The sequence below is a fragment of the Rutidosis leptorrhynchoides genome, chromosome 2 (assembly GCF_046630445.1).
Source record: "Rutidosis leptorrhynchoides isolate AG116_Rl617_1_P2 chromosome 2, CSIRO_AGI_Rlap_v1, whole genome shotgun sequence".
Taxonomy (NCBI): Eukaryota; Viridiplantae; Streptophyta; class Magnoliopsida; order Asterales; family Asteraceae; genus Rutidosis; species Rutidosis leptorrhynchoides.
In genome coordinates, this window is record NC_092334.1 from 566,305,065 (window position 1) to 566,377,153 (window position 72,089).

The 72,089-nt window shown below is 35.3% G+C and overlaps 2 non-coding genes across 2 annotated transcripts; both read right to left on the reverse strand.

Moving 5' to 3' along the window:
* Positions 1-26,378: 26,378 nt before the first annotated feature.
* LOC139894859 (small nucleolar RNA R71) lies at positions 26,379-26,485 on the reverse strand. Its single transcript, XR_011775339.1, has one exon. It is a non-coding gene; the product is annotated as a small nucleolar RNA R71 (small nucleolar RNA).
* Positions 26,486-35,369: 8,884 nt separating this feature from the next.
* On the reverse strand, positions 35,370-35,476 carry LOC139895011 (small nucleolar RNA R71). Its single transcript, XR_011775483.1, has one exon. It is a non-coding gene; the product is annotated as a small nucleolar RNA R71 (small nucleolar RNA).
* Positions 35,477-72,089: the final 36,613 nt, after the last annotated feature.

The window sequence follows — 72,089 nt, forward strand, 5'->3', positions numbered from 1 at the left end:
GACAAAGGATTGAAAAACGATTTCAACCTATATATTATGCTAGTAAGATGTTACAAGGAGCACAAACGAACTATACAACTACTGAAAAAGAACTCCTTGCTATTGTCTTTGCTTTTGACAAATTTCGTTCATATCTCGTTCTAGCAAAAACAGTGGTCTATACCGACCATTCTGCTCTTAGATACCTATTTTCGAAACAAGATGCCAAACCAAGATTAATCTGTTGATCTTACTCTTACAAGAGTTCGATATTGAAATCCGAGATAAAAGAGGAGCAGAAAATCTCGCCGCTGATCATCTTTCTCGTCTTGAAAATCCCGAATTAGAAGTTCTAAATGAATCGGCCATACAAGACAATTTTCCTGATGAATATCTATTGAAGATAGATTATACTGAAATTCCATGGTTTGCAGACTATGCAAACTACTTAGTATGTGGATTCCTTGAAAAAGGATTATCGTACCAAAAACGAAAGAAATTCTTCAGTGATATAAAACACTATTTCTGGGAAGATCTACATTTGTTTAAAAGTTGTCCCGATGGAATAATACGCCGATGTGTATTCGGAGATGAAGCTAGTAAAATTTTAAACCATTGTCACACAGGACCAACAGGAGGGCATTATGGGCCTCAACTAACAGCAAGAAAAGTTTATGATGCTGGGTTCTATTGGCCTATAATTTACAAAGACGCACACCTTCTTTGCAAATCCTGTTATGCATGTCAAAGAACCGGAAAAATAAGTCAACGTGATGAAATGCCACAAAATATCATTCAAGTATGTGAAGTATTTGACATTTGGGGTATTGACTTTATGGGTCCATTTCCAAAATCTCATAATAATCTCTATATTCTCGTAGCCATTGATTATGTATCTAAATGGGCGGAAGCACAAGCTCTCCCAACTAACGATGCACGAGTTGTAGTCAACTTTTTAAAACGTCTTTTTGCAAGGTTTGGAACACCGAAAGCTTTAATAAGTGATCGGGGTACTCATTTCTGTAATAATCAACTTGAGAAAGTTCTTAAAAGATATGGAGTAACTCATAAAATCTCCACCGCATATCATCCACAAACAAGTGGACAAGTTGAAAATACCAACAGAGCTTTAAAACGTATTCTAGAAAAAACCGTAGGATCAAATCCGAAGGAATGGTCCATTAAATTGGAGGATGCACTCTGGGCTTTTAGAACAGCCTACAAAACTCCAATTGGAACCACACCTTTTAGACTCGTTTATGGAAAAGCATGTCATCTTCCAGTAGAAATTGAACACAAAGCATTTTGGGCTTTGAAGACATGTAATCTTGATTTACATGAAGCCGGACGTCTACGATTAAATCAATTAAACGAATTAGAAGAATTAAGACATGAAGCATACGAAAATTCGTTAATCTATAAGGAAAGAACGAAGAAATGGCATGATAAAAGAATCAGAAGTTCAAAAGAATTTAAAGAAGGAGATAGAGTTCTTCTTTTCAATTCACGATTCAAGCTATTTCCTGGAAAATTGAAATCGAGATGGTCTGGACCATTCATAGTCAAAAGAGTTTTCCCATACGGAACGATAGAATTAATAAATTCAAATGGAATTGAATTTAAGGTTAATGGTCACAGAGTTAAACATTACATAGATAGTCCGATGGAAGTCGACAACGAAGTTAATCACAATTTCGATACCACAGCTAACTAAGTGTGGGGAGAATCAAGTCTTTAAAGGATAATATGTATTTCTGTTAGAGTTAGATTTTCTGTTTTCGTGTAGTTCTCAAAAATGGAACCCGAATGGTCTTTCCCTAGCAGACTCTAAAGAACTAGTCTTCTCCCCCCATTCTGAATTTTTATTTTTTTTAGGTTTTTATGAAATGAAGACTTCCTGTGAACTAAACCATGGTCTAATGCTACACGCTTTGATCACTAAACGTAATAATGACTCACTTCCGAGTGAACTAGTATCAGTAATCAGAAAAAGATTGGACGGAGTAAGAAAAGAATCCAGATGCGAAGATAATAAGTTACAATTTGGTAAAGGAAAATCAAAATCCGCAGCGAAAAGAAGAGCACGACACCTTGAAAGATGTCACAAATGCGAAAAATGGTCACATGGAGGTAAATTTTCAAATAATCAAACCTATTCAAATACCGAATTTGTTACTTTATGCAGAGACGGATCGTTCATATGTTTAGAAGAAAAAACACTGAATGCTCGAGGTTACGCCTATGTAGCTATGGAAAATCAATTAAACCGACTATCTTATGAATGGGATAGATCATATAACTAAGAATATTATCTCACAGGTAAGTCTGTACAGTTTTTATTTTTTATTTTTATTTTTAACCTTTTGATAATAAACGCTAATTTGTTCGCTATAAAGTATTAAATTGGTATTGAATAAAATTAGGTTTGGCGACCGAAATTATTGATATCATTCAAAAATTTATTACAGCACTGCGAAATTTAACGTTTATTCTTAAGGTATAAATATCTTTAATCAATCAACCCAAAATATTTCAAAAATTCGTCATGAGTTAAATTAGGTCATGGAACAGAAATTACTTTACCGAAAAGAGGGGCGCATATTTTTGATAATATTTGATTGATTAAAGTGGGATAAAAGACCAAAAAGATTTTTAATTTTATTTTTACCATGTTTTTAAAATTAATATATAAATCTTAAATTAATATTATAAACTTTTTAAATTAATATATTTAAAATTGTAAATATTTGAACAATTGATATTTTTAAGTTTGTATGTATAAAAACAAAAATATAATATAAGTTTGGTGTGAATTTTTAATTTTTAAAAAATGTGAATTTTTAATTTTATGCATATTTTAAATTTAAGTTGTGTGAATTTAAAAACAAAAATTTACTTTATTTCGCTAAATTAAAAATATGATTTTTAAAATTCGTCGTGAGTTGAAGACTAGGTCGTTGAACCGAAATTGCTTTACCCGAGGGAGGGACGAGAACTTTTATTATCATTATTTTTAATCTTATTGAATTAAAGTATGCCAAAAACATTAAAAAAAAAACCCAAAAAACTTTACTTTTAAAACCGCGCTTTGATTTGACAAATTTTAAAATTTTTGTCAAGGGACAGACTAGGACAACGATCCGAAACGCCCTCGCTCCTAAAGGAAAACAAAATTTTTAGAATTTTATTAATTATATGTTTTAGAAGTTATAAGGTTTTGTAAAAAAAAAAAAAAAAAAAAGGGCAAAGTACTGTACCCGGGACTCCATGCGATCGCATGGAGTTTGGCCTTTGCAGCCATGCGATCGCATGGCCCTGGAAATCAGGCCAGACACAAAATTCCCAGTCGACCTGCTTCTGCCTCACACCAACACACATACGAAAATACTCTCAAATCTTCATCAAAATTCACCAAAATCCACCGTAATTCGTCATTTTTCTTGCTCTAATCATGCCTAGATTCTCATTCTTCAGCAAAATGGTAAAAATTACACCCCTAAACTCTATAAATTCCTAGTTTTTGTGATAATAATCAATTTTTTACCTAATGCAATTTTGTTAATTTCTAGTGTAATTAGTGTTAAATTGTTAGTATTTTATGCATGTATAACCTAGATTGATGCTATTTAACATGATTTGAAGCCAAAAACTTAAAAAATTTTAGAAATCTAGGGTTTGTGTTCTTGAGCAATTTGGGGCTTTTTGATATAAACAGGTTATGGCCGATTTTCGTCATGAATTATTGCTAAATTGAGTAGTGTAACATGTTTAGATAGTTAAATGATCCAAACATTGATCCTAAACATGATTTTTGGAGATTAAAGTGGACTTTTTAAGTCCAAAATTCATGAACTTGATTAATTTGATATATTTGCCATTTGAGACTTGTTTAATTATTAGTAATGACTATTTTGACATGTTATTTGAGTTAAATGCTTATGAACTTTGTATACATTTTCATATGTGCTTATTTGAAAAGTGTAGAATTGTGAAAAATTGTGAAAATGTGTATAAGTTTAATTTTGATTTAACATGTTATAGTGATTGTTTTAAGTTGTTATTTTGCTAACACTAATGCATATTTGGATGCACAAATTTTGTGTTTAATGTGTTTTGCAGAAAGCCGATACTGGAGGTTCAGGAGCATCATCATCTAGACGACCAGCACCAGCACAAGAACCAGAACCAGAAATGCAACACGAACAAGAACCACAACAAGAACCACAACAACAGCCTGATCAGCACATACCTTATTATGATCCGGTACAGTTTGTTGATGAATTCATAGTATTCCCAATGAGGCCGCCAGTAGAATTTCCAACGATTCCTGAGCACACTCTGCATCCTAATCTAAGATTTGATAGGAGATGGAGAGATTACGAGACATATCAACGGAAAAAATTCAAATTGGTAACAAAAAATGTAGAGGTTCCAAGGGTAATCGATTGGGCCCCTTTGGAAACGGTCCATCTAGCTGATCGTGTTAGACAGCTTTTGGTACAAAGGTATGGTAGTTCTTCTTTTACAGATTGGGAACGTCTTTTCACCATTCGTAGACCTGTATATAAGGAATGGTGTGTTGAGTTGATGAGTACTGTATCACTTGATACAAATATAGTTAGAATAGATGATAGAAGATTTCTTAGGTTTATCCTTGGCGGTAGGATGTACAGAATGTCCATGCTGGACATGGCCAGGGCCTTACAGATATATACTCCTGGTGAGTTGCTATTACCCGATTGTACAAATTTGATTCATTATGGTGAAAGGGTAGATAGTAACTTTGACGCTGATGCCATTTGGAGGCGTATGTCACATTTTGATGTTTTTACACGAGCAGGAGGACACTCCTATACACATATTGACAGAGCCGAGCTTCGTATTATTCATAGATTTTTGGCTAACTCAATTACACAGAGAGGTCACAATAAAGAAAAAATTACCTTACATGATTTATTCTACCTAAAGTGTATTCGGGATCCTAGAAGCTTTGTCAATATCCCTTACTGTGTTGCTTTTTATTTATCTAAAATGGTAGAGGGAATGCAGGATGGGAGTATAATAGGAGGAGGTATTTTTGTTACTCTCATTGGAGAGTATTTAGGTGTTGATAGGAACCAAGGGGGTCCATTACAGCTTTGTAGAGAACAGGTTGAGCCCTTAGGATTGAAAGTTTTTATGGGTGCTAAGGTATTGAAAAGTAGACATAACCAGGCAGAACCCTATAAGGGATCTCATCCTCAGGTAGAGAGAGGCTCAGACGAGGAAATGGAGGAGGCGGAAGACATTAGGGATGTCTTTCGAGATGCTATTCTTGACGTCCACGTTCGTATAGATAAGGAAGCAATGACGAACGCGGCCAGACATAGTATGTACGAGCAGTGGAACTCCGAGCGAGTATACGAGGATTATAGGCGACGCCAACACGATAGCTGGGTAGTTCATCAGCACCAAATCATGAGCCAGCTATCATATCAGGTACCAAATAATTACGTGCCTACTCGACCTGCTCATTTTCCGCCACACATCCCTGATATCCGACCACCCTTTAACCGGTATGACTATAACCAAGCCTATCAGAACACCTATAACCAACAATGGAACCCACCTAATGAGATGAACTGGAACCCCTATCCAGACTGATTTGGTTCCATTTGGTTATTTATATGATTTTTATGTTTTTATCTTTTTACTTATTCATGTTTAAACTTATGTTATTGAATATACTTATGTAATCTTTATCATTTTTATTATTATTGTGTACTAATATTTCACATTTAGGATTTGAAAGTGGGATATTAAGTCCCATTTCAAATTGCCATGCATGTTTATATTTGTATGTATGTATATTGTAAATTGTACAAAACAGGGTAAAACAGCGCATTTTCAAAGACTGGCATTAAGTTCAGCAAAAGCTACTAATTTTGACGACAAGATGGCAAATAAATGTGATGTAACAATAGACAGAATGAACAAATGATATGCACCATTTATCATTCAGCAAACAAACGCCAATATGTTTGGAAACTTTGGTAAAATTTAATCATTTTTCTACGCTAATCTCCCTCAATAATTTAAATTGTTACTGATTTCTTGCAAATGAGGGCATTGAAAGATCTTAAGTGTGGGAAGGGGTTAAATTCTTTCGGATTTTTAAATTTTTTTTACTTTAAACACTTGGTTACCATTAGAAATACTACTAAAGTAGTAGTTGTATTAGAATCTAGTGCTCTCTGATAATAAAGAACAGCCCTAGTCATATATACTGACTACTCAATTCTAGTAAAAATTTTCAAAATTTTCAATTAAATGAACTCAAAATCATGTTTATACATATTTATGAACGATAAAACTAGGTGTTAACACCGAAATTATTGTTACCTCGGAAAGGACATAAATTGAGAAACAAACCAAAATGTTAGAATTCATTTAAAATGGAATAGAGGACAATAAAAAGGAAAATAAAAGCCAAGTGTGGGAAAAATTACCAAGTTATCTTAAACATATGTCACATATTTCTGTAACAAATAATTGAAGATACTTTTGCTTTGGACTAAACTAAACTATTTTACCCGATGAAAGAAAAGAAGAGATGGATCTACACGATGAATCAATTTCATCGTTAAAAGGAAGTAAAGTCTTTCGAAAAAGACACGCGCTTCTTGATTTAGGTCATGAAGTTGTCGTCCAGACCAGCTGTAGGTTGATGAAAAATCTAGAAAAGTCATCTCTAAAATCAGCAGGAAATCCACGGACCTCAGCATCAAACAGGGTCGCCAAGTGGTCAGACTTATCCTAACCATGAGAGGATCTGTCTTGTAAAATGGGGAGGACACCGTGTAAATTAGCTTGATAAGACTAATAAATCAGACCCCCAGAAAGGATAATCTCCTTAAAGATTAAAAATCAGCTTTTAAGCCTGATATTACTCAATCCTTGAGATTGACCTTAAAGATTGAGAATTACAAACTCATGGAATTCAATGATATCTAAACTCGAGCTTGAACGAGAAAATATTTTGATCAAAATTACAAACCGATTTGTTTTCTGAAAACCCATTTTCAATGCGTTCATTACCATTGAACGTAAAATCCTAAGAATTCACCTGGAATCCATTAGGTCACCTAGACTAAATCGGGTGTCAACTGTAAGAACGGTGGTTGCATAGCATGGTCAAAGACATGACCTTGTGCCAGACCAAAAAATCATAAGGGTGAGCTTTACTATTGCTTCTACCAAGGATAGTAATTGCGTCCGACACGTTATAGACCATACTTAAAAGCATGTCAGGGGACATTGCCTTAACAGTTGCTTGTTCAACGCTTTCCTTTACAACCGGACGGTAGTTTACCGAAAGGTAATATACGGAGCAAGTATACTGGACGTGTTACTTTCCTAATACAAGGTTAGCAAGTGGGTGACACAAAACCATAAGTTTTGAGCTAAAATTTTCAAATCTAAAACCCACCAAACCCACAAAAAGAATTTGCAAACACCGGTGAAGGGTTATTCTGGAAAACTTATCTAGGGTAAAAGCTAGATTTAATTTAAAAAAAAAATCAAATGTTTTCATAAAGATCCAATTTCCTAAAGGATCTAAATTTTCATAAGTCATGTGGGACTGTAAACCATATCGTTACTACCATTGTTTATACTGCCGTAAAGAAATTACTGATGTACAAAGTGTGAAGAATAAAGAAGTGATTCTAGTATTTCAAGACTATATTGCTTGAGGACAAGCAAAGCTCAAGTGTGGGAATATTTGATAATGCTAAAAACGAACATATATTTCAGAGCATTATTCCTCAAGAAAGACAAGCTTTTAGTTGCAATTGTTCTATTTACAAGTGATATTCGTTTAAATAATAAATGGTGAAGACAAAAGACAGATTCGATGAATTAAAGACGCAAACGACCAAAAAGCTCAAAAGTACAAAATACAATCAATGAGGTTCCAATTATTGATAAGAAACGTCTCAAAATTACAAGAGTACAAGATTCAAAACGCAAAGTACAAGATATTAAATTGTACGCAAGGACGTTCGAAAATCCGGAACCGGGACCAGAGTCAACTCTCAACGCTCGACGCAACGGACTAAAAATTACAAGTCAACTATGCACATGAATATAATATAATATATAATTAATTCTTAAAATTAATATATATATTATATTATATTTAAAAACCGTCGGCATAAAAAAACAAAGACTTTTGAGTCTCCCCAGCTGGCCATGCGATCGCATGGCCTGGAGGAAGAAACTCCATGCGATCGCATGGTGCACAGTTCCAGCCCACATGCCTATAAAAATCGAGCTTTGGTGTAACACAAAACACATCTTTTTCTTCTTCACTCAAACGTAGTATATGTATATATAATTTATATTTTAATTTTAATTTTAATTTTAAATCCTAATAATAAGGGTGTGTTAGCGAATGTTGTAAGGGTGTAAGTCAAAATTCTGTCCGGGTAACGTTACGCTATTTTTAATCATTGTAAGTTATGTTCAACCTTTTTAATTTAATGTCTCGTAGCTAAGTTATTATTATGCTTATTTAATCCGAAGTAATCATGATGTTGGGCTAAAAATATTAAAATTGGGTAATTGGGCTTTGTACCATAATTGGGGTTTGGACAAAAGAACGACACTTGTGGAAATTAGACTATGGGCTATTAATAGGCTTTATATTTGTTTAACTAAATGATAGTTTGTTAATGTTAATATAAAGATTTACAATTAGGCGTCCCTATAAATAACCATTTACACTCGATCGGACACGATGGGCGGGGTATTTATATGTACGAATAATCGTTCATTTAACCGGACACGGGAATGGATTAATAGCCACTAGAATTATTAAAACAGGGGTGAAATTATGTACAAGGACACTTGGCATAATTGATAACAAAGTATTAAAACCTTGGGTTACATTCAGTCGACATCCTGGTGTAATTATTAAACAAAGTATTAAAATCTTGTTACAGTTTAAGTCCCCAATTAGTTAGAATATTTAACTTCGAGTATAAGGATAATTTGACGAGGATACTCGCACTTTATATTTATGACTGATGGACTGTTATGGACAAAAACCAGACGGACATATTAAATAATCCAGGACAAAGGACAATTAACCCATGGGCATAAAACTAAAATCAACACGTCAAACATCATGATTACGGAAGTTTAAATAAGCATAATTCTTTTATTTCATATTTAATTTCCTTTATTTTATATTTAATTGCACTTTTAATTATAGCACTTTTATTTATTGTTATTGTATTTAATTGCACTTTTAATTATCGTACTTTTTAATTATCGCAAGTTTATTTTGTCGCACTTTTATTTATCGCAATTTCATTATCGTTATTAACTTTATGCTTTAAATTAAGTCTTTTATTTATTTAATATTTTACATTTTGTTTTAACTGCGACTAAAGTTTTAAAATCGACAAACCGGTCATTAAACGGTAAAAACCCCCTTTATAATAATAATATTACTTATATATATATTTGTATTTTTATAAAATAAAACTAATATAGCGTTAAGCTTTGATTAAAAGATTTTCCCTGTGGAACGAACCGGACTTACTAAAAACTACACTACTGTACGATTAGGTACACTGCCTATAAGTGTTGTAGCAAGGTTTAAGTATATCCATTCAATAAATAAATAAATATCTTGAGTAAAATTGTATCGTATTTAATAGTATTTCCTTGTAAAATTTAATAGTATTTTATACCCCTTAGCTTTGACATCAGGGGTTAGTTTCTTTTGTAATCTGGGTGGTAGGGGAATTTTCCTCGACTGGTGGACCAGTGAGTGGAAGTGGTTGATCGTAGGTCAATTGAGATTGTTGGGCTGGATAAGGTGGATAGCGATAACGAAAAGGTTGATTGTTTCGCTGAAATTGGTTAACCTTTGGTTGTTGATTGAATCCGGGATTTGGTGGACGAGCTGGGTATTGGACGTAACAGACTGAACCGTCAGGGTTTTCGTATTCAACTTGATATTCTTCAGTAGGTTGTGGGTTAGTACAATTAACACAAGCCTGAGCTTGGTTGACCTGCTGCGACTGCGTCTTCAATTCTCCGAGTTGTTTAGCGAGATATTCCATCTGATCCGTGAGGGATTTGATGGGCTTCGTTTGATTGTTAAGTATAGAGAGTGGGGCAGATGATGAAGTTGTTTCACCATTGTTCCAGTCATGATGATGCATGGTCATGTTCTAGAGCAATTCCCATGCTTCGTCTGCGGTTTGGTTCATCAGATTCCCTTGAGCTGCTGCATCGATCGTCGTCCTATGATTTACCGTAAGACCATTGTAGAAGGTACATATTTGGGCTGATCATTCTAGCTGGTGATTAGGTCATTTCTTCAGCAGGGTTTTGAATCGCTCCCATGCAGTGTAAAGAGATTCATCATAACTTTGTTTGAAGTTAATGATGTCATTCTTTAGTTTGGTTTGTTTAGAAGGAGGGAAATATTTGGTTAGGAATTTAGTAGCCATCTCCGTCCATGACATGATGGAATCTTTTTCCAGTCCTTTGAACCAAGTTTGAGCAAGATGAGTGAGAGAATAGGGGAACAAGTATAGCCGGATTGTATCTTGTCCTATCCTTGGCTGTTTGTAGGAGTTCGAAAGAGATATGAATTTATCAAGGTGAGAATTAGGATCGTCATTCAGTAATCCATGAAACTGACAGCTATTCTGGATAACTGGATGATGTGACGTTTTAACTCGAACGAGTGTCCTTGAATCTCTGGAAATCTGATTGGTCCTCCTCGACCTTCAATCGAGGGTTTGGTATTTTCCGCTAAAGTAACGCGTAACGCCATTCGATTTCTGATTCGTGCTTCCTTACGTGCTTTAGAGATTATTGCATCTGGATCAGGTATGAATAACAACGACCCTGGTCTAGATCGGGTTTGGGTCATACACTGGGTATGCCTTTTTGTTTTTAATTGTTAGAAAATAAACTAAATTTCTAAGGTAAACTAAGGTAAGCTAAACTAATCTAAGGTAATCTAATTCTAAAGTAATCTAATTCTAAGGTAAGCTAATTTAAGTAATCTAATTTAATCTAAGGTAGTCTAAAGTAATCTAATTTAACTATCCTATGGTTGAATATGTTTTTGGTTCTGGCTACTGATTTCCTGGTATTTCGATAACAGAGCTCCGCACGAACTATTCAACAAACCAAGTGGCCAGGCCGACTACGGAGAGGCAGGATCCTTTTGGTCCCAATATAATTGGCGACTGTTCGAAAAATCCAACAACCAAGTCCGTGTATAATTGTCTTTCTTAGACACCACTAAATGCTTGTGAATAAGTTTGATAGAGAGCAGTATTGCCTGATACCAGTTCCCCGGCAGCGGCGCTAAAAACTAGACTCCCCCTTGATATGGTCGAAATGGACTATTTTATTTGCGCGGTGTCGTCGGGCCGCAGCACACCAGAATCAGCCACCAAGGGGATGGGTACTATTTTAAATTTATATTTAGCGGGGCCTAAATCGTACTACTCCTTAGCATGAGTAAGGGAAGTATGACATAGAGTCATATTTTTGAGATATCAGTAGAATCGAACCTATATTTAAGCCTAAGATAGTTAGGAAGGAGTAGTGGTTACATAATTTTGGGATTTTCTAGTTTATAAGATAGATAAAGTAAATGTGATAAAATTCGTAATTCATATCAGGTTAAAATGAGTGCATACTATGACTTCATCAGTTATTCTGCCGAGATCATGGAATGCTGGCTCATGAATAGGCAGAGGCCTTGTATTCATTACACTGGTCCTAAACGCCCCTGTCATAAGACATGTCACTGGATACTGCGTTAGGCTTGAAGATTCTGAATAGACAGCAACGTCCCTTACCCCCGACGCCCGTGCAGTCTGACTACAGGCATACACGTTCAGACGGCTCATCCAATTGAGTGACTCGGTTGGGTGACGTATTATCATTCCACAATGGTCTAAACTTTCTTAAGCATAATAGAATACATGGTTTACCATATCCGAGAGACGTGATGTGTTTCAATGCTTTCGTTAATGATTGGTTTTAAATGATAGTTAGGCCCTTAAAAAGAGTTCAACCATAAAGAACACCATGGCCAAGTCAAGCTGACTTCCATGAACACGTTCGGTTATCCTAATGGTCCAATCCTTTATGTGTCTAAACAAACAGTTCCTTAATTAACTAAGAATCCCTCAAGCGAGGTGCAATGCTTGAGACCGCGTTATGTGCAGTGTACTAGTCAACACTAACCGGGTTCCATGGCCTTACTTAGCAGAGGTACAGATTACAACAACCATTGTGCTTCAACATTCACGTACGAAGTTTATATGCTTGGTGACTACACTAGCATGGTCTGGGACCAAAAATGTACTAAGGGTCTAGTCAGATGTTTCACTACGAAAGAGTCCTCATTCGGAATCCAAAGCTTGATAGACTTAATACAACCAGTGTGCCTCAGTCGATCTCATGTTGTATCCGATAGACTTCTCTTACCAAGGGGTGACACAGATAGTGTACTCTGAATTGGGGTTCGCGACTTCCCAATAATAGAGGCACTAACTACGTTCTATTAGTTGGAAAAGCGATTGAGTTTAAAGCATAATCAGAAAGTATTTTAATAGCATACACAAACCATAATATAATTTCGGCATTATAACTGCTTACATCATAGCATACACTAAAGATAACTACTCGCTAATCATGGCAATAATATCATAAGACATTATATAAAGATAAGGGATAGAAGTACTAGTAGATTAAATGAGTTCTGAATACAAAAGTGACAACTTCAAGACTCTAGACCGCTCCTAATACAATCTTCGGCGTTCTTCTCCGGGTGCTAGGTTTCCCGCATGGAGTCGAAGGCCTTGAGAGTATGACTAATATTGTACAAGAGAGAGAAAGAAGTGAATTGAAGTGTGTGTTGGAATGAATGACAAAGACCCTTTAAATAAGCAATATTTTTGCATGCAAACGGCTGGCAGGCCGTTTGCAGGGGCCGTTTGATCAGGCAAGCCGTTTAACGAGGCCGTTTGATCTAGGCGTTTGGCAGGCCATTTTCCATACTGGCAGGCCGTTTGGCAGCCCGTTTGGTAAGCCGTTTGGCTTGCTGATTCCCTGGATTGTAGCTTGATTTCTTGTCTTTCACCGTTTTCGCTCTAGAATCTTCGTTTTAGCTCCGATTCTCTCGATTATTTTCTCACCATTTTTGTAATTACTTGTTCTTTAATTCTAACAGACGAAGTGGGTATTTTGCTGACAAAGTTCAAATCTTTCTTGTTTTTGGGCCTTAATACCGGGGTGAAAATGTAACTTTTTAGCCGATATCAAGACTCACCGTTGACCAAAAGTCAAAGCTTGTTTCACTTCTCAAGTCTCACCATAAAGCAATTGCATGGAAAACCACGGATATTCCGGGGATAAACCCATCATATTGCGCTCATAAAATCCTCATGGAGGAGAACTACAAACCGGTTGTCCAACGACAACGAAGACTTAACCCTAATATGAAAGATGTTGTGAAAAAGGAGGTGATTAAATTGTTAGACACGGGCCTAATTTACCCCATCTCGGACTCACCATGGGTGAGTCCCGTGCAAGTGGTTCCCAAAAAGGGTAGGACCATGGTGATCTTAAACGACCAAAATGAACTTGTCCCGACCCGAACCATCACGGGATGGCGTGTGTGTATTGACTATAGGCGTTTAAACGATGCCACAAGGAAGGATCATTTCCCTCTCCCGTACATCGACCAAATGATTGAGCGTTTAAGTGGAAAGGAATTTTATTGTTTTCTTGACGGGTTTTTGGGATACTTCCAAATCCTCATTGACCCCATGGACCAAGAAAATACGACTTTTACATGCCCATATGGTACTTTTGCATATCGCCGAATGCCCTTCGGGTTGTGTAACGCCCCGAGGACGTTTCAAAGGTGTATGCTTGCAATTTTCTCGGATATGATAGAGGACTCCATGGAGGTTTTCATGGATGACTTTTCGGTTTTTGGAGACTCTTTCGACCATTTTCTCCATAACCTTGATAAAATTTTAACAAGTTATGAGAAAGCTAATCTAGTGCTTAATTGGGAAAAATGCCATTTTATGGTAAATGAAGGGGTGGTTTTGGGACATAAAATTTCTAAAGCGGGAATCGAGGTTGATAAAGCCAAAGTTACTGCAATAAAAGACTTACCCACACCCTCGGATGTCAAAACAATCCGAAGTTTTCTTGGACAAGCGGGATTTTACCGCCGATTTATAAAGGATTTTTCAAAAATCGCTCGACCCATGATCAAATTGCTTGAAAAGGACTAACCTTTCTTCTTTGATGATGCTTGATATTGCTCCAAAAGAACATATATTTAGTCGCAATATCATTCCAAAATGTAATGTTTTTAATTGTAATTTCGTTATTTTTAGTTGTAATTGTTTAAAGTAAATAAGTGTGAAGACGAAAGACGAAGATCGCTCAAAAAAGAAGATTTAAAGTCGAAAACGAAGATTTAAAAGGCGAAAACGTCCAAAATGCTCAAACGTACAAGTTACACTCCAAGTGGTTTAATTTATCGAAGAAAAACGTCTAAAGATTAACAAGAACGCAAGTCGCGGAACGCAAATTGCACGATATTAAATTGTACGAAAAGACGTTCGAGAAACCGGAACCGAGACATAAATCGGGCATAAATGTACGAAACATCGGAGCCAAAATTACGAGTCAACTATGCACAAGAATATAATATAATATATATATAATTATATAAAATTATATATATATTATATATATTTATTAAATATGTCGACAAGCTAGTGTACAAAAAATATGTGAGCTGGATCTGGCGGCCATGCGATCGCATGGGAAATAGGCATAAAACCCATGCGATCGCATGGGTTACTGTAGCAGGCCAAAATGCTATAAATACCAGGCCTGTGCTCGAGCTTCAAACACACTTTTTTTATATTTTCAAATTCAGTTTTTAATTTTTATTTTATGTAATTTAGTTTTAGGAGTAGGAGTAGGTTAATTTAGTGGTTACATTTCTACAAGTTTGGGTAGCGTAACGTTTATTTTACTGGTTTTCAACTCGAAGTTCTGTGTGTGTAAAGCTACGCGATAAATACTCAATGTAAGTTATGTTCTCCTTTTTAAATTAATGTCTTGTAACTAAGTTATTATTATGCTTATTTAAGACGAAGTAATCATGTTGTTGGGCTAAAATATTAAGACGGGGTAATTGGGCTTTGTACCATAATTGGGGTTTGGACAAATGAACGACACTTGTGGAAATTAGACTATGGGCTATTAATGGGCTTTATATTTGTTTAATTAAATAATAATTTGTTAATTTAATATAAAGATTTACAATTGGACGTACCTATAAATAACCATATACACTCAATCGGACACGATGGGCGGGATATTTATATGTACGAATAATCGTTCATTTAACCGGACACGGGAATGGATTAATAGTTAATAGACTTATTAAAACAGGGGTGAATTATGTACAAGGACACTTGGCGTAATTGTTAACAAAGTATTAAAACCTTGGGTTACACGCAGTCGATATCCTGGTGTAATTGTTAAACAAAATGTTAAGACCTTGTTACAGTTTAAGTCCCCAATTAGTTGGAATATTTGACTTCGGATATAAGGATAATTTGACGAGGGCACTCGCACTTTAAATTTATGACCGATGGACTGTTATGGACAAAAACCAGACGGACATATTGAATAATCCAGGACAAAGGACAATTAACCCATGGTAATAAACTAAAATCAACACGTCAAACATCATGATTACGGAAGTTTAAATAAGCATAATTTATATATTTCATATTTAATTGCACTTTTAATTATCGCACTTTTATTTACTGTCATTGTATTTAATTGCACTTTTAATTATCGTACTTTTTAATTATCGCAACTTATATTTTCATTAGGTTTTAATTATGACTTAAAATATAAAATCGACAAACCGGTCATTAAACGGTAAACCCCCTTTTATATTATTATTATATATAAAAATATATATTTTGTACAAATATAGTTGTTTAAAATATAGTGTAAAATAAGTCGTCTCCCGGTGGAACGAACCGGACTTACTAAAAACTATACTACTCTACGATTAGGTACACTGCCTATAAGTGTTGTAGCAAGGTTTAGGTATATCCCATTCAATAAATAAATAAATAACTTGTGTAAAATTGTATCATATTTAATAGTATTTCGCAATAAAAATATAATTATTTCATATACACCTCGCATAACATCAATGCTTGTATCGAGGCTTTTAATTTGCTTAAGGAAAAACTCATTAACCCTCTGATTTTAATCTCTCCCGATTGGGATAAAGATTTTGAATTGATGTGTGACGCGAGCAATTATGCGCTCTGGTCGGTCCTTGGTCAAAGAGTTAACCAACATTTTCGACCGATTTATTATGCTAGTAAGACGTTAACCGGGGCACAATTAAAATACACTACTACCGAGAAAGAACTTCTCACGGTAGTGTTTACTTTTGACAAATTTCGTTCTTACCTTGTGCTTTCAAAAACGGTCGTATACACGGACCATTCCGCGTTACGATACCTTTTTCAAAAACAAGACTCAATACATAGGTTGATTAGGTGGGTTCTTCTCTTGCAAGAATTTGATATAGAAATTAAAGATAAAAAGGGGGCCGAGAATGTGGTGGCCAATCATTTATCTAGGTTAGACAATCCCGGGTTGCAACCCCTAGATGAGTCCAAAATTCGGGATACTTTCCAGGATGAACATTTGATGAGAATTGAGTTAATAGATGAGATCCCATGGTTTGCCCATTTTGCAAACTACTTAGCTTCAAATGTTTTGAGAAAAGGTCTTTCGTACCAACAAAAGAAGAAATTTTTCAATGACCTTAGGTATTACTTTTGGGATGACCCATATTTGTTTCGCATTGGGGCGGATCAAGTGATCCGAAGGTGCGTGTATGGATAAGAAGCCCGGGATATTTTGAAAAGTTGTCATTGTGGGCCCACGGGTGGCCATTTTGGACCGAATCACACCGCGAAAAAGGCGTTCGATTTGGGTTTCTATTGGCCCACTATATTTAAAGATGCCCACGATTTGGTAAAACGTTGTGATTCATGTCAAAAGTCCGGTTCCATTTCAAAGAGGGACGAAATGCCTAAAAACCGGGATTCAAATATGCGAGGTATTCAACGTGTGGGGCCTAGATTTCATGGGGCCATTTCCAAACTCGAATAATTGCCTTTACATTTTAGTAGCGGTTAATTATGTCTCGAAATGGGCCGAGGCTAAAGCCTTGCCAATGAATGATGCAAGAGTTGTAGTGAAATTCTTAAAAAACTTGCTTGCTAGGTTTGGTGTTCCAAAAGCATTGATATCGGATCGAGGAACTCATTTTGCGAACCATCTTATGGAGAAAGTCATGGAAAAGTATGGTGTAGTGCATAGGTTCTCGACTCCTTACCATCCCCAAACTAGTGGTCAAGTAGAAAACACTAACCGAGCCTTGAAAAGGATTTTAGAGAAGACGGTTCAAAACAACCCAAAGATTTTGTCCACTAAGCTAGAAGATGCATTATGGGCATTTAGAACCGCCTTTAAGACTCCCATAGGAACGACACCGTTTAGACTAGTGTATGGTAAAGCTTATCACCTCCTGGTAGAGGTGGAACATAGAGCATTTTGGGCAATAAATGAGGTTAACCTAGATTTGGCCAAGTAAAAAGAGAAACGGGTCATGCAACTTCATGAATTAGAGGAACTAAGGCTAGATGCATACGAGAATTCGTTGTCATATAAGGAGAAAACAAAGAAGTGGCATGATGCCCAATTAAAAGGCCCTAAGGAATTTCACCCGAACGACAAGGTGCTTGTTTTTAACTCGAGGTTCAAATTCTCACCGGGAAAACTTAAGTCTAGGTGGTCGGGTACCTATGTGGTAAAGAGAGCATACCCTACGGGTTATGTAGAATTGTATGGGAATGGGAACACCTTCAAGGTAAACGGTCATAGGCTCAAGATTTACAATGATGAAGTCAATGCTTTCGAGCTTGATGACATCAAGCTTTACTCCAAGTAACATCTTCGTGGCAAAACGGGTCTAGTGATGGACCCGTGATATAAAAAAAAACTATCACACTTGTTTATATGTTCATTTTTAAGCTTGCATTTCATTTAGGATTGTATGATATTCTTGTTTTGATAGTTGCATTTGCATTTAGCTGCATTTCATGCATTTGGGAAAACTTCAAAATGTCAAAAATAGCTTGTGAATGAGTTGAATTGAACTTGAATTATGAAAAAAAAAACTGCTCCAGGAAGAGGAGCGGCACTTTTAGGGTAAAAGCGGCGATTTTGGCAGCTCAGGAGCGACACACCTTCTTCAGGTGCAGCGCTTTTGGTGGTGATTTTTGATCAGTAGCCAGAAGCGGCGCTCTAATCCATAAAAAGCAGCGCTTTTTGTATCCAGGTGCGATGCACCTACATCAAGTGCGGCGCTCCTATGCCTGGTACTTTAAAGGTCGATTAAATTCAGCAAATTTCAAATTTTTCTTTCACCCACTTCATTTCTCTCTCTCTCTCTCTCTCTAAAATGGCCAAGCTTGCAAAAAATTCGAACTCTTGCTCCAACTTAACATCTTTTGTGAAGATTTCTTGCACTTTTATCAACATTTAACATGAGTCAAGTAAGATCTATGCTTCATTAACACTTTTCTTTATTTCATTGCATGATTCTTGCTATCTTCTTGTTTTAACTTGTTGCTAGATCTCTAAGCATTTGATGGTTATTATGACAAATTGGTGATAGATTCTAGTTATTCTTGTGATTCTTAACATGATTAATTGTTTGATTTCACAAATTTGGATCTTGAATTTCTATGGTTCATCCCAATTTGGGGGTTTTTGAATTTGATGATTAATTGAGAGTTTAATGATGAAATTGGTTGCAATACACTTCTATAACATGCTTAAATAAAAAAGAATCAAACTTTCATGCTTGTATGATCTTCACTTGGCATTAGGGTTCATGATTTTTGCATGTTGACTTTGTTTGACCAAATTGGGTGACTTTATGACTTAAGCTTCTTGTGCATGATGAGAATTTATATATTCTGGCTAATTGCTTTACGATTTTGCATGCTACTAGTCTTAATCCTAATTTGACTTTTGAATTTTGATTATAAGTTGACTTTTGCATGTGAGCAATTTTGTCCATATTTGCTTTCTATGAAGCTTTTTATCTTGAACTAAATGTAGGGGGTGTATTAACCCATTGATTTTGAAAGTGACACAACCACTTCACGCTAACGCCATGAAATTGTTTGTGCATTTATTGTTTGATTGAGTATGTTTCAGGGAAGCACTTCGAATGGTGAAGGGTATGAAAAGTCCACCGATGCCCATGAATGGTTGCAAATGCTTTTGTCGGATGAAACAATTCAATGTAAAGCGGTTAATAGGATTCACATGCCGGTAATCCCGGCCAAGTTCATCAATTGGACCGACTTTGAATTGGGGGGGAATAGGTCATCAAATTAGGGAAACATTCACGGTTGAAGATGACAATAAGGTTAAGCGTCCATGGGAGATGCTCCTTTACATGAAAGAAAGCGTTTACCCATTGTTAACTCGTGAGTTCCTAGCAACTCTTAGGGTTGATTTCAAGGTCATCTCCTCATGGATTCGCAACTACCTTCGGTTTAGGCTAGGTGGGATGGAATGGCAAATGAGCATGGCTCAATTCATAGCATGCTTAGGACTCTATGATATCGGCTAAAAAGTCACGTTTTCACCCCGGTATTAAGGCCCAAAGACAAGAAAGATTCGAGCTTTGTCGGCAAAATACCACTTCGTTGGTTATAATTGAAGAACAAGTAATTACGAAGGCGGTGCAAAAAGAATCAAGAGAATCGGAGCTAAAACGAAGATTCTAGAGTAAAAACGATGAAAGACAAGAAATCAAGTTACAATCCAGTGAATCAAGGCTGACCAGCACCAAAAACGGCCTGCCATACGGCCTGCCAGTACGGGGTACGGCCTGCAAAACGGTCCAGCAAACGGCCCCAAGAAACGACTTGCCTGGCAAACGGCCTGCCAAATACGGCCTGCCCAACAGCCTGCCAAACGGCTTGCCAGCCGTTTGCAGGCAAATTTCTTGTTTATTTAAAGGGTCTTTGTCATTCATTCCAACACGCACTTCAATTCACTTCTTTCTCTCTCTTGTACAATATTAGTCATACTCTCAAGGCCTTCGAATCCGTGCGGGAAACATAGTACCCGGAAAAGAACGCTGAAGATTGTATTAGGAGCGGTCTGGAGTCTTGAAGTTGTCACTTTTGTATTCAGAACTCGTTTAATCTACTGGTACTTCTATCCTTTATCTTATATAATGCTTTATGATATTGTTTCCATGATTAGCGAGTAGTTATCTTTAGTGTATGCTATGATGTGAAAGGACCCGTTCATATACATTATAAACGATTCACAATAGTTGATTACATTGCGAAGTATTTGACCTCTATATGATACATTTTACAAACATTGCATTCGTTTTTAAAAGACAAACTTTCTTTACATTGAAAATTGACAGGCATGCATACCATTTCATAATATCCACTATCCAACTATAAATTGATTTAATAATAATCTTTAATGAACTCAATGACTCGAATGCAACGTTCTTCGAAATATGCTATGAAAGACTCCAAGTAATATCTTTAAAATGAGTAAATGCACAGCGGAAGATTTCTTTAACACCTGAGAATAAACATGCTTTAAAGTGTCAACCAAAAGGTTGGTGAGTTCATTAGTTTATCATAATCATTTATTTCCATCATTTTAATAGACCACAAGAATTTCATTTACAGTTCTCATAAACATACGTCCCATGCATAGAGACAAAAATAATCATTCATATGGTGAACACCTGGTAACCGACATTAACTAGATACATATAAGAATATCCCCTATCATTCCGGGATCCTCCTTCGGACATGATATAAATTTTGAAGTACTAAAGCATCCGGTACTTTGGATGGGGTTTGTTAGGCCCAATAGATCTATCTTTAGGATTCACGTCAATTAGGGTGTCTGTTCCCTAATTCTTAGATTACCAGACTTTAATAAAAAGGGGCATATTCGATTTCGATAATTCAACCATAGAATGTAGTTTCAATTACTTGTGTCTATTTCGTCAAACATTTATAAAAGCGCATGTATTCTCAGTCCCAAAAATATAAAGGGTAAAAAGGCAAATGAAACTCACCATACTGTATTTAGTAGTAAAAATACATATAACGTCATTGAACAAGTGCAAGGTTGGCCTCGGATTCACGAACCTAAATTAATTATATATAATTATGTGTTGGTCAATATTTGTCTAACAAATTAGGTCAAGTCATAGTGTACCACAATCCTAATGCTCGAGACTAATATGCAAAAGTCAACAAAAGTAAATTTGACTCAAAATAATTTCCAAAAATCTATACATGATTAATATATAGTTTAAATATCGTCGTTTTATATTTTTAAATATTTTTAAAAGATTTATTAGAGTAATAATATAATTTATTTATTAATAGATAAAATTTTATATTAAATTTATGTAATAAAATATACTTTTATATATATTAAGTAATAAAATTTATAGGGTTCATTTAATATCATAAAGATAATATGATATGTATTATTAAAGTAAGTTATTAGACGTAGTAAAATATGTTTGCATCACATATTTATTTGATACAATAATATCTATAATGATAGTAAGTAAAAGTTGTATTATTTTGTAATAATAATTATTATTATAAAAATATCAATATTTATAATTACAAGGATGACATTATGATAAAACGATAATTCTAATTATGATAACTTTAATATTTACGATAATTTTTAATATTATCTTTAAAATAATAATTCTATTTAAAATAATAATAATAATGATATTTTATAGTAACAATGACATTTCTATTAAAATGATAATTTTTGTTAAAATGATAGTTTTAATACTAACGATACTTTTAATAATAATAGTAATGATAAAAATAATAAGAACGATAATTTTATCTAAATCAATATCTTATAATATTTTAATTTCATCATGATACTCTTACTCATTATTTCCTAATCGTTTCGTTTAATAGCTTTTAATCGTCTTTTATATTGTGTTCATAATAATGATAATAATAGTAATCAAAATAATTAGGTGTTACAAATATTTGTTTTAATTACACTAATATTAATAATGATAGTTACTATAACATTATTAACAATAATACTAATAATTATCTTAATGATAATATAGTAATAATAATAATAACAATAACAATAACCATTTTTAAATAATGATATATATATTAATAATGATAATAATAATAATAATACTAATAATAATAATAATAATAATAATAATAATAATAATAATAATAATAATAATAATAATAATAATAATAATAATAATAATAATAATAATAATAATAATAATAATAATAATAATAATAATAATAATAATAATAATAATTGGATAATAATAATACTAATTATAACTTTAAATATAATAACGATAGTAATAATAAAAAAATAACAATTTTTAATGATAAATCCCTTTTATTGATAAAGATAATAATAATGATAATAATAAGATAAAACTAGAACGACGATAAAAACGACGATAATAATAATCATTTTTAATAAAAATATCGAAAATTCAATTGATTATAACTTCTAATCCGTTCATCGAAACCATTCGATATCTAAAGGAAAAGTTCTTAATTTTTCGCTAGCTTTCCAAGGACATGCATATCTTATACCTTATCTCAATCGCAAGTGTAACTAATTCAATATTCAACCTAACCTGTCTAAGGGCAATATCAAAAGTACAAGCATGCATAATCCTAAATACTCGAGCACTAGTCAGGGATACACTATTAGTATGTAAAAGTTAAATTATGAGTACTCACGTATCAATATTGAGATTCAATATTGCAGGAAAGGTACGTAGACACAACGGAAATGATAAACACTATATTGACCTCATGAGCATACCCATGAACCATACTCAATCACCTCCATAGCTATAACCCATAATTTCCTTAATCCTATCCTACTCGAAAAACAATTTTGAAATCACTCGGACAGCACTCCGTCGTAATATTTTATGTATACTAATAATATCTTGAAATAATAGGAGTAAATATATATATGTAAATCGATTGAGAGAGTTTAGAGAAAAATATTTTCAAGTTTCTATGAAATAATGAAACCTATTGAATTCTATTTATAATAGATTTTTGAATTATTAAAGTGAATTATTAAAGTATGAATTATTAAAGTGAATTATTAAAGTATGAATTATTAAAGTGAATTATTAAAGTGAATTATTAAAGTATGAATTATTAAAGTGAATTATTAAAGTATGAATTATTAAAGTGAATTATTAAAGTTAAAGTAAAGTAAAAATAAAGTAAAGGTAAAGTTTAAGTATAGTAAAAGTATAAAACTATGTACGTATGATACGCGTATAAATATATATAATGTTAATTTAAATCGTTATATATATTTAATAAAATAAAATATAAATATCGTTATCTTTATCATACTAGTTAAGTAATGAGTTGTCAAGAGTGGTTCTAGATATTTATAAAAGTTATATACGTTTTAATAATAAAGTTCTTTTTAAACTGAAAACGTTTTTGTACGTTTGAAACTAAATAGATCAATCGAGTCTTTATGAGATTCAATCTTCCACTATCCTTTGTCTAGTTCTCAATGATTGGCAATTTGTTCTTATTTATAAATCACTTTACCATTTTCCGAATATTGTTAAAATGGAAAGATTTCTCAAATCAACGTGGGCCTTTCAATAGAGACTTGTAATCATAATTCAATATATCTGATAATTCAATCATTTGATCTTATCTTCTAATTCCATTGATAAATATTTTGAAACAGATACAATCATATAAAGTATTTAATCTAATATTTTGTTTATGTTTCAAGTTATAATATATATACACATATACATATATAATCATATTCATTTAATGGTTCGTGAATCGTTGGAACTTGGTTGAGGTTGAATGAATGTATGAACATAGTTTAAAATTCTTGCAATTTAACTTAACAAATATTGCTTATCGTGTCGGAAACATATAAAGATTAAAGTTTAAATTTGGTTGGATATTTCCGGGTTGTCACATGATGTAAGCAGTTATAATGCCGAAATAATATTATGGTATGTGCATGCTGTTGAAATGCTTTCCGATTATGCTTTAAACTCAATCGATTTTCCAACTAATAGAACGTAGTTATAGGCTATGTTATTGGAAAGTCGCGAACCCCGATTCAGAGTACACTATATGTGTCACCCCTTGGTAAGAGAAGTCTATCGGATACAACGTAAGATCGACTGAGGCACACCGGTTGTAGTAAGTCTATCTAGCTTTGGATTCCAACTGAGGACTCTTTCGTAGTGAAACATCTGACTAGACCCTTAGTACATTGTCGGTCCTAGACCATGCTAGTGTAGTCACCAAGCATATAAACTTCGTACGTGCATGCTGAAGCACAGCGGTTGTTGTAAGTTGTACCTCTGCTAAGTAAAGCCATGGAACCCGGTTAGTGTTGACTAGTACACTGCACCATAATGCGGTCTCAAGCATTGCTCCCCGCTTGAGGGATTCTTAGTTAATTAAGGAACTGTTTGTTTAGACACATAAAGGATTGGACCGTTAGTTTGACTTGGCCATGGTGTTCTTTATGGTTGAACTCTTTCTAAGGGCCTAACTATCTTTCAAAACCAATCATTAATGAAAGCATTAAAACACATCGCGTCTCTCGGATATGGTAAACCATGTATTCTATTATGCTTAAGAAAGTTTAGACCATTTTGGAATGTTAATACGTCACCCAACCGAGTCGCTCAATTGGATGAGCCGTCTGAACGTGTATGCCTGTAGTCAGACTGCACGGGCGTCGGGGGTAAGGGACGTTGCTGTCTATTCAGAATCTTCAAGCCTAACGCAGTACCCAGTGACATGTCTTATGACAGGGGCGTTTAGGACCAGTGTAATGAATACAAGGCCTCTGCCTATTCATGAGCCAGCATTCCATAATATCGGCAGAATAACTGATGAAGTCATAGTATGCACTCACTTTAACCTTATCTGAATTACGAATTTTATCACATTTACTTTATCTATCTTATAAATTAGAAAATCCCAAATTAAATAACCACTATTCCCTAACTATCTTAGGCTTAAATATAGGTTCGATTCTACTGATATCTCAAAAATACGACTCTAGGTCATACTTCCCTTACTTATAAGGAGTAGGAAGATTTAGGCCCTGCTAGATATAAATTTAAAACAGTACCCTCTCCCACGAGTGGCTGAATATGGCGAGCCGCGGCCCGACGACACCGCGCAAATAAAAACCGTCCGTTTCGACCATATCACGGGAAAAGTATAGTTTTTGGTGCCGCTGTCGAGGAACTGGTATCAAGCAATACTGCTCTCTATCAAACTTATTCACAGACATTTAGTGGTGTCTAAGAAAGACAATTATACACGGACTTGGTTGTTGGATTTTCCGAACAGTCACCAATTATATTGGGACCAAAAGGATCCTGCCTCTCCGTAGTCAGCCTGGGCACTTGGTTTGTTGAATAGTTCGTGCGGAGCTCTGTTACCGAAATACCAGGGAATCAGTAGCCAGAACCAAAAACATATTCAACCGTAGGATAGTTAGTTAATTAAATTAGACTACTTTAGATTACTTTAGATTAGATTAGATTAGATTACATTAGAATTAGATTACCTTAGACTAGTTTAGTTTACTTTAGATAATTTTAGTTTATTTGCGAAGAAAAAAAAAGGCATACCCAGTGTATGACCCAAACCCGATCTAGACCAAGGCCGTTGTTATTCGTACCTGATCCAGACGCAATAATCTCTAAAGCACGCAAGGAAGCACTAATCAGAAATCAAATGGCGTTACGTGTTACTTTAGCAGAAAACACCAAACCCTCGATTGAAGGTCGAGGAGGACCAATCAGATTTCCAGAGATTCAAGGACACTCGTTCGAGTTAAAACATCACATCATCCAGCTCATCCAAAATAGCTGTCAGTTTCTTGGATTACCAAACGACGATCCTAATTCTCACCTTAATAAATTCATATCTCTTTCGAACTCCTACAAACAGCCAGGGATAGGACAAGATATAGTCCGGCTATACTTGTTCCCCTATTCTCTCACTCATCATGCTCAAACTTGGTTTGAAGGACTGGAAAAAGATTCCATCACGTCATGGACGGAGATGGCTACTAAATTCCTAACTAAATATTTCCCTCCTTCTAAAGAAACCAAACTGAAGAATGACATCATTAATTTCAAACAAAGTTATGATGAATCTCTTTACACTGCATGGGAGCGATTCAAAACCCTGCTGAAGAAATGCCCTAATCACCAACTAGAACGGTCAGCCCAAATCTGTACCTTCTACAATGGTCTTACGGTAAATCATAGGACGACGATCGATGCTGCAGCTCAAGGGAATCTGATGAACCAAACCGCAGACAAAGCATGGGAATTGCGCGAGAACATGACAATGCATCATCATGACTGGAACAGTGGTGAAACAACTTCATCATCTGCCCCACTCTCTACACTTAATAATCAAATGGAGGCCATCAAACCCCTCATGGATAAGATGGAATCTCTTGCTAAACAACTCGGAGAATTGAAGACGTATCCGCAGCAGGTTAACCAAGCTCAGGCTTGTGTTAATTGTACTAACAAAATTGAGTACGAAAACCCTGACGGTTCAGTCTGTTACGTCCAATACCCAGCTCGTCCACCAAATCCCGGATTCAATCAACCACCTAGGGTTAATCAATTTCAGTGAAGCAATCAACCTTTCCACTATCGCTATCCACCTTATCCAGCCCAACAATCTCAATTGACCTACGATCAACCACTTCCACTCACTGGTCCCCCAGTTGAGGAAAATTCCCCTACCATGAAATGTCCCGTTCTTATTGATTAAAAACGTTCCATATTAATTGATTTCGTTGCGAGGTTTTGACCTCTATATAAGACGTTTTTCAAAGACTGCATTCATTTTTAAAACAAACCATAACCTTTATTTCATAAATAAAGGTTTAAAAAGCTTTACGTAGATCATCAAATAATGATAATCTAAAATATCCTGTTTACACACGACCATTACATAATGGTTTACAATACAAATATGTTACATCGAAATCAGTTTCTTGAATGCAGTTTTTACACAATATCATACAAACATGGACTCCAAATCTTGTCCTTATTTTAGTATGCAACAACGGAAGCTCTTAATATTCACCTGAGAATAAACATGCTTTAAACGTCAACAAAAATGTTGGTGAGTTATAGGTTTAACCTATATATATCAAATCGTAACAATAGACCACAAGATTTCATATTTCAATACACATCCCATACATAGAGATAAAAATCATTCATGTGGTGAACACCTGGTAATCGACATTAACAAGATGCATATATAAGAATATCCCCATCATTCCGGGACACCCTTCGGATATGATATAAATTTCGAAGTACTAAAGCATCCGGTACTTTGGATGGGGTTTGTTAGGCCCAATAGATCTATCTTTAGGATTCGCGTCAATTAGGGTGTCTGTTCCCTAATTCTTAGATTACCAGACTTAATAAAAAGGGGCATATTCGATTTCGATAATTCAACCATAGAACGTAGTTTCATGTACTTGTGTCTATTTTGTAAATCATTTATAAAACCTGCATGTATTCTCATCCCAAAAATATTAGATTTTAAAAGTGGGACTATAACTCACTTTCACAGATTTTTACTTCGTCGAGAAGTAAGACTTGGCCACTGTTGATTCACGAACCTATAACAATATATACATATATATATTAAAGTATGTTCAAAATATATTTACAACACTTTTAATATATTTTGATGTTTTAAGTTTATTAAGTCAGCTGTCCTCGTTAGTAACCTACAACTAGTTGTTCACAGTTAGATGTACAGAAATAAATCGATAAATATTATCTTGAATCAATCCACGACCCAGTGTATATGTATCTCAGTATTGATCACAACTCAAACTATATATATTTTGGAATCAACCTCAACCCTGTATAGCTAACTCCAACATTCACATATAGAGTGTCTATGGTTGTTCCGAAATATATATAGATGTGTCGACATGATAGGTCGAAACATTGTATACGTGTCTATGGTATCTCAAGATTACATAATATACAATACAAGTTGATTAAGTTATGGTTGGAATAGATTTGTTACCAATTTTCACGTAGCTAAAATGAGAAAAATTATCCAATCTTGTTTTACTCATAACTTCTTCATTTTAAATCCGTTTTGAGTGAATCAAATTGCTATGGTTTTATATTGAACTCTATTTTATGAATCAAAACAGAAAAAGTATAGGTTTATAGTCGGAAAAATAAGTTACAAGTCGTTTTTGTAAAGGTAGTCATTTCAGTCGAAAGAACGACGTCTAGATGACCATTTTAGAAAACATACTTCCACTTTGAGTTTAACCATAATTTTTGGATATAGTTTCATGTTCATAATAAAAATCATTTTCTCAGAATAACAACTTTTAAATCAAAGTTTATCATAGTTTTTAATTAACTAACCCAAAACAGCCCGCGGTGTTACTACGACGGCGTAAATCCGGTTTTACGGTGTTTTTCGTGTTTCCAGGTTTTAAATCATTAAGTTAGCATATCATATAGATATAGAACATGTGTTTAGTTAATTTTAAAAGTCAAGTTAGAAGGATTAACTTTTGTTTGCGAACAAGTTTAGAATTAACTAAACTATGTTCTAGTGATTACGAGTTTAAACCTTCGAATAAGATAGTTTTATATATATGAATCGAATGATGTTATGAACATCATTACTACCTCAAGTTTAGTAGGTAAACCTACTGGAAGTGACAAGAAATGATCTAGCTTCAAAGGATCTTGGATGGCTTGAAAGTTCTTGAAGCAGAATCATGACACGAAAACAAGTTCAAGTAAGATCATTACTTGAAATAAGATTGTTATAGTTATAGAAATTGAACCAAAGTTTGAATATGATTATTAACTTGTATTAGAATGATAACCTACTATAAGAAACAAAGATTTCTTGAGGTTTGATGATCACCTTACAAGATTGGAAGTGAGCTAGCAAACTTGAAAGTATTCTTGATTTTATGTAACTAGAACTTGTAGAATATATGAAGAACACTTAGAACTTGAGAGAGATCAATTAGATGAAGAAAATTGAAGAATGAAAGTGTTTGTAGGTGTTTTTGGTCGTTGGTGTATGGATTAGATATAAAGGATATGTAATTTTGTTTTCATGTAAATAAGTCATGAATGATTACTCATATTTTTGTAATTTTATGAGATATTTCATGCTAGTTGCCAAATGATGGTTCCCACATGTGTTAGGTGACTCACATGGGCTGCTAAGAGCTGATCATTGGAGTGTATATACCAATAGTACATACATCTAAAAGCTGTGTATTGTACGAGTACGAATACGGGTGCATACGAGTAAAATTGTTGATGAAACTGAACGAGGATGTAATTGTAAGCATTTTTGTTAAGTAGAAGTATTTTGATAAGTGTATTGAAGTCTTTCAAAAGTGTTTAAATACATATTAAAACACTACATGTATATACATTTTAACTGAGTCGTTAAGTCATCGTTAGTCGTTACATGTAAGTGTTGTTTTGAAACCTTTAGGTTAACGATCTTGTTAAATGTTGTTAACCCAATGTTTATAATATCAAATGAGATTTTAAATTATTATATTATCATAATATTATCATGTATGAATATCTCTTAATATGATATATATACATTAAATGTCTTTACAACGATAATCGGTACATATATGTCTCGTTTAAAAATCATTAAGTTAGTAGTCTTGTTTTTACATATGTAGTTCATTGTTAATATACTTAATGATATGTTTACTTATCATAGTATCATGTTAACTATATATATATCCATATATATGTCATCATATAGTTTTTACAAGTTTTAACGTTTGTGAATCACCGGTCAACTTGGATGGTCAATTGTCTATATGAAACATATTTCAATTAATCAAGTCTTAACAAGTTTGATTGCTTAACATGTTGGAAACATTTAATCATGTAAATATCAATCTCAATTAATATATATAAACATGGAAAAGTTCGGGTCACTACATACCACCCAGATTAAAAAAACAACTAATCCCACTCTCGGAGCTGATGATCAGTTAACTCAGTTCATTCAAGGACAACAACAGCTAAATCAGAGAACTGCAGCCAGAAAAGATCAGACGGAGATACTAATGAGAAATCAATTGGCTCTGCTAAAAAGTTTGGAAACGCAGCTCGAACAGCTATCACAACGCCTTGAAACCCGAACGCAGGGAAGATTTCCAAGTAATACTATCCAAAATCCCCACATAGAAGAAGCAAAGCAAATGGATTCTGTGATCCCAGAGAAAGAACTGCGGAGAAGGTCAGCTAGTTCGCGTACCTTATCCTGGAAGGCTACAAGAAGAACCATCCAAGCTTGATTCCTTCAAACTCGATGGAAGAATCCTGGAAACTATGTCCAAAGTTCCCAACCAGAAGAGATACATCCGAAGGCTTCTTTCTACAAAGAAGAGGATACCAGACTCTAACAAAATTCCACTGAGTGAAGAATGCTCTGCATTACTCAGAACTCTCTACCACCAAGCCAGGAGATACGGGCCGATTCGTTTTCCCGTGTTCAATCTACCAATCTGGAACCATTCATGCGCTAGCAGATTTAGGAGCAAGTATCAACCTAATCCCCAACTCTCTCTACAAGAGATTAGAGTTAGGAGACTTGTCACAAACCAAAATGACAATCCAACTTTCCGATCACACAATTCGATATCCTAAGGGCATAGTTGAGAACGTCTTGGTGAAAGTTGAGAAATTCTTGTATCCTACGAATTTCGTAGTAATGGATATTAAGGAAGACCTACACACACCAGTGGTGTTAGGAAGACCTTTCATGAATACGGCTAGGACTGTCATTGATGTGTACAATCAAACCTTGATCTTACGATCACATGATGAGAGCGTTACCTTCAAAATTGACCTACCAACTGATCTTTCTGGACAGGCAGAGATGTTTGCTATTTCCACCAGATGGATCACTTCCGATGACGAGTCTTCACCACCAGCCAACGATACCGCGATGGGTGTCGAATCACAGTTTGTAGACGACCCAGAAATGGAAGAAGAGGATCCCAGCGAAGAAATAGAGGAAGAGTAGGAATCTGAGGAGGAAGAGGAAATGGAAGACGTAAAAGAAGCTGCGACAATACCCGCTCCAAGCACTGAGCGTCATGAAGAAATAATGAGGCTTGAAACAGAAGATCACAGTTTAATCATTCGCTTCAAAAAGAAGACCGACAAGGCTGAGGTTAAGGATATATAAATTGATCCTGCAAGTGTCAAAGTGGAGAATCAGAATACTGAAGAAACCCGTTCATCAGACGCATCCTCAGAAGAACAACATATCGATGATGACGAGGAAGAGCAACATGAAGACATTCTGAATAACTCACACTCTCCAACAGAACCAAATCAAGGGGAGCTGGACTCTTCTTCAAATCGGATTCCGGTTATATCCACACACACAGACATGATAACCTTCATCAATGATACCGATGAATTTGAAGACATTCTTGAAGCCATCCGAAAATCAACCATTGATTTTTCGCTACGCTTAACAGAATGAATTATGGCTATCAGAGAAGAACACAACCTTTATCTCCGAAGAGAAGACAATGATGTTGAAATCCTAGAAGAATGCATTCAAGACTTCATCAATTCTCTTCACGATCATATCTATCACGAAGAAAGGCAACGAGAGCATAATTCAGTGGTTCGAACTATTCTTGAGACAAGATTCTGTCGAGATCAGAAGATCATTTACTCTAGGGTTTACAACGCCTTAGCCGGATCTGCACTTCCATTCTTACGAAACCAACGAGCACTACTGACTCTCATCTGGAAGCATATGGATCTTTCCACCGTACGCCCGACTTATCACTCTGATTTGCAAATGATCGAGGATATTCACAGATTTTTCGCTCTTTTGGAAAATGATAATTTCGAAAGCACACCAGACAGACTAGTGATTTATGTAACAATTGATCACCATGCTGATCTGATTATCAAAGAGTTACGAGAAGCTGTTATGGAGGAAGCAAGGCGAAACAATTCATTCTCTCATCTTGAACTAGATCGAGTCAACATTGCCACCTATATTACGAAGCAGCTATCGCGTATCTTCTACGAATCCGCAGATCCAAGTTTCACATTTAAAGCCGATGTCGGGAGATATACTCAAAGACGGTGAAATTAATACTCGGATTAGGATTGTGATATCGGCTAAAAAGTCACATTTTCACCCCTGTATTAAAGCCCAAAAACAAGAAAGATTCGAACTTTGTCGGCAAAATACCCACTTCGTCGGTTAGAATTGAAGAACAAGTAATTACGAAGGCGGTGCAAAAAGAATCAAGAGAATCGGAGCTAAAACAAAGATTCTAGAGCAAAAACGGTGAAAGACAAGAAATCAAGTTACGATCTAGGGAATCAAGGCTGACCAGCATCAGAACCGGCCTGCCATACGGGCTGCCATACGGCCTGCCTGTATGGGATACAGCCTGCCATACGGCCCAGCAAACGCCCCCAAGAAACGGGCTGCCAGCCATACGGGCTACCATCAGGCCTGCCAAACGGCCTGTCGGCCGTATTTTGGCAAATTCCAAGTCAATTTAAAGGGTCTTTGTCATTCATTCCAACACACACTTCAATTCACCTTTTTCTCTCTATTGTACAATATTAGTCATACTCTCAAGGCCTTCGACTCCGTGCGAGAAACCTAGTACCCGAAGAAGAACGCTGAAGATTGTATTAGAAGCGGTCTGGAGTCTTGAAGTTGTCACTTTTGTATTCAGAACTCATTTAATCTACTGGTACTTCTATCCTTTATCTTATATAATGTTTTATGATATTGTTGCCATGATTAGCGAGTAGTTATCTTTAGTGTATGCTATGATGTAAGAAGTTATAATGCCGAAATAATATTATGGTTTGTGTATGCTTTCAAAATACTTTCCGATTATTCTTTAAACTCAATCGCTTTTCCAACTAATAGAACATAGTTCTAGGCTCTGTTATTGGGAAGTCGCGAACCCCGATTCAGAGTACACTATTTGTGTCACCCCTTGGTAAGAGAAGTCTATCGGATATAACGTAAGATCGACTGAGGTACATCGGTTGTAGTAAGTCTATCAAGCTTTGGATTTCGACTGAGGACTCTTTCGTAGTGAAACATCTGACTAGACCCTTAGTACATTGTCAGTCCTAGACCTTGCTAGTGTAGTCACCAAGCATATAAACTTTGTACGTGCACGCTGAAGAACAGCGGTTGTTGTAAGTTGTACCTCTGCTAAGTAAGGCCATGGAACACGGCTAGTGTTGACCAGTACACTGCACCATAACGCGGTCTCAAGCATTGCACCCGCTTGAGGGATTCTTAGTTAATTAAGGAACTGTTTGTTTAGACACATAAAGGATTGGACCGTTAGGATAATCGAACGTGTTCATGGAAGTCAGCTTGACTTGGCCATAGTGTTCTTTATGGTTGAACTCTTTTTAAGGGCCTAACTATTTTTTACCAATCATTAACAAAAGCATTGAAACACATCACGTCTCTCAGATATGGTAAACCATGTATTCTATTACGCTTAAGAAAGTTTAGACCACTTTGGAATGTTAATACGTCACCCAACCGAGTCGCTCAATTGGATGAGCCGTCTGAACGTGTAAGCCTGTAGTCAGACTGCACGGGCGTCGGGGGTAAGGGACATTACTGTCTATTCAAAATCTTCAAGCCTAACGTAGTACCCAGTGACATGTCTTATTACAGGGGCGTTTAGGACCAGTGTAATGAATACAAGGCCTCTGTCTATTCATGATCCAGCATCCCATAATTTCGACAGAATAACTGATGAAGTCATAGTATGCACTCACTTTAACCTTATCTGAATTACAAATTTTATCGCATTTACTTTATCGGTCTTATAAATTAGAAAATCCCAAAATAAATATTCACTACTCCCTAACTATCTTAGGCTAAAATGTAGGTTCGATTCTACTGATATCTCAAAAATACGACCCTAGGTCATACTTCCCTTACTTATAAGGAGTAGTAAGATTTAGGTCCCGCTAAATATAAATTTAAAATAGTACCTTCCTCCCACGAGTGGCTGATCCTGGCGAGCCGCGGCCTTACGACACCGCGCGAATAAAAACCGTCCGTTTCGGCCATATCATGGGAGGATACTAGTTTTTGGTGCCGCTTCCGGGGACTTGGTATCAGGCAATACTGCTCTCTATCAAACTCATTCACAAGCATTTTGTGGTGTCTAAGAAAGACAATTATACACGGACTTGGTTATTGGATTTTCCGAACAGTCACCAATTATATTGGGACCAAAAGGATCCTGCCTCTCCGTAGTCGGCCTGGCCACTTGGTTTGTTGAATAGTTCGTGCGGAGCTCTGTTACCGAAATACCAGGGAATCAGTAGCCAGAACCAAAAACATATTCCACCATAGGATAGTTAGTTACTTTAGATTACTTTAGATTACCTTAGATTAGATTACCTTAGATTAACTTAGGTTACAATAAGATTAAATTAGATTATCCTAGAATAAATTAGCTTAGATTAGCTTATTATAATTTAGTTTATTTGCGAAAAATTAAAAACAAAAAGGCATACCCAGTGTATGACCCAAACCCGATCTAGACCAGGGCCATTGTTATTTGTACCTGATCCAGACTCAATAATCTCTAAAGCACGCAAGGAAGCACTAATCAGAAATCAAATGGCGTTACGCGTTACTTTAGCAGAAAATACCAAACCCTCGATTGAAGGTCGAGGAGGACCAATCAGATTTCCAGAGATTCAAGGACACTCGTTCGAGTTAAAACATCACATCATCCAGCTCATCCAGAATAGCTGTCAGTTTCATGGATTACTGAATGACGATCCTAATTCTCACCTTGATAAATTCATATCTCTTTCGAACTCTTACAAACAGCCAGGGATAGGACAAGATATAGTCCGGCTATACTTGTTCCCCTATTCTCTCACTCATCATACTCAAACCTGGTTTGAAGGATTGGAAAAAGATTCCATCACGTCATGGACGGAGATGGCTACTAAATTCCTAACCAAATATTTCCCTCATTCTAAACAAACCAAACTGAAGAATGACATCATTAACTTCAAACAAAGTTATGATGAATCTCTTTACACTGCATGGGAGCGTTTCAAAACCCTGCTGAAGAAATGCCCTAATCACCAGCTAGAACGGTCAGCCCAAATATGTACCTTCTACAATGGCCTTACGGTAAATCATAGGACGGCGATCGATGCAGCAGCTCAAGGAAATCTGATGAACCAAACAGCAGACGAAGCATGGGAATTGCTCGAAAACATGACGATGCATCATCATGACTGGAACAGTGGTGAAACAACTTCATCATCTGCCCCACTCTCTGCACTTAACAATCAAACAGAGGCCATCAAATCCCTCACGGATAAAATGGAATCTCTTGCTAAACAACTCGGAGAATTGAGGACGCAGGCGCAGCAGGTTAACCAAGCTCAGACTTGTGTTACTTGTACCAACCCGCAACCCACTGAAGAATATCAAGTTGAGTACGAAAACCATTACGTTTCAGTTTGTTATGTCCAATACCCAGCTCGTCTACCAAATCCTGGATTCAATCAACCACCTAGGATTAAACAATTTCAGCGAAGCAATCAACCTTTCCGCTATTGCTATCCACCTTATCCAGCCCAACAATCTAAATTGACCTACGATCAACCACTTCCACTCACTGGTCCCCCAGTTGAGGAAAATTCCCCTACCACCCAGATTACAAAAGCAACTAACCCCACTCTCGGAGCTGATGATCAGTTAACTCAGTTCATTCAAGGACAACAACAGCTAAATCAGAGAACTGCAGCCAGACAAGATCAGACAGAGATACTAATGAGAAATCAATTGGCTCTGCTCAAAAGTTTGGAAACATAGCTCGGACAGTTATCACAACGCCTTGAAACCCGACCGCAGGGAAGATTTCCTAGTAATACTATCCAAAATCCCCACATAGAAGAAGCTAAGCAAATGGATTCCGTAATCCCAGAGGAAAAACCACGGAGAAGATCAGCTAGGCTGAAGAACAATTCAACATATACTCAGAAGCTGACCCCTGAAACTTCAGTTCGCGTATCTTATCCTGGAAGGCTACAAGAAGAACCATCCAAGCTTGATTCCTTCAAACTTGATTGGAAGATTCCTGGACACCATGTCCAAAGTGCCCAACCAGAAGAGATACATCCGAAGGCTTCTCTCTACAAAGGAGAGGATACCAGACTCTAACAAAATTCCACTGAGTGAAGAATGCTCTGCATTACTCAGAAACTCTCTACCACCAAAGCTAGGAGATACGGGCTGATTCGTTTTCCCGTGTTCAATCTACCAATCTGGAACCATTCATACGCTAGCAGATTTAGGAGCAAGTATCAACCTAATCCCCTACTCTCTCTATAAGAGATTAGAGTTAGGAGACTTGTCACCAACCAAAATGACAATCCAACTTGCCGATCATACAATTCGATATCCTAAGGGCGTAGTTGAGAACGTCTTGGTGAAAGTCGACAAAATCTTGTACCCTACGGATTTCGTAGTAATGGATATCAAGGAAGACCTACATGAAATGTCCCGTTCTTATTGATTAAAAACGTTCCATATTAATTGATTTCGTTGCGAGGTTTTGACCTCTATATGAGACGTTTTTCAAAGACTGCATTCATTTTAAAACAAACCATAACCTTTATTTCATCAATAAAGGTTAAAAAAACTTTACGTAGATTATCAAATAATGATAATCTAAAATATCCTGTTTACACACGACCATTACATAATGGTTCACAATACAAATATGTTACAACAAAATAAGTTTCTTGAATGCAGTTTTTACACAATATCATACAAGTATGGACTCCAAATCTCGTCCTTATTTAAGTATGCGACAGTGGAAGCTCTTAATAATCACCTGAGAATAAACATGCTTAAAACGTCAACAAAAATGTTGGTGAGTTATAGGTTTAACCTATATATATCAAATCGTAACAATAGACCACAAGATTTCATATTTCAATATACATCCCATACATAGAGATAAAAATTATTCATATGGTGAACACCTGGTAATCGACATTAACAATATGCATATATGAATATCCCCATCATTCCGGGATCCTCCTTTGGACATGATATAAATTTCGAAGTACTAAAGCATCCGGTACTTTGGATGGGGCTTATTGGGCCCGATAGATCTATCTTTAGGATTCGCGTCAATTAGGGTATCTGTTCCCTAATTCTTAGATTACCAGACTTAATAAAAAGGGGCATATTCGATTTCGATAATTCAACCATAGAATGTAGTTTCACGTACTTGTGTCTATTTTGTAAATCATTTATAAAACCTGCATGTATTCTCATCCCAAAAATATTAGATTTTAAAAGTGGGACTATAACTCACTTTCACAGATTTTTACTTCGTCGGGAAGTAAGACTTGGCCACTGGTTGATTCACGAACCTATAACAATATATACATATATATCAAAGTATGTTCAAAATATATTTACAACACTTTTAATATATTTTGATGTTTTAAGTTTATTAAGTCAGCTGTCCTCGTTAGTAACCTACAACTAGTTGTCCACAGTTAGATGTACAGAAATAAATCGATAAATATTATCTTGAATCAATCCACGACCCAGTGTATACATATCTCAGTATTGATCACAACTCAAACTATATATATTTTAGAATCAACCTCAACCCTGTATAGCTAACTCCAACATTCACATATAGAGTGTCTATGGTTGTTCCGAAATATATATAGATGTGTCGACATGATAGGTCGAAACATTGTATACGTGTCTATGGTATCTCAAGATTACATAATATACAATACAAGTTGATTAAGTTATGGTTGGAATAGATTTGTTACCAATTTTCACGTAGCTAAAATGAGAAAAATTATCCAATCTTGTTTTACCCATAACTTCTTCATTTTAAATCCGTTTTGAGTGAATCAAATTGCTATGGTTTCATATTGAACTCTATTTTATGAATCTAAACAGAAAATGTATAGGTTTATAGTCGGAAAAATAAGTTACAAGTCGTTTTTGTAAAGGTAGTCATTTCAGTCGAAAGAACGACATCTAGATGACCATTTTAGAAAACATACTTCCACTTTGAGTTTAACCATAATTCTTGGATATAGTTTCATGTTCATAATAAAAATAATTTTCCCAGAATAACAACTTTTAAATCAAAGTTTATCATAGTTTTTAATTAACTAACCCAAAACAGCCCGCGGTGTTCCTACGACGGCGTAAATCCGGTTTTACGGTGTTTTTCGTGTTTCCAGGTTTTAAATCATTAAGTTAGCATATCATATAGATATAGAACATGTGTTTATTTGATTTTAAAAGTCAAGTTAGAAGGATTAACTTTTATTTGCGAACAAGTTTAGAATTAACTAAACTATGTTCTAGTGATTACAAGTTTAAACCTTCGAATAAGATAGCTTTAGATGTATGAATCGAATGATGTTATGAACATCATTACTACCTAAAGTTCCTTGGATAACCCTACTAGAAATGAGAAAAATAGATCTAGCTTCAAAGGATCCTTGGATGGCTTGAAAGTTCTTGAAGCAGAATCATGACACGAAAACAATTTCAAGTAAGATTTCCACTCAAAATAAGATTGTTATAGTTATAGAAATTGAATTAAAGTTTGAATATGATTATTACCTTGTATTAGAAAGATAACCTACTGTAAGTAACAAAGGTTTCTTGATCTTGGATGATTACTGGGAATGGATTTAGAAAACTTGGAAGTAAACTTGCAATCTTGGAAGTATTCTTGATTTTATGAAACTAGAACTTTTGGAATTTATGAAGAACACTTAGAACTTGAAGATAGAACTTGAGAGAGATCAATTAGATGAAGAAAATTGAAGAATGAAAGTGTTTGTAGGTGTTTTTGGTCGTTGGTGTATGGATTAGATATAAAGGATATGTAATTTTGTTTTCATGTAAATAAGTCATGAATGATTACTCATATTTTTGTAATTTTATGAGATATTTCATGCTAGTTGCCAAATGATAGTTCCCAAATGTTTTAGGTGACTCACATGGGCTGCTAAGAGCTGATAATTGGAGTGTATATACCAATAGTACATACATCTAAAAGCTGTGTATTGTATGAGTACGAATACGGGTGCATACGAGTAGAATTGTTGATGAAACTGAACGAGGATGTAATTGTAAGCATTTTTGTTAAGTAGAAGTATTTTGATAAGTGTCTTGAAGTCTTTCAAAAGTGTATGAATACATATTAAAACACTACATGTATATACATTTTAACTGAGTCGTTAAGTCATCGTTAGTCGTTACATGTAAATGTTGTTTTGAAACCTTTAGGTTAACGATCTTGTTGAATGTTGTTAACCCATTGTTTATTATAACAAATGAGATGTTAAATTTTTATATTATCATAGTATGATATATATAATATATCTTAGTATGATATATATACAGTTAAATATCGTTACAACGATAATCGTTACATATATGTCTCGTTTCGAAATCATTAAGTTAGTAGTCTTATTTTTACATATGTATTTCATTGTTAATACACTTAATAATATATTTACTTATCATTTAACATAATTAACCAAGTGTATCAATATCTTAATATGATTCATATGTACCTAGTAAGACGTTGTTATAACGATAATCGTTATATATATCGTTTTCGAGTTTCTTAAATTAATAGTCTCATTTTTATGTATATAACTCATTATTAAAATACCTAATGAGATACATACTTATAATAAAATCATGTTAACTATATATATAACCATATATATGTCATCGTATAGTTTTTACAAGTTTTAACGTTCGTGAATCACCGGTCAACTTAGGTGGTCAATTGTCTATATGAAACCTATTTCAATTAATCAAGTCTTAACAAGTTTGATTGCTTAACATGTTGGAAACACTTAATCATGTAAATAACAATTTCATTTAATATATATATAAACATGGAAAAGTTCGGGTCACTACAGTACCTACCCGTTAAATAAATTTCGTCCCGAAATTTTAAGCAGTTGGAGGTGTTGACGTATCTTCTGGAAATAAATGCGGGTATTTCTTCTTCATCTGATCTTCATGCTCACAGGTGAACTTGGGTCCTCTACGAGCATTCCATCGAACCTTAATAATCGGTATCTTGTTTTGTTAAGTCTCTTAACCTCACGATCCATTATTTCGACGGGTTCTTCAATGAATTGAAGTTTTTCATTGATTTGGATTTCGTCCAACGGAATAGTGAGATCTTCTTTAGCAAAATATTTCTTCAAATTTGAGACGTGGAAAATGTTATGTACAGCCGCGAGTTGTTGAGGTAACTCAAGTCGGTAAGCTACTGGTCCGACACGATCAATAATCTTGAATGGTCCAATATACCTTGGATTTGATTTCCCTCGTTTACCAAATCGAACAACGCCTTTCCAAGGTGCAACTTTAAGCATGACCATCTCTCCAATTTCAAATTCTATATCTTTTCTTTTAATGTCAGCGTAGCTCTTTTGTCGACTTTGGGCGGTTTTCAACCGTTGTTGAATTTGGATGATCTTCTCGGTAGTTTCTTGTATTATCTCCGGACCCGTAATCTGTCTATCCCCCACTTCACTCCAACAAATCGGAGACCTGCACTTTCTACCATAAAGTGCTTCAAACGACGCCATCTCAATGCTTGAATGGTAGCTGTTGTTGTAGGAAAATTCTGCTAACGGTAGATGTCGATCCCAACTATTTCCAAAATCAATAACACATGCTCGTAGCATGTCTTCAAGCGTTTGTATCATCCTTTCGCTATGCCCATCAGTTTGTGGATGATAGGCAGTACTCATGTCTAGACGAGTTCCTAATGCTTGCTGTAATGTCTGCCACAATCTTGAAATAAATCTGCCATCCCTATCAGAGATAATAGAGATTGGTATTCCATGTCTGGAGACGACTTCCTTCAAATACAGTTGTGATAACTTCTCCATCTTGTCATCTTCTCTTATTGGCAGGAAGTGTGCTGATTTGGTGAGACGATCAACTATTACCCAAATAGTATCAAAATCACTTGCAGTCCTTGGCAATTTAGAGATGAAATCCATGGTAATGTTTTCCCATTTCCATTCCGGGATTTCGGGTTGTTGAAGTAGACCTGATGGTTTCTGATGCTCAGCTTTGACCTTAGAACACGTCAAACATTCTCCTACGTATTTAGCAACATCGGCTTTCATACCCGGCCACCAAAAATGTTTCTTGAGATCCTTGTACATCTTCCCCGTTCCAGGATGTATTGAGTATCTGGTTTTATGAGCTTCTCTAAGTACCATTTCTCTCATATCTCCAAATTTTGGTACCCAAATCCTTTCAGCCCTATACCGGGTTCCGTCTTCCCGAATATTAAGATGCTTCTCCGATCCTTTGGGTATTTCATCCTTTAAATTTCCCTCTTTTAAAACTCCTTGTTGCGCCTCCTTTATTTGAGTAGTAAGGTTATTATGAATCATTATATTCATAGATTTTACTCGAATGGGTTCTCTGTCCTTCCTGCTCAAGGCATCGACTACCACATTTGCCTTCCCCGGGTGGTAACGAATCTCAAAGTCGTAATCATTCAACAATTCAATCCACCTACGCTGCCTCATATTCAGTTGTTTCTGATTAAATATGTGTTGAAGACTTTTGTGGTCGGTATATATAATACTTTTGACCCCATATAAGTAGTGCCTCCAAGTCTTTAATGCAAAAACTACCGCGCCTAATTCCAAATCATGCGTCGTATAATTTTGTTCGTGAATCTTTAATTGTCTAGACGCATAAGCAATCACCTTCGTTCATTGCATTAATACACAACTGAGACCTTGCTTTGATGCGTCACAATAAATCATAAAATCATCATTCCCTTCAGGCAATGACAATATAGGTGCCGTAGTTAGCTTTTTCTTCAATAACTGAAACGCTTTCTCTTGTTCATCATTCCATTCAAATTTCTTCCCTTTATGCGTTAATGCAGTCAAGGGTTTTGCTATTCTGGAAAAGTCTTGGATGAACCTTCTGTAGTAACCAGCTAGTCCTAAAAACTGGCGTATGTGTTTCGGAGTTTTTGGGGTTTCCCACTTTTCAACAGTTTCCATCTTTGCCGGATCCACCTTAATACCTTCTTTGTTCACTATGTGACCGAGGAATTGAACTTCTTCCAACCAAAATGCACACTTTGAAAACTTAGCGTACAATTCTTCCTTCCTCAATACTTCTAACACCTTTCTTAAATGTTCACCGTGTTCTTGGTCATTCTTTGAGTAAATAAGTATGTCATCAATGAAAACAATGACAAACTTGTCAAGGTACGGTCCACACACTCGGTTCATAAGGTCCATGAACACAGCTGGTGCATTAGTTAAACCAAACGACATGACCATAAACTCGTAATGACCGTAACGTGTTCTGAAAGCAGTCTTTGGAATATCATCTTCTTTCACCCGCATTTGATGATACCCGGAACATAAGTCAATCTTTGAATAAACAGACGAGCCTTGTAGTTGATCAAATAAGTCATCAATTCTCGGTAGTGGGTAGCGGTTCTTGATGGTAAGTTTGTTCAACTCTCGGTAGTGAATACACAACCTGAATGTACCATCTTTCTTCTTGACAAACAAAACAGGAGCTCCCCACGGTGATGTGCTTGGTCGAATGAAACCACGTTCTAATAGTTCTTGCAGTTGGCTTTGCAGTTCTTTCATCTCGCTGGGTGCGAGTCTGTAAGGAGCATGAGCTATTGGTGCAGCTCCTGGTACAAGATCTATTTGAAATTCAACGGATCGATGTGGAGGCAGTCCCGGTAATTCTTTCGGAAATACATCGGGAAATTCTTTTGCGACGGGAACATCATTGATGCTCTTTTCTTCAGTTTGTACTTTCTCGACGTGTGCTAGAACAGCATAGCAACCTTTTCTTATTAGTTTTTGTGCCTTTAAATTACTAATAAGATGTAGCTTCATGTTGCCCTTTTCTCCGTACACCATTAAGGGTTCTCCTTCTTCTTGTACAATGCGAATTGCATTTTTATAACATACGATCTCTGCTTTCACCTTCTTCAGCCAGTCCATGCCAACTATTACATCAAAACTCCCTAACTCTACTGGTATCAAATCAATCTTAAATATTTCGCTACCCAGTTTAATTTCTCGATTCCGACATATATTATCTGCTGAAATTAATTTACCGTTTGCTAATTCGAGTAAAAATTTACTATCCAACGGCGTCAATTGACAACTTAATTTAGCACAAAATTCTCTACTCATATAGCTTCTATCCGCACCCGAATCAAATAAAACGTAAGCAGATTTATTGTCAATAAGAAACGTACCCGTAACAAGCTCCGGGTTTTCCTGTGCCTCTGCCGCATTAATATTGAAAACTCTTCCGCGGCCTTGTCTATTCGTGTTCTCCTGGTTTGGGCAATTTCTAGTAATGTGGCCCGGTTTTCCACATTTATAACAAACTACATTGGCATAACTTGCTCCGACACTACTTGCTCCGCCATTACTCATTCCGACACCATTTGTTCCTTTCGTTCTATTAACCCCTGGTCCGTAGACCTCACACTTCGCCGCGCTATGACCATTTCTTTTACACTTGTTGCAAAATTTGGTGCAGAACCCCGAGTGATACTTTTCACACCTTTGGCATAGCTGCTTCTGATTGTTGTTGTTGTTGCGGTTATTATTGTTGTTGAGATGATTGTTGTAGTTGTTGTTGTTGTTGTTGTTGTTGTTGTTGTTGTTGTTGTTGTTGTTGGGCCGTTTGTTGTAGTTGCAATTGATGTTGCGATTGTTGGGATAATTGTTGCGATTATGGTTGTAATTGCTGTTATTATTGTATTGGAGATTCTTATCACCGTTTTCCTCCCACTTTCTTTTAACTTGCTTCACATTGGCCTCTTCAGCAGTCTGTTCTTTAATTCTTTCTTCAATCTGGTTCACTAGTTTGTGAGTCATTCTACATGTCTGTTGTATGGAGGCGGGCTCATGTGAACTTATATCTTCTTGGATTCTTTCCGGTAATCCTTTCACAAACGCATCGATCTTCTCTTCCTCATCTTCGAACGCTCCCGGACACAATAGGTACAATTCTGTGAATCGTCTTTCGTACGTGGTAATATCAAATCCTTGGGTTCGTAACCCTCTAAGTTCTGTCTTGAGCTTATTGACCTCGGTTCTGGGACGGTACTTCTCGTTCATCAAGTGCTTGAATGCTGACCACGGTAGTGCGTACGCATCGTCTTGTCCCACTTGCTCTAGATAGGTATTCCACCATGTTAATGCAGAACCTGTGAAGGTATACGTAGCGTACTTCACTTTGTCCTCTTCAGTATACTTACTTATGGCAAACACCGATTCAACCTTCTCGGTCCACCGTTTCAATCCGATCGGTCCTTCGGTTCCATCAAATTCCAAAGGTTTGCAGGCAGTGAATTCTTTGTAGGTCTACATGATTTCCTGTACTGCTAGATCCAAGGTTATTGTTGGTATGTAGCGCAGCCTGTACTGCGGCTATGTTTAAAGCTTGAAAAGTACAGAATTCCTCTTCATTCATATTCACAGTGTGTCGAGTAGTCGGTGCTATTTCCTTCAAAATAGTCAAATGGAACAAGTTAATCATACAGAATATTAAGAGTAGTTAATAGTATTTCGTAGCATAATATGAACTCATTTATAAAAGCTTTTTCTTCATATTAGCGTTTTATAAGTTTAAATTCGGGTAGTACCTACCCGTTAAGTTCATACTTAGTAGCTAATATACAATTCAACTACTACAATTCTATATGAAAAACTGATTATAATAATATTTCGCGTTCAAACTTTAACACAATATTTTACAAACTTACAATACCGTTTATTTTACATATAGCATGAAATATAGCACACAATAAATTTGATACAAGATGGTTGTGAAGATAATTCTAGCTAGTACACAAGTCGTTCAGCAAAAGCAATAAAGACACGTAATTCATACGTCCAGAAACAAGTCATGCATTCTGGTTTTACTAGGACTACTTCCCATCCTTGGTCTTGTGGAACATAACCGTTATGGCCGTTGATAAGACAGCGTGTTGTAACGTCGTCAAAGGGACGAGGGCTACGTAATGTCCAACAGTCCCGTAACAATCTAAAAACCTCATTTCTTACCCCAATTACCGACTCCGTCACTTGTGGGAACATTTTGTTTAATAGTTGTAGCCCGATGTTCTTATTCTCACTTTGGTGAGAAGCGAACATTACTAATCCGTAAGCATAACATGCTTCTTTATGTTGCATGTTAGCCGCTTTTTCTAAATCACGAAGTCCGATATTCGGATATATTGAGTCAAAATAATTTCTTAACCCATTGTGTAAAATAGCATTTGGGTTCCCCGCAATATATGCGTCAAAGTAAACACATCGTAACTTATGGATTTCCCAATGTGATATCCCCCATCTTTCGAACGAAAGCCTTTTATAAACCAAGGCATTCTTGGAACGTTCTTCGAATGTCTTACAAACTGATCTCGCCTTAAATAGTTGTGCCGAAGAATTCTGACCGACTCTAGACAAGATTTCATCAATCATGTCTCCGGGTAGGTCTCTTAAAATATTGGGTTGTCTATCCATTTTGTGTTTTTATACTGTAAAATAGACAAGAGTTAGATTCATAAAAAAAATACTTATTAATACAAGCAATTTTTATATATATCATAAAGCATAAGCACACTATATTACATATATTACACCACACGAATACAACTATCTTATTCCGACTCGCTTGTTTCTTCTTCATCAGTTTTGGTTCGTTTTGCCAAGTTTCTAGGGATATATGATGTTCCCCTAATACGAGCCGTCGTTTTCCACATTGGTTTAGAAAAACCTGGTGGTTTAGAGGTTCCCGGGTCATTGTTACAACTTAAGGACTTCGGGGGTTGACGATACATATAAAGTTCATCGGGGATGGAATTAGATTTCTCTATTTTTATGCCCTTTCCCTTATTATTTTCTTTTGTCTTTTAAATTCAGTTGGGGTAATTTCTATAACATCATCGGAATTCTCGTCGGAATCCGATTCATCGGAGAATTGGTAATCCTCCCAATATTTTGCTTCCTTGGCAGAAACACCATTGACCATAATTAACCTTGGTCGGTTGGTTGAGGATTTTCTTTTACTTAACCGTTTTATTATTTCCCCCACCGGTTCTATTTCTTCATCTGGTTCCGATTCTTCTTCCGGTTCCGATTCTTCTTCCGGTTCCGACTCTTCTTCCGGTTCCGACTCTTCTTCCGGTTCCTCTTCGGGAACTTGTGAATCAGTCCATGAATCATTCCAATTTACATTTGACTCTTCATTATTATTAGGTGAGTCAATGGGACTTGTTCTAGAGGTAGACATCTATCACATAATATCAAACGCGTTAAGAGATTAATATATCACATAATATTCACATGTTAAAAATATATAGTTTCCAACAAAATTTGTTAAGCAATCATTTTTCAAGTAAACACGGTCGAAGTCCAGACTCACTAATGCATCCTAACAAACTCGATAAGACACACTAATGCAAAATTCTAGTTCTCTAAGACCAATGCTCGGATACCAACTGAAATATCCCGTTCTTATTGATTAAAAACGTTCCATATTAATTGATTTCATTGCGAGGTTTTGACCTCTATATGAGATGTTTTTCAAAGACTGCATTCATTTTAAAACAAACCATAACCTTTATTTCATCAATAAAGGTTAAAAAACTTTACGTAGATTATCAAATAATGATAATCTAAAATATCCTGTTTACACACGACCATTACATAATGGTTCACAATACAAATATGTTACAACAAAATAAGTTTCTTGAATGCAGTTTTTACACAATATCATACAAACATGGACTCCAAATCTCGTCCTTATTTAAGTATGCGACAGCGGAAGCTCTTAATAATCACCTGAGAATAAACATGCTTAAAACGTCAACAAAAATGTTGGTGAGTTATAGGTTTAACCTATATATATCAAATCGTAACAATAGACCACAAGATTTCATATTTCAATATACATCCCATACATAGAGATAAAAATTATTCATATGGTGAACACCTGGTAATCGACATTAACAATATGCATATATGAATATCCCCATCATTCTGGGATCCTCCTTTGGACATGATATAAATTTCGAAGTACTAAAGCATCCGGTACTTTGGATGGGGCTTGTTGGGCCCGATAGATCTATCTTTAGGATTTGCGTCAATTAGGGTGTCTGTTCCCTAATTCTTAGATTACCAGACTTAATAAAAAGGGGCATATTCGATTTCGATAATTCAACCATAGAATGTAGTTTCACGTACTTGTGTCTATTTTGTAAATCATTTATAAAACCTGCATGTATTCTCATCCCAAAAATATTAGATTTTAAAAGTGGGACTATAACTCACTTTCACAGATTTTTACTTCGTCGGGAAGACTTGGCCACTGGTTGATTCACGAACATATAACAATTTATACATATATATCAAAGTATGTTCAAAATATATTTACAACACTTTTAATATATTTTGATGTTTTAAGTTTATTAAGTCAGATGTCCTCGTTAGTAACCTACAACTAGTTGTCCACAGTTAGATGTACAGAAATAAATCGATAAATATTATCTTGAATCAATCCACGACCCAGTGTATACATATCTCAGTATTGATCACAACTCAAACTATATATATTTTGGAATCAACCTCAACCCTTATAGCTAACTCCAACATTCACATATAGAGTGTCTATGGTTGTTCCGAAATATATATAGATGTGTCGACATGATAGGTCGAAACATTGTATACGTGTCTATGGTATCTCAAGATTACATAATATACAATACAAGTTGATTAAGTTATGGTTGGAATAGATTTGTTACCAATTTTCACGTAGCTAAAATGAGAAAAATTATCCAATCTTGTTTTACCCATAACTTCTTCATTTTAAATCCGTTTTGAGTGAATCAAATTGCTATGGTTTCATATTGAACTCTATTTTATGAATCTAAACAGAAAAAGTATAGGTTTATAGTCAAAAAAATAAGTTACAAGTCGTTTTTGTAAAGGTAGTCATTTCAGTCGAAAGAACGACGTCTAGATGACCATTTTAGAAAACATACTTCCACTTTGAGTTTAACCATAATTTTTGGATATAGTTTCATGTTCATAATAAAAATAATTTTCCCAGAATAACAACTTTTAAATCAAAGTTTATCATAGTTTTTAATTAACTAACCCAAAACAGCCCGCGGTGTTACTACGACGGCGTAAATCCGGTTTTACGGTGTTTTTCGTGTTTCCAGGTTTTAAATCATTAAGTTAGCATATCATATAGATATAGAACATGTGTTTATTTGATTTTAAAAGTCAAGTTAGAAGGATTAACTTTTATTTGCGAACAAGTTTAGAATTAACTAAACTATGTTCTAGTGATTACAAGTTTAAACCTTCGAATAAGATAGCTTTATATGTATGAATCGAATGATGTTATGAACATCATTTATACCTAAAGTTCCTTGGATAAACCTACTGGAAATGAGAAAAATAGATCTAGCTTCAAAGGATCCTTGGATGGCTTGAAAGTTCTTGAAGCAGAATCATGACACGAAAACAATTTCAAGTAAGATTTCCACTCGAAATAAGATTGTTATAGTTATAGAAATTGAATTAAAGTTTGAATATGATTATTACCTTGTATTAGAAAGATAACCTACTGTAAGTAACAAAGGTTTCTTGATCTTGGATGATTACTTGGAATGGATTTAGAAAACTTGGAAGTAAACTTGCAATCTTGGAAGTATTCTTGATTTTATGAAACTAGAACTTTTGGAATTTATGAAGAACACTTAGAACTTGAAGATAGAACTTGAGAGAGATCAATTAGATGAAGAAAATTGAAGAATGAAAGTGTTTGTAGGTGTTTTTGGTCGTTGGTGTATGGATTAGATATAAAGGATATGTAATTTTGTTTTCATGTAAATAAGTCATGAATGATTACTCATATTTTTGTAATTTTATGAGATATTTCATGCTAGTTGCCAAATGATGGTTCCCAAATGTGTTAGGTGACTCACATGGGCTGCTAAGAGCTGATCATTAGAGTGTATATACCAATAGTACATACATCTAAAAGCTGTGTATTGTATGAGTACGAATACGGGTGCATACGAGTAGAATTGTTGATGAAACTGAACGAGGATGTAATTGTAAGCATTTTTGTTAAGTAGAAGTATTTTGATAAGTGTCTTGAAGTCTTTCAAAAGTGTATGAATACATATTAAAACACTACATGTATATACATTTTAACTGAGTCGTTACATGTAAATGTTGTTTTGAAACCTTTAGGTTAACGATCTTGTTGAATGTTGTTAACCCATTGTTTATTATAACAAATGAGATGTTAAATTTTTATATTATCATAGTATGATATATATAATATATCTTAGTATGATATATATATAGTTAAATGTCGTTACAACGATAATCGTTACATATATGTCTCGTTTCGAAATCATTAAGTTAGTAGTCTTATTTTTACATATGTATTTCATTGTTAATACACTTAATAATATATTTACTTATCATTTAACATAATTAACCAAGTGTATCAATATCTTAATATGATTCATATGTACCTAGTAAGACGTTGTTATAACGATAATCGTTATATATATCGTTTTCGAGTTTCTTAAATTAATAGTCTCATTTTTATGTATATAACTCATTGTTAAAATACCTAATGAGATACATACGTATAATAAAATCATGTTAACTATATATATAACCATATATATTTCATCGTATAGTTTTTACAAGTTTTAACGTTCGTGAATCACCGGTCAACTTAGGTGGTCAATTGTCTATATGAAACCTATTTCAATTAATCAAGTCTTAACAAGTTTGATTGCTTAACATGTTGGAAACACTTAATCATGTAAATAACAATTTCATTTAATATATATATAAACATGGAAAAGTTCGGGTCACTACACTACACACCCCAGTAGTGTTAGGAAGACCTTTCATGAATACGGCTAGGACTGTCATTGATGTGTACAATCAAACCTTGATCTTACGATCACATGGGGAGAGCGTTACCTTCAAAATTGACCGACCAACTGACCTTTCTGGACAGGCGGAGATGTTTGCTATTTCTACCAGACAGATCACTTCCGATGATGAGTCTTTACCACCAGCCGATGATGTTGAGATGGGTGTCAAATCACAGTCTGTAGACGACCCAGAAATGGAAGAAGAGGATCCCAGCGAAGAAATAGAGGAAGAGGAGGAATCTGAAGAGGAAGAGCAAATGGAAGACATAAAATAAACTGCGATAGTACCCGTTCCAAGCACTGAGCGTCATGAAGAAATAATGAGGCTTGAGACGGAAGATCACAGTTTAATCATTCGCTTCAAGAAGAAGACCGACAAGGCTGAGGTTAAGGATATAGAAATTGATCCTGTAAGTATCATGTAAGACCCAAATATTTATTGTACATAATGTATTTATGGTGTACGATGCGTATACGAAGTGTACGAAGCAGGTACGTGTTGCTTGCTCGAACGTCGAAGAAAACTGGACGTTGTTTGAGGTACAAAGTGTGTACGTATCTTTTCAACCCCAAATAAAGTTTGAGTTGATGTTTCAAAGCCTTACCATTGGAAATAATATCTTATTACGTTTCCAACGATATTTGGTTCATCGAAAACGGAGCTACGGTCAAAAAGTTATGGCCAAAACAAGTTTCTGAAATCTGACCTGCAGTGTGGAGCGGCGCGAGACCTTTTGGCGCGGCGCGCCGAATGGGTCTGATGCGTTTTTTTCAGCATTTTAAGTGTCTAAATGAAGGGTATTATGGTCCTTTCACTTGTGGACGGATTTGTGGCTTTTAGATCCACTTTTGGATCATTTTCAAGTCCACAAACACTCTCATCTTCAACCTCAAGTTCTAGAGTGAGAGTAGAGTGAGAAAGCTTGAGAAGAGGAAGAAGAAGCTTGGATTCTTCAAGTTTAAGCTCATTACTTGTGTTGTTGTTGTACTAGCTTCGTTTTCTTCAAAAGGTAAAACCCTAATTCGGATTTAGCTGTGTTAATTCGTTTATTATGTTAGGGTTTGTGTTAAAGTAGATGTAAAACCCATTTCTTGGAAGTTTGGGGTAAACGGGTTAAGTTTTAGTGCAAGAACCCTAATATTGGTGGGTCTAGGGTTGGATGATGATATTGTGGGTTTGTAAAACTAAATTAGTTGATGAAATCACTAGCTACTTGGATTGTTGGTGATTAGGGGTGTGAACTTACAATTTGGTGTTTTGACTAGTTTTAGGTCAAAATGGGTTTTTGAGTAAACAACCCTATAAATGGCGTTTAATGGCTAAAAGAGTTAAGATTAGCTATTTCGGGAACGCGGGAAGTGATTTCATAAGTTTTGGACTTGTGAGTATCGTTTTATGCTTAATAGGGTGTAAAACACACTTTAGGACCAAATGGGCGGGTCTTGTGTTTAAATGAGTGATCGAATGACCAAACCATGTTTAAATGATGTTGTTGAGGCATAATCACAAGTCATTTGTGATTATGAAGGTTTTCGAGCGAAAAATGGTTTTTGGTCAAAGCTGGTCAATAGGATGTTCTAGGAGAACATATGTATTGTTTAAGTCGAACAAGCATTGTGAGTAGCTTATTTGCATGTATACTTTGCGTAGGTGATTTGCGTGAAGTCGGTGGAAGAAGTTAAGATCGCGGATACGTTCTTCAAGTGTTCAAGGTGAGTGGAATATTTATACGCTTATGTATATAATTTGGTTGCTTGTGTGCGATGTGGTAAGTGACATCCGTTAGGATTCACTTTTCGTGGACCACGATTGAGATGGGAAAATATAGTGAGTGATATCCGTGTGGATAGCTCTTCGTTGGCTATATTCATTTTGTGTTTGTGGCGAGTGATTAATGTTTGACCTATCGCTCTTCGTCGGCCACATATGTGTGTTGGGGTAAGTGGTGAGTGTTATCCGTTTGGGGATCCGCTCTTCGTTGGCCACTTATCATGGGATGGTAAGCGGTTTCGCTTTTCGTCGGCCATCCTTGTGATTGAGGTAAGTGTTAATGTTTCGGTTGCACTTTTCGTCGGCCTCATGGTGCGTAGTGGTGAGTAGTTAACGATTTTGACCTACTACTCTTCGTCGGCCACTTACGCGTGCGATGGGTGGTGAGTAGTTAACGATTTTGACCTACTACTCTTCGTCGGCCACCATCGAGTCGAATGTCGACATTGGGTATATTGGGATGTGTAATTTTATTAGCATTGTACGTATTCGTTTTTGGCATGTATTATTGTTGAGATCTCTATGCTAATGATGTTGACTTGTTGTACGTACGATTAATCGTTTATTTGTTATTGCGGTTTGCTAATGTTATTGTGTTGTTGTGTAGGTGTATGCAAGTAATTGGATTATGTATGTATGCGTATAAGTATTGCATTCACTAAGCATTAGCTTACCCTCTCGTTGTTTACATTTTTAGGTTCGAAGGCGGACGTGGCAAGGGTATGCTCGGGATTAGATGATTTTCCCATTTTGATGCTTGCTTGGATTCGACCTAGGATTGGGTAGTTTATCCCCAACATCATGCTCGTAGTTTGTTGGAACTTAAACTCATTGGGTCGAAGTTGTATTTTGTATTAAAAGGGGTATTTTGGGCATATGTGGGCCCCGCGATGTAAAACTCGTTTTAATTAATTAATCATGTTAGTTTTACTTATATTAATGTGTTGTAAAAAGCGTTTCATCTGAAAGTGTCGGGAACGAGTCTATCTTTTTCGCATTTAAAAAGCCCGGGGACAGGCCGTTTTGGCGCGGCGCGCCAGATAGGGGGCGCGGCGCGCGGGGTCACTGTACAGCAATTTTTTTTTTTGTTTGTATTTTCACGGGGTTTGGTCGAGGGTTGGTTTGGGTTGTTACATATCAAAGTGGAGAATCAGAATACTGAAGAAACTCGTTCATCAGACGCATCCTCAGACGAACAAGATACCGATGATGACGAGGAAGAGCATCATGAAGACATTCTGAATAACTCACACTCTCCAACCGAACCAGATCAAGGGGAGCCGGACTCTTCTTCAGATCGAATTCCGATTATATCCACACACGCAGACATGATAACCTTCATCAATGATACCGATGAATTTGAAGACATTCTCGAAGCCATCCAGAAGTCAACCATTGAATTTTCGCTACGCTTAACAGAACGAATCATGGCTATCAGAGAGGAACACCACCTCTATCTCTGAAGAGAAGACAATGATGTTGAAATCCTAGAAGAACGCATTCAAGACTTTATCAATTCTCTTCACGGTCATATCTATCACGAAGAAAGGCAACGAGAGCATAATTCAGTGGTTCGCACTATTCTCGAAACAAGATTCTGTCGAGATCAGAAGATCATTTACTCTAGGGTTTACAACGCCTTAGCCGGATCTGCACTTCCGTTCTCACAAAACCAACGAGCACTACTGACTCTCATCCAGAAGCATATGGATCTTTTCACCGGATGCCCGACTTATCACTCTGATTTGCAGATGATCGAGGATATTCACAGCTTTTTCGCTCTTTTGGATAGAGATAATTTCGAAAGCACGCCAGATAGACTAGTGATTTATGTAACAATTAATCACCACGCTGATCTAATTATCAAAGAGTTATAAGACGATGTTATGGAGGAAGCAAGGTGAAACAATCCATTCTCTCATCTTGAACCAGATTGAGTCAATAATGCCACCTATGTTACGAAGCAGCTATCATGTATCTTTCATGAGTCCACAGATCCTAGTTTCACATTTAAAGCTGGATGTCAGGAGATATACTCAAAGACGGTGAAATTATTACTCGAATCAAGATTGCTGTTCACTTCTTTCCAGCTTCGTCTCTTAACTAATCTGTGCAAAGCTACAGACTCCTACTGTGGAGATCACCATTCCGAAGACTTCGAGATTCTAAATATACAGTTTCTAATACTATTTGAAGACCTCCGAAATGAGCATCCCGTCAGAGAAATAATCAACACCAGCACTGCTTCTACGATTGACATTCATGGGTCAACCAGTAGGGCTGTGGATCATATTCTCATCGGACTTCAAGTCTTATCAAGAGCCGAAACTTCTCACTACTTATCTTTCAGAAGATCTTCAAGAGAAGTACCGGATCTGTTACCACTATTGGTCTGACACTTTCTCAGGATTTGTCCACCAAGACTCACATTCCCTCGAGAAGACCAAGATCGCAACCATCAGCGAGGAATGTTTGCTTTTTAAAGCATCACTACGGTCGAGCCAACGACCTTAAACAAAAGCGCTTCTCGGGAGGTAACCCGTAAAATAAAGTAGAGTAGAAGAATAAAGGATGACAAAGGAGCCGATAAAGACGCAAGGATTGGAAACCAGCCGCATCTGCTAGGGGTATTTCTTTCTTTTCGCTACTAGCTCAAGATTCAAACTATGCCACATCCTAGCTTATCACTAAGTGTGGGATAACACCCAATAAAAAACTAGACAAATACTCCCAAATATTCAACTAAAACTCTTAAGTGTGGGATACACTAGGAACATTGAGGACATTGTTCGTCTAAGTGTGGGATGTTGGTATCTTTTTATGCTATATTATAATAACCCATTACGAAGATTCCAAGTCCTTAAGCTAAATTTCAAAAATTTTGCAAAAGATACCCTTTTCGAAAGAGTATTTTTGAAAACCTAAAATGTTTGTCAATAAAATAAGGCTTAAGTAAGGTGGAATTCTTGTTAGATTGAAATCTCTAATAGAGCATTGCATGACTTAGGAATTATCGACCTAAATTGATTATGGTGAGGCACCCCAAATAAGACCAGCATTCATTTTTAATGCTTCACTATTTTCCGTTGAGAGTGCCAATGTCTGTGCTCAGAATCGGAACTTGCTTTAGATCTACATCTCAAAGCAGCGAAGCGTGATTCGGTTATAATCAAAATAGCTAGCCATTTGTCAAACATAAACCTTCCGCACCTCCACAACTTCTACTCCACCACCACATCGACATCACCTTTATTATTTACTCGAAAAACCCAGAAAATGAGATTCCTTCTGAAAACCCGATGTTATAAACCTCTCAAGTATCATAGCAAAGGTCTTGAAAAAGTTTACCGACTAAAAGTTTCTCGAGATGAAGTCTCCAAAAAAAATGATTTTCAAAGTTCTGAGAAAAGGAGCAGAACAAAATAAGAGAAATGCCGAAGAGAACTCCACCGAAAATGATTATCGAATGAGGAAAAGTTCAAAAGTGCTTCTCAAAATACTTCAGCACTCCTATCTATCCGAATAAAAATCTGTATAAAGACTACATTACCCTTTATCTCAACCCTCAAAAACAACTTCACTACCACTCCAAAATTCCTTTCCTATCATTGACAAATGACCTATAAAGCTGAGATTACTACCGTTCTCGCATTAGCAGAAAGGATTTGAGTCTTTATCAAGCCTATGATGATGGGTGCAGCATGACTGACTATGAGTGTATTCATTTCTTAGATCTATAGGGAACCCTAAACACTTGAGTGATTTGAGTGACCTGTGAAAGCTAGCCTATGTCATGTAACCTCCTCGCATGCTTGCAGAGATAATTTCAATCCTAACATATATGACTCACCTTATCTTTTACTCTTATAATAAAAGCAAACCGCTTAGGCTATTAGAAAAGAAACGCCGAAAAGATTCTTAAGAATGAGAGTTTGCTTGAGGACAAGCAAAGTCTAAGTGTGGGATATTTGATATCGGAAAAAAAGTCACGTTTTCACCCCGGTATTAAAGCCCAAAAACAATCAAGATTCGAACTTTGTCGTAAAAATACCCACTTCATCGGTTAGAATTGAAGAACAAGTAATTACGAAGGCGGTGCAAAAAGAATTAAGAGAATCAGAGCTAAAACAAAGACTCTAGAGCGAAAACGGTAAAAGACAAGAAATCAAGTTACGATCCAGGGAATCAAGGCTGACCAGCATCAGAACCGGCCTGCCATACAGGCTGCCATACGGCCTGCCTGTATGGGATACGGTCTGCCATACGGCCCAGCAAACGTCCCCAAGAAACGGGCTGCCAGCCATACGGCCTGCCAAATAAGGGCCACCATCCGGCCTGCCAAACGGCCTGCCGGCCGTATTTTGACAAATTCTAAGTCTATTTAAAGGGTCTTTGTCATTCATTCCAACACACACTTCAATTCACTTCATTCTCTCTCTTGTACAATATTAGTCATACTCTCAAGGCCTTCGACTCCGTGCGGGAAACCTAGTACCCGGAGAAGAACGCTGAAGATTGTATTAGGAGCGGTCTGGAGTCTTGAAGTTGTCACTTTTGTATTCAGAACTCATTTAATCTACTGGTAATTCTATCCTTTATTTTATATAATGTTTTATGATATTGTTGCCATGATTAGCGAGTAGTTATCTTTAGTGTATGCTATGATGTAAGAAGTTATAATGCCGAAATAATATTATGGTTTGTGTATGCTGTCGAAATACTTTCCGATTATGCTTTAAACTCAATCGCTTTTCCAACTAATAGAACGTAGTTATAGGCTCTGTTATTGGGAAGTCGCGAACCCCAATTCAGAGTACACTATATGTGTCACCCCTTGGTAAGAGAAGTCTATCGGATACAACGTAAGATCGACTGAGGCACATCGGTTGTAGTAAGTCTATCAAGCTTTGGATTCCGACTGAGGACTCTTTCATAGTGAAACATCTGACTAGACCCTTAGTACATTGTCGATCCTAGACCATGCTAGTGTAGTCACCAAGCATATAAACTTCGTACGTGCACGCTGAAGCACAGCAGTTGTTGTAAGTTGTACCTCTGCTAAGTAAGGCCATGGAACACAGCTAGTGTTGACCAGTACACTGCACCATAACGTGGTCTCAAGCATTGCACCCCGCTTGAGGGATTCTTAGTTAATTAATGAACTGTTTGTTTAGACACATAAAGGATTGGACCGTTAGGATAACCGAACGTGTTCATGGAAGTCAGCTTGACTTGGCCATGGTGTTCTTTATGGTTGAACTCTTTTTAAGGGCCTAACTATTTTTTACCAATCATTAACGAAAGCATTGAAACACATCATGTCTCTCGGATATGGTAAGCCATGTATTCTATTACGCTTAAGAAAGTTTAGACCATTTTGGAATGTTAATATGCCACCCAATCGAGTCGCTCAATTGGATGAGCCGTCTGAACGTGTATGCCTGTAGTCAGACTTCACGGGCGTCGGGGGTAAGGGACGTTGTTATCTATTCAGAATCTTCAAGCCTAACACAGTACCCAGTGACATGTCTTATGACAGGGGCGTTTAGGACCAGTGTAATGAATACAATGCCTCTGCCTATTCATGAGCCAGCATCCCATAATTTCGGCAGAATAACTGATGAAGTCATAGTATGCACTCACTTTAACCTTATCTGAATTACAAATTTTATCGCATTTACTTTATCGGTCTTATAAATTAGAAAATTCCAAAATAAATATTCACTAGTCCCTAACTATCTTAGGCTAAAATATAGGTTCCATATCAGATTGCTGTTCACTTCTTTCCAGCTTCATCTTTTAACTAATCTATGCAAAGCAACAGACTCTTACTGTGGAGATCACCGTTCCGAAGACTTCCAAATTCTAAAGATACAGTTTCTAACATTGTTTGAAGACCTCCGAAATGAGCATCCCATCAGAGAAATAATCACCACCAGTACTGCTTCTATGATTGACATTCATGGGTTAACCAGCAGAGCCGTGGATCATATTCTTATCGGACTTCAAGACTTATCAAGAGCCGAAACTGCGCACTACTTATCTTTCAGAAGATCTTCAAGAGAAGTATCGGATCTTCTACCACTATTGGTCCGACACTTTCTCAGGATTTATCCACCAAGACTCACATTCTAGCGAGAAAACCAAGATCACAACCATCAATGAGGAATGTTTTGAAGCATCACTACGGTCGAACCAACGACCTTAAACAAAAGCGCTTCTCGGGAGGCAACCCGTGCAATAAAGTAGAGCAGAAGAATAAAGGACGACAAATGAGCCGATAAAGACGCAAGGATTGGAAGCCAACCGCATTTTCTACGGGTATTTCTTTCTTTTCGCTACTAGCTTAAGATTCAAACTATGCCACATCCTAGCTTATCACTAAGTATGGGATAACACCCAATAAAAGCACTACACAAATACTCCCAAATCTTCAACTAAAACTCCTAGGAATATTGAGGACAATGTTCGTCTAAGTGTGGGATGTTGGTATCTTTTTATGTTGTATTATAATAACCCATTACGAAGATTTCAAGTCCTTAAGTCAAATTTCATAAATTTTGCAGAAGAAACCCTTTTCGAAAGAGTATTTTTGAAAACCTAAAATATTTGTCAATAAAAATAAGGCTTAAGTAAGGTGGAAATCTTGTTAGCTTGGAATCTCTAATAGAGCATTGAATGACTAAGGCATTATCGACCTAAATTGATTATGGTGAGGCACCCCAAATAAGACCAGCATTCATCTTTAATGCTTCACTATTTTCCGTTGAGAGTGCCAATGTCTGTGCTCAGAATCAGAACTTGCTTTAGATCTACATCTCCAAGCAGCGAAACGTGATTCGGTTGTAATCAAAAGAGGTAGCCATTTGTCAAACATATGCCTTCCGCACCTCCACTACTTCTACTCCACCACATCCACATCACCTCTACTATTACTCGAAAAATCCAGAAAACGAGATTCCTTTCGAAAACCCGATGTTATAAAACTCTCAAGTATCATGGCAAAGGTCTTGAAAAAGTTTACCGGCTAAAAGTTTCTCGAGAAGAAGTCTCTAAAAAAAAATTCCAAAGTTCTAAAAAAAGGAGCAGAACTTAATAAAGAGAAATGCAGAAGAGAACTCGACCGAAAATGATTATCAAATGAAGAAAAGTTCAAAAGTGCTTCTCAAAATACTTCAGCACTCCTATCTATCCGAATAAAAGTTTGTATAAAGACTACATTACCCTTTATCTCACCCCTCTAAAACAACTTCACTACCACTCTAAAATTCCTTTTCCATCATTGACAAATGACCCATAAAGCTGAGATTACTACCGTTCTCGCATTAGCAGCAAGGATTTGAGTCTTTATCAAGCCTATGACGATGGGTGCAGCATGACTGGCTATGAGCGTTTTCATTTCTTAGATCTATAGGGAACCCTAAACACTTGAGTGATTTGAGTAACCCGTGAAATCTAGCCTATGTCAAGTAACCTCCTCGCATGCTTGCAGAGATAATTTCAATCCTAACATAGATGAATCACCTTATCTTTTTGCTCTTATAATAAAAGCAAACCGCTTAGGCTATTAGAAAAGAAACGCCGAAAAGATTCTTAAGGAAATGAGAGTTTGCTTGAGGACAAGCAAAGTCTAAGTGTGGGATATTTGATATCGGCGAAAAAGTCACATTTTCACCCCGGTATTAAGGCCCAAAAACAAGAAAGATTCGAACTTTTTTAGCAAAATACCCACTTTCTTGGTTAGAATTATAGAACAAGTAATTACGAAGGTGGTGCAAAAAGAATCAAGAGAATCGGAGCAAAATCAAAGATTCTAGAGTAAAAACGGTTATATATATATATATATATATATATATATATATGGAAATCAAGTTATGATCCAGTGAATCAAGGCTGACCAGCACCAAAAACGGCCTGCCATACAACTTGCCAGTATGGGGTACGGCCTGCCAAATGGTCCAACAAATGACCTCAAGAAACGGCTTGCCTGGCAAACAAACGGTCCAACAAACGGCCCCAAGAAATGGCTTGCCTGCCAAACGGCTTGCCAGCCGTTTGCAGGCAAATTTCTTGTTTATTTAAAGGGTTTTTGTCATTCATTCCAACACACACTTCAATTCACTTCTTTCTCTCTCTTGTACAATATTAGTCATACTCTCAAGGCCTTCGACTGCGTGCGGGAAACCTAGTACCCGGAGAAGAACTGAAGATTGTATTAGGAGCAGTCTGGAGTCTTGAAGTTGTCACTTTTATATTCAGAACTCGTTTAATCTACTGGTACTTCTATCCTTTATCTTATATAATGCTTTATGATATTGTTGCCATGATTAGCGAGTAGTTATCTTTAATGTATGCTATGATGTAAGCAGTTATAATGCCGAAATAATATTATGGTCTGTGTATGCTGTTGAAATGCTTTTCGATTATGTTTAAACTCAATCGCTTTTCCAACTAATAGAACGTAGTTATAGGCTCTGTTATTGGGAAGTAGAGAACCCCGATTCAGAGTACACTATCTGTGTCACCCCTTGGTAAAAGAAGTCTATCAGATACAACGTAAGATCGACTGAGGCACACCGGTTGTAGTAAGTCTATCGAGCTTTGGATTCCGACTGAGGACTCTTTCGTATTGAAACATCTGACTAGAACCTTAGTACATTGTCGGTCCTAGACCATGCTAGTGTAGTCACCAAGCATATAAACTTCGTACGTGCATGCTGAAGCACAGCGGTTGTTATAAGCTGTACCTCTGCTAAGTAAGGCCATGGAACCCGGTTAGTGTTAACCAGTACACTGCACCATAACGCGGTCTTAAGCATTGCACCCCGCTTGAGGGATTCTTAGTTAATTAAGGAACTATTTGTTTAGACACATAAAGGATTGGACCGTTAGGATAACCGAACGTGTTCATGGAAGTCAGTTTGACTTGGCCATGGTGTTCTTTATGGTTGAACTCTTTCTAAGGGCCTAACTATCTTTCAAAACCAATCATTAACGAAAGTATTGAAACACATCACGTCTCTCAGATATGGTAAACCATGTATTCTATTATGCTTAAGAAAGTTTAGACCATTTTGGAATGTTAATACGTCACACAACCGAGTCGCTCAATTGGATGAGCCGTCTGAACGTGTATGCCTGTAGTCAGACTGTACGGGCGTCGGGGGTAAGGGACGTTGCTGTCTATTCAAAATCTTCAAGCCTAACGCAGTACCCAGTGACATGTCTTATGACCAGGGCGTTTAGGACCAGTGTAATGAATACAAGGTCTCTGCCTATTCATGAGCCAGCATTACATAATCTCGGCAGAATAACTGATGAAGTCATAGTATGCACTCACTTTAACCTTATCTGAATTACAAATTTTATCACATTTACTTTATCTATCTTATAAATTAGAAAAATCCCAAATTAAATAACCACTACTCCCTAACTATCTTAGGCTTAAATATAGGTTCGATTCTACTGATATCTCAAAAATACGACTCTAGGTCATACTTCCCTTACTTATAAGGAGTAGTAAGATTTAGGCCCCGCTAAATATAAATTTAAAATAGTACCCTCTCCCACGAGTGGCTGATCTTGGCAAGCCGCAGCCCGACGACACCGCACAAATAAAAACCGTCCGTTTCAGCCATATCACTCTACACCGATTCGGATCCTGCCTTTACCTTCGAATACTTGGAAAAGTGTGAAACCTACAACCCAAATGAGTTTGATCCCAAGAAAGCATGGAGCGAAATTAGTTATGAAAAGTTAACCCGCACTAATCAAGTTCCGCGAGCACTCAAAAACCCCATCCTTCGTTGCATCCAAAGGTTCTTTGCCAAATCGGTTTTCCACCGAACAGAGGGTGTTGATAAGATGACAATGTTCGATATTTGGTTGGTTCATAGCATCTAACATTCACATTCCAAACCTTATCGCAAGTTATCTTTTTGACCCAAGTGGCGAGAAGTCGGAGCTTCCAAGTGTTGGTGGTCACTATGTGACTCGAATCGCTAAGTTTTTGAAAGTCAATGTCAATGAGTCGGATGAGTTGCCAATGGAGCGTTTGGGTTATCAAGAGTGAATTCGTAAGCATCCCGATGTGCCACACAAACAATATGTGGAATTTCGGTAATCAATCTTCATCATGGTTTGTGAAACAATTTAATTTATGAATTGGCATGTAACTTAACTTTATTTGACATTGTGTGTGTGAAACATGGAATTATTGATTCGTTGTGAGGTAGTAGACTCATATTGCTACTCTCACACATGATCATCACAATGTTTGTAATAATTTAACAATGTGCGTGCGTGGATATTCTTGTGGTTGTTTGTATGTTCTTGCTTGTTGTGGTTCTTAGTGGCAGGATTCACATTATTGATGATTGATGCAAGCCTGGCATTAAGTTCAGGCGTCAAGCTCATCGACTTGCAATTCTTTGGTGACTAAGTTTCTCGAATGATGACAACAAAGATCAATTGATCTACTCCGGTTTTTATTTTCTCTTCTCTTCTCTATTCTAATTCAAAATGCCCCTAAATTTTCTAAAAATTCTTTCGTTTAATACAATGAGGGCATTGCATCAAACTAAATGTAGGGGGAGAGTAAATCTCGGGTCATTTTGAACTTTTTCGGGTTAAGCTTATCACATAAGCTCTATAAAGATTAAAACTTGCATTGTTGATCAATTTTTGGAACAAGCTTTTAACCATTACATTAACTTACATCATAAACACTTAAAATGGTTAAAACTTGTAAAATTTTCAAACTTTTTGGGAAAAGTAAAGTCTTTTCCCCATTGTACTTCAAAATTTTTGGGAAGTAAAGTCTTCCCTTGTGTTGGCAATTGTAATACCAAGTGGAAGTAAAGTCTTTCACTTTTCATGAGATTTTGTGCCTAAATGTTAAAATTTATAGAAAAATAAAACTTGTGCTTGAAAGTTAAAGTCTTTCATGCACATTGCTTCAAAAACCTAGTGTTTAAAGCTTCGTGCTTTAGCACTTCCGGATGACTCAAGTCCATCCATTTTGGTAGGGAGTAAAGTCGCCCTAATTTCGTACTACTTGGTGTGGGACACTTCCTAATCCACACCATTTCATATTGACATTGGTTGTCTCATCATTTTAAGATGGTTCAACCGATGTATCATACCGAGGGAAGAGGAGCCACCGAGCTTCGATGTGTGCTATCTTCTTGATGAAGAGCAATGGCTTCGTGCTAGTGTTGCTAGACAACACAACCCATAGCCAAAAGCTATGGCACCCCGTTGATCATTCAACTAATGGAAGGGTAGTAACTACTTCCTACCTTTTCTTAAAATAAGCATAAAAGCTTGTTATGTGGGAAGTAGAAAAACAAACACTTGGAAGTAAAGTCTTCAAGTATTCTCGGGTACCAAACTTGAAAGTAAAGTCTTTCAAGTCAAATTCAAGCTTGGGAGTAAAGTCTCCCTAGCCGGGTGGTAAAGGTTTCATCTTTATCACTCCTGAGTGGCTCACACCCGCTCGTCAAGGAATTCAAATTCCGCCCAAAAATTTGGAATTGATGGATCTCTTATTTTAGCCACGTGGGGCCCTAATTCCACGAACCTTCGTCAATGCTTTCGCCCTACTATGAGAAAAATCATAGAGTTGTGATAGAAAGCTTGATTAGTGCCGGTCATCCTATGCCCAGATTGACCATAAAGATAGGGGTAACCCGTGACGATCGCTCCAAATCCATATGGATGAACACGTCATTCATCGATTTCATTGTGAGGTATTTGACCTCTATATGATACGTTTTGTAAACATTGCATTCTTTTAAAAAGCCACACTATAAATGAATATTTAAATCAAAAGTTTTTGACATCTGATGATTTCTACATATACACAATCACCGTAATATAATAGTTTACAATAATACTTCCCTTGACAATGCAGTCAAAATAAGATAGATGGTGATGATTTGTGAATGCAACGTTTTTTTGAATAAAGCATGTATGACTCCATGCACATATCTTGTATAACATATAAGCAAACAGCGGAAGACTTCTAAGGAACCTGAGAATAAACATGCTAACAAGTGTTAACACAAAGGTTGGTGAGTTCATAGTTTTAATGTTTCGTATAATTTGTATATAAAGGTGAACCACAAGATTTCAGTTGATTCATCCAGAAACGTTTATCAAAATATTCTATAAGATTGAGCACCCTGGTAACTAAACTTTAACGTCTATATAATAAGTACCCATGTTTTAACATACATGCAACTAACATGTACAATGCACGCAATCCAACATGTACTATACTCAAATAGCATACGTCTGTTTTATAGTTTAGGCTAGGGTTTCTATACCTGGAACAGACGGGGATGTCAAGCCCTATGGATCCATATACAACTATTCAAGCCCATCAGTTCTTATAACCGGAAGTTACTAGTTTCATAACCCGTCCTAATCCAACCGTACGAAGTCCATATCGATTATAAACGATTCATAATAATTGATTACATCGTGAGGTACTTGACCTCTATATGATACATTTTACAAACATTGCATTCGTTTTTAAAAGAAAAACTTGCTTTACATCGAAAGTTGACGGCATGCATATCATTTCATAATATATCCAACTATAATTGACTTAATAATAATCTTGATGAACTCAATGACTCGAATGCAACGTCTTTTGAAATATGTCATGAATGACTCCAAGTAATATCTCTTAGATGAACAAATGCACAGCGGAAGATTTCTTTCGTACCTGAGAATAAACATGCTTTAAAGTGTCAACCAAAAGGTTGGTGAGTTCATTAGTTTATCATAAGCATTCATTTTCATCATTTTAATAGACCACAAAATTTCATATTTTCATAAACATCATTCTCATATCAGGCATTTCGCAAACTGCATAGAGATAAAAAAAAATCATTCATATGGATTAAACACCTGGTAACCGACGTTAACTTAATGCATAGAATATCCCCAAAACAGAACCTCTCGTCTGTATAATAATCTCGAAGTACTAAAGCATTCGTACCTTGAATGGGACTTGTCAAGGTCCATAGATCTATCGTTAGGATTCGCGTCAATCAGGGGCCATTTCCCTAAATTCTTAGGTTACCAGACTTGAGGGCGATATTCGGTTTAATAATCCAACCATATAATGTAGTTTTGATCACTTGTGTCTATTTCGTAAAACATTTATAAAAGCAGCGCATGTATTCTCAGTCCCAAAAATATATATTGCAAAAGCATTTAAAAGGGGAGCAAATGAAACTCACAATACTGTATTTTGTAGTAAAAATACACATGACGATATTGAACAACGCAGGGTTGGCCTCGGATTCACGAACCTATATTATTTGTGGATTCATTAATATGTATAATCGTAATCAAATAAATATATATATTATTATTAGTGATATAATTTTTATATTAATAATTTATATATAATTCATTATTTAATTAAATGTTTTCATTTTGTATATAAAAATTAATATAGTTAAGTTCTGTATATTAAATATACTTTTGGGTAATTACTCTCTTGTTTACAAAATACTAGTTATAATAACTTTAGAATAATTATACTGATAATAATAGTAATTTTTCATAGTACTAATAATATAAATGATAGTATTAATAATAGTTTTTATAAAAATATAGGTTTAAAGTAATGATACTTTTAATAATAATTATATTAATTTTCAATAATAATAATACTTGTTAATGATATTCATGTTAACGAAAGTGTTAATATAAATAATAATACTTACATCAATATTAATAATACTAAAAAAAATTAAATAGTATAAATACTAATATTAACGAAAATATTAATAAATTTTATTATTTTCATGATAGTAATATTATTCATAATAATAATAATAATGATATCAATACTTAAATGATAATATTATTAATGATAAACACATTATTAATATTTAGTAATAATAATATTATCAATAATGACATTACCTACTAATACATAATTACAATAATAATAATAATAATAATAATAATAATAATATCAATAACAATAATAATAATCATAGTAATAACATTAATAACAATAACAATATAAATGATAATCAAAATATCAATAATAATAATAATAATAATAATAATAATAATAATAATAATAATAATAATAATAATAATAATAATAATAATAATAATAATAATAATAATAATAATAATAATAATAATAATAATAATAATAATAATAATAATAATAATAATAAAAAATATGAGAACTACCTTAAAAGGCTTAAAAAGAATAACAAATCGTCCAAGCTGGGACTCGAACCCGCGACCTCCCGATAGCACACAAACACTCTAGACCGTTGGGCAATTGCCCATTTTCTGAAATAACTCCTCATTTAATTTCATTTAATCCTTGACTGCTTTCATCCCTCTTCTTCTTCTATTTTCGAACGACCCAATTCAGTATCCCAGGATCATATTAGCCAACAATATAAATGTGTTTTTTTTTAATTTTATAAATAACACAGAGTAACTATCGTAATTGTTATTGATTAACAGCAAAAAAATAAAAAAAAAATAAAGAAACTGCCGCTGCTACTGTCGGTTTAAAGAAAGAAAAAAAATCGAATTTTGATTTTTATGAAGTTTTAGAAAATTGATAAAACACGAAAATGATTCCAAATCGTTTGTATAAACTTTCTGAATCATTAATTTAATGTATAACTTCAAAACAAACGCGAATTTCTTGATGAACACATAATTTGACTTTTTAGAAAAATACATTTGACTTCAAAATTCGGATTCGATATTGAAAGTTGAAGTGTGAAACTCTGCAGAAAGTTTAAATAGATCAAACTTAACTAGGCTGCATTATTAGATTATTAAAATAAACTCGAATTTAAAGATTTAAAAAAATGATTGACGAACAGAGGAAAATAAGCTGAATGCTCTTTCGTTTCAGTTTAATTCAATAAAAATTATACAACTGATAATTGATAAGGAGAAAGGGGAGTTGGATGGATTATCATTAACATAAAAAAAATCATTAGACTTACTGCCAAAATTTTGTGTCGACAGAATCCTTTAAAAGGACAGAAAAATAGAAAAGAAATATAAAGAATTTGATTTGTTTGCTGTTACAGATTTGTACTATGGATTTTTTTCTTTTGTATCCTATATACTGAAATCGATATGTAACCATATAGATAGAAACAAAATTTGAACTGTAGGAAAAGTGGAAAAAAAATGAAGCAGATGGGATAGGATCGATTTCTATTATCAGTCATATTACTTCTTATATTTATTTATTATTAATATTAATAATAGTAACACCAATTAATAATAATTATATAAATATACTACTAATAATCATAATAGATATAATAATAATGTTAGTAATATTATCATCAAAATAATACCTAATAATAATAAATATAATGATAGAAGTAATAAAAATAATGATAATGATAAATTTTTAGTAATAATAACTTGTATTATTTTTATAATAATGATAACTATAATAGTAATAATGGTTTTTAATGATAACAATATTAATAATGATAATCATGCTAATTATAAAAATGTTAACATTAATAATAATTCTTATGATAATCATAATTACAGGTATGGTAATAATACTAATATTAATGATAATAATAATAGATTGTATTATTTTCCTAATAATGATAACAAAAATTAAATGCATTAAACTTTATATCTATATGTTATATAGTATTATTAATAATACTGGTTTTAATATTAATATTTATTTTTTAATTACAATGAAAGTAATAATCATAATGTTGAATACTTAACTTGTAATTTCTTTTAATATATTACTGTTTCAATTTATTATTTATGTAATGTTTACCAATTATTAATTAAGTATTTATACACTATACATATATATTACTATATATATATGATAATTATACATAGATATCATAGTTATTTATATATAGATTTATTTTAAATTACAACATAATTATTTTGTATTTTATTTTACATATTAAATTTTAAATGTTTGAGTTATATTTTTATTATTTCCACTCATTATTATATATACTTACATTTATTTTTACATATGTATTTACACACAATTGTTCGTGAATCGTCGGGGAATGGTCAAAGGGCAAATGCATTCATTTAATCTATTCCAAAATTTTGAGACTCAGCTTTACAGACTTTGCTTATCATGTCGAAATCATATAAGATTAAGTTTAAATTTGGTCGGAAATTCCCGGGTCGTCACAGTACCTACCCGTTAAAGAAATTTCGTCTCGAAATTTGAGTGAGGTGGTCATGACTAACAATAAAAATGTTTTCATGACGAATATGAGTTGATAAATAGAGTTTTATCATTATTGATAAATATTGATAAAATGATTCGATTTTGTGAAGCGTACGAATGAAGTTATTACAAAAGAGTGAAATGAGAAAATAAAGATTCGCCTTAGCTTTTGACGTAGTCACGTTTGAATTTAGGAAAATAAGGTTCGTCTTAACTTTTGACGTTGTCTCAATTGAATTCTGGAATTCAAGGAATTTAAAGAATTCTTAGAAATCTGAATAAGATTTGATTCTTCGGTAATTAAGGAAATTAGGATCTCTTCAATTAAATGCGATGATCTACCTTGATTGCTCTGTCTGATAATTTCATTATAAATTAAACTCTTCCGTTCCATTATTCTTATCATTCCTATACTTTCTTCCCAAATCCATACATCTAAAATTTGTAACAATGCTTAATCCAGTTCTGATCCTTGTTCTTATTCTGACTATCGTATCTTCTTTATTCTTTTCCAACTCCCACCGGAGGATTCTGTTAACTTCTATTATTACCTTGGGGTTATAGTATTTTTCATTCTCACGTGTCTTTATATTGCTATACGCATTGATATACACGGTTTGTAATTTCTGTGTTGTTGTTGGCTTTGTATTTTCCCTTATATATCGGAGTTTCATGCTCTTGTCTTCTTTTCCCGACTTTAAGTCAAGCGAATAATGGTCCAGAATTCATAAGTATGGAACTTCGAATGAACTTAATGTTCTAAACAAGAAAGAACGTAATAGCACGATTTGATTTGTCAAATTACCAGAATCACTGAGAATATAACTATCAAGAATATACTTTCTTGATATGTTCAGAAGTTAAGCAGAATGAAAGAGTTAGGTAACATGGCACATGATGACGTTATGAACTGTGAATCATCAGGTTTCATTAGAAACTCAGCATGACTTACTGTAATATAATCAGGTTGATCAAGTGTCATTATATTATACTAACTCATGCATCAGTTCCCAACATTACTTCAATAACATTCATATTTTAAGCTCGAAAGTTTACATAATATAGAAACTAACAGTTTCTATATGATGTAATACTGATAGCACGAAGAGATTCTTGATTTTAGATAAGAATAGTTATGAAAACATCTTCAGGAATATGGAGGATATTTATAATGAAAGATACGATGATATCTTGGAATTTCTAATATCGAAGGATGGTGAAGAAAATTTGTCCGCAAGAGTTTGGAGTCAGAAGAAAGGTATTCGCTAAAGATTTCATCAGAAACAGAATCATCAGGATTCTTAATGTACAAGTTTAGTCCTTGTGATTTGTTCAGAGACTCCTTCGTAGTTTGCTCAATCAGTTTTTCAGTTCCATCTTTTCTGACCTTTGCTAACTTAGCATTCTTTATCATCAACTTTCGACTGTTAAAGTCGTTTACAGTTTTTGTTGCTTCCTTCAACTTTTTCAATGTTCGGAGTATTGATTCGTAGACTGGATGCTTTTTAGAATTTCAGAATGGAAGATCATAATTCTAAGAGATGAATGTTATATGGATACATATAACTGTTGTTGTGGAAACGTTGCGAGACTCACCATACAGATTTGCTGATTTTCGGTAATTGGTTTGGCAATTCTTGGTACAAGATGCGGATAAGTACATGATAAGACTTCAATAGATAATTATAGTGGTTTGTCGGAAAGATTTAAACCAAGGAGCGACGAGGTTGCTGGTACATCTGCTGGTAATATGGTGGAATTTAATAAAAAAAAATTCCCCGGTAACAATAAAAGAGCACACATATAAATCAAGGTTATAATGAGGTTGTTTCGAACGAAAAGTCAAAGTTGACTTGCTGAAGCTGTGACAAAATTTGCTAATTTGGAAAGGAATTGCAAAGTTATTTTGGGTAATAATAACACTAAGAAGTTAGCATAGCTAAGTTTTAAACGTTTACTCAGTTGCCGAGTGTTTCTCAGGTGAATAGCTATATGCATCAATCTTTTCTTCCGTAGATGATTTGTGGTTGGTTCATCCTCTAGATTGAGGCGTTTTCAAGAATTTATGAAGGATTTGAACGCAGTTTGTAATCATCGAGATACAAATGAGGTTTAAGATGAGATCAAGTGGCAAACTTGGAGAAATGTTTAGTTTCATATGTTATAATTAATATTTTAATTCATTTTAATTGTCCAATATTATTAGTCCACAGTCGATAGTCCACAGTAATAGTCCAATAATTCATATATAGTTTAATATATAATATTCGAATTAATTAATACATATCGTGACCCGTATATGTCTCAGAATCGATCACAACTCAAAATATATATATTATTGTAGAATCAACCTCAACCCTGTATAGCTAACTCTCACATTACTGCATATAGAGTGTCTATGGTTATTCCAAATAATATATATAGATGCGTCGATATGATATGTCAAAACCTTGTATACGTGTCCCGATATTTAAAGTGCGTAAAATAAATAACGGAAATTAAATGACGATAAATAAAATTGCGATAATTAAATTGCGATAAATAAAAAAGTAATACGGAATTAACAATTAGTTAGGAACAGTTAGCGTGGATTCTTAACATAATTTCTCATAGTTAATTTGTTTGTTTCTAACAAATTTTATTTTGTCCAATGTTTTCTTCATTATGCCACTTGTTGGATTCTGGTAGATCAAAATCTAAATATGAAATTGAATGAAAAGGGTTATTCTGCGGTGAACGGATACGTATATCGGTGGTTGTAAATAGGATAGTAAATGACTGTTGAATTAAATTTGAAAGAATTGTACAGTGTAACTTATTAATGTGAAATCTAAATATTCCTCGGATATTACCTACCCGTTAAAATATTTTCATCATTAACAATTTGTACGAAAGAATTTTCAATTATAATCTTTATGAAAATATATATACATATATATTTTCTTCAGATGTAATTATGGATTTAATGAGTCAATATGATATTAAACTCATTTAATTTTTAGTTTGAGCTAGAATAAATAATCTCTAAAACTTTTAGAAACCACATATTCTTCGCAGAATATTTCTTCAATGAAGTTATGAATTAATACTTCATCGTTCATTGTCGTTGGTACTCGTTGGTATCTATGGTGCGTATGACGTTGATGTTCGTGTGACAGATTGTGAAGTTGAGGTTTGTGATGCGGTTGTTATTGGTGGTGGTAATGGTATTGTTGGCATTGGTGATGGTGGTACTGGTTATCCTGCTGGTGCTGCTGCTGGTGTTTGTAACCTTTGCACCATGTTCTCTAAAGCCACTACCCGAGCGCGAAGCTCGTTGAGTTATTACTCCGGGATGATTGTCGGTAAGAACAGGTGAATGAATAAGGTTTAGAATCTGAGTTATGATATATTCTTGGCGAGATATTCGGGAAATGAATGTGAGAATGGTGTTTCGAATAGGTTCGCCGGTAAGTGCTTCAGGTTCTTTCGCCAAGAGGTGATTTTGGTTTATGGAAAGGATCACATTCTTCTTGTCTCCATTGATTAAGTCAACTACGAACCCATCAGATGAATTGGGGATGGCTAATTGATTGATTCATTCTGGTGACACCGCTTTCGGAGCTTAGGTGAATATCCATATCGGAATAGCTGTCGGAATAACTATCG